The 72,089-nt window shown below is 39.0% G+C and overlaps 1 protein-coding gene and 1 pseudogene across 1 annotated transcript; one reads left to right on the top strand and one right to left on the bottom strand.

Annotated features, from left to right (window-relative positions):
- The first annotated feature begins 14,139 nt into the window (after positions 1-14,139).
- Positions 14,140-31,262, top strand: LOC129435884 (cell division cycle protein 20 homolog). The gene is made up of 11 exons (XM_055193781.2): positions 14,140-14,272; positions 25,996-26,207; positions 26,285-26,424; positions 26,514-26,610; positions 27,840-27,941; positions 28,032-28,228; positions 29,680-29,774; positions 29,860-30,085; positions 30,176-30,301; positions 30,375-30,492; positions 30,602-31,262. The coding sequence occupies exons 2-11, from the start codon at positions 26,018-26,020 to the stop codon at positions 30,760-30,762; spliced, it is 1,452 nt and encodes a 483-aa protein (XP_055049756.2). The 5' UTR covers positions 14,140-14,272; positions 25,996-26,017; the 3' UTR covers positions 30,763-31,262.
- Positions 31,263-32,922: 1,660 nt separating this feature from the next.
- LOC129434958 (very long chain fatty acid elongase 1-like) lies at positions 32,923-55,294 on the bottom strand (annotated as a pseudogene).
- Positions 55,295-72,089: the final 16,795 nt, after the last annotated feature.

Genomic DNA, 72,089 nt, shown 5'->3' with positions numbered 1-72,089 from the left:
TGGACTTTCAGGAGCGTGGACTTAATTCGTGTAAGCGAATTAAACTGGTTACGCCGGTGGTCATTGGTCAGGCATCGACTGGGCATCATGTTGAAGGACGGTCAGCAGATCAGTGTTGTAATGGCCTTCACAGCAGCAGAAACTGGTTCTGTTTGTCTCATTGTCCTCAGGGTAGAGGACGAGACAGGGAAAGAGAAACAAAATCCTATTAGCGTAGGGGTCGTTCACATGTAATGCAAGTGTCATACAGTATTGTTGTTTAAATTAGCTCAGTTCCAGACAGGCTAACTATTCAGCATTAGTATATTACCCAGATGATTTATGTGAATGCTTTGTTCTAGAGAAACTAAATATTGTGGGATAAGTACATTTACTGGACATTTTATGTGAATGCTTTGTTAAAGTAGTATGTCTTAAATTTAGATTTAAATTGATCGACTGTGTCTGATACTCGAACATTATTTGCCAAGTCATTTCATTTATAAATGCGAATACTGGAAATGCAGAGTAGGGAATTTCGGATACTGGAAATGAGGAACCAACTGCCCATGGTGGCTGACATGCTAACATCGACGGGGCGGGGGCCTGCCCCAGGCGCAGTTAGTTTTCCAAACACTCAGTTTGAGACATTTGTGCCTCATTTGAGGACTCTTGCTGGCCTCAAGAGGTCCTGAGATCTCACTTTTGTCGGCCATACAAAATGGGTCGTGGACCCTAGAAGTGCACGAGCAACCCAACTCGACTTCCATAGCGGTTGCCGACCCTGTCCCGCCCAAGACGAAGCATCTTCGTCTGTACGACATGGAGGGTCATGGACCCTGGAAGTGCGTGAGCAACCCAACTCTACTTCCATAGCGGATCGGGGCTATGTCCTGCCCAGAGACAAAACACCTTCATACGTCATACAGTGAGGGTTCTTAGACCCTGGAAGTAAACTAGTGACCACACTCAACTTCCATAGCCAATGGCAGCCCTGTCCTGCCTAGAGACAAAGCACAGTTGGCGGCCCTGTACCGCCAGAGACAAAGCACCATTTTTGGTCATAAAGAAAGGGTCTTGGACCCTGGAAGCTGCCCCATTTGACTTCCATAGCGCTTGGCGGCCCTGTCCCGCCTTCCATAGCGATTGGCAGCCCTGTCCCGCCTGAGACGAAGCACCATTGTCGGTCATAAAGAAAGGGTCTTGGACCCTGGAAGCTGCCTCATTTGACTTCCATAGCGGTTGGCAGCCCTGTCCCGCGTTCCATAGTGGTTGACGGCCCTGTCCCGCCAGAGATGAAGCACCATTGTCGGTTATATAGAGAGGGTCTTGGACCCTGGAAGCTGCCCCATTTGACTTCCAAAGCGGTTGGCAGCCCTGTCCCGCGTTCCATAGTGGTTGACGGCCCTGTCCCGCCAGAGACGAAGCACCATTGTCGGTTATATAGAGAGGGTCTTGGACCCTGGAAGCTGCCCCATTTGACTTCCATAGCGGTTGGCGGCCCTGTCCCGCCTGAGACGAAGCACATTTGTCGGTCATACAATGAAGGTCATGGACCCTGGAAGTGCATAAGCAACCTAGCTTGACTTCATATCAGTTGACGGCCCTGTCCCGCCAGAGACGAAGCACCATTGTCTGTCATATAGAGGGTCTTGGACCCTGGAAGCTGCCCCATTTGACTTCCATAGCGGTTGGCGGCCCTGTCCCGCATTCCATAGTGGTGGGTGGCCCTGTCCCACCTTTCATAGCGGTTGGCGGCCCTGTCCCGCCTGAGACGAAGCACATTCATCGGTCATACAATGAAGGTCATGGACCCTGGAAGTGCACAAGCAACCTAACTTGACGGCCCTGTCCCGCCAGAGATGAAACACCATTGTCCGTCATATAGAGAGGGTCTTGGGCCCTGGAAGCTGCCCCATTTGACTTCCATAGCGGTTGGCGGCCCTGTCCCGCGTTCCATAGTGGTTGACGGCCCTGTCCCGCCAGAGATGAAGCACCATTGTCGGTCATATAGAGAGGGTCTTGGACCCTGAAAGCTGCCCCATTTGACTTCCATAGCGGTTGGCGGCCCTGTCCCGCGTTCCATAGTGGTTGACGGCCCTGTCCCGCCAGAGATGAAGCACCATTGTCGGTTATATAGAGAGGGTCTTGGACCCTGGAAGCTGCCCCATTTGACTTCCATAGCGGTTGGCGGCCCTGTCCCGCATTCCATAGTGGTTGGTGGCCCTGTCCCACCTTTCATAGCGGTTGGCGGCCCTGTCCCGCCTGAGACGAAGCACATTCATCGGTCATACAATGAAGGTCATGGACCCTGGAAGTGCACAAGCAACCTAACTTGACGGCCCTGTCCCGCCAGAGATGAAGCACCATTGTCGGTCATATAGAGAGGGTCTTGGGCCCTGGAAGCTGCCCCATTTGACTTCCATAGCGGTTGGCGGCCCTGTCCCGCGTTCCATAGTGGTTGACGGCCCTGTCCCGCCAGAGATGAAGCACCATTGTCGGTCATATAGAGAGGGTCTTGGACCCTGGAAGCTGCCCCATTTGACTTCCATAGCGGTTGGCGGCCCTGTCCCGCATTCCATAGTGGTTGGTGGCCCTGTCCCACCTTTCATAGCGGTTGACAGCCCTGTCCCGCCTGAGACGAAGCACATTCATCGGTCATACAATGAAGGTCATGGACCCTGGACACCGGAAGTGCAAAGACGGAAATTTGGGACACTGGAAGTGCGGAGACGGAAATTTGGGACACCGGAAGTGTGGAGACGGAAATTTGGGACACCGGAAGTGCGGAGACGGAAATTTGGGCTGAATGATCTACAGAAACGACTTTGACTTACAACCAACTGAATGTTGTTTTTGGACTTTACCAACGTCATGGGACAATCTCCATAATGTTTAGAACATAGAACAGTAAATCACCTGAGAGGCCCAGTTCAGATCAACCACACCATCTGGAGACTGAACCAAACAGATCCAGAAGACATTTGGTGGTCAGATTGAGAGATGTGTTGTAGCGAGACTTCTCTGTGGACAGACTGGACACCACAAAAAAAAACACAAATTAAAACAAATTGAAAAACAATACATTTATGCATAACAAAATGAATAAAAAGACTTTGATAATATAAACACATTTCAGGGTTAAATTTTAACGTACACGTGTAGTTCTCAGAGCATGTGAGCGGTGCGGAGCGGTGTGACGCTCCGCTAAATATTCCGCTCTACTGTTCAAGCGCTCCACTCAGTCGCTCACCGCCCAAGTAAGCGCTCCGTTAACTTTCCGCTCACGCTCGCAAATAAACCAATTCCCGCTCAGATCCCGCTCCGACATAAAAAAAATATTTAGTAAGCCTAATTGTTTTCTGTACTGACATTCTTGGATAATTGCATTTAATTAAAGTATTAGCTGATAAATAGCAGTTATGTACAGTTGTGTGTTGGCTATTAGACCTAGTTTAACTGATACGGATATAATTCAAATTAACAATTTGTTTCCACGACATCCACATGTTTTACTAATTCACAATTTTAAGTTATAATAAATGTAATAAGTAATTACGAAATATTATAACAATTCGTTTCCCTTACGAGAAAAAGATTAACAAACTATAATATTATATAAATATATTATTTGAAAAAACTAAAATAAATTGAAGAACAATTTCTTAACAAGAAGGTTTTTAAGTGCGAATTTACATTGCATCAGTAAAAACAGAACACAGTGTCTTAAAGAAATTAAAATTAGACAGTATTTATGAACCTGTAAATGTACAAAACGAATGCAATACAGAATATTTATTTACGGCATTTTCAATAGTATATTAGTAGATAAATTAACATGTATCTATGAAAACGAATAAATCATTATTTTGGCTAAATTAATCTGGATAGATCATTTTAGTCAGACTAAACATTTCATCATTTCAGAACAAGAACAAGCTTAAGTGCTATCTATAACAACTTACATTTTATTCCAAATGTTACATGGTCGAAAATATGTAGAAATATAGCCTATACGAGAAAAAATTACAGAACAAAAATGTTTAGGTCACACGGACCGAACGAAAAGTCGTTAATTAAGCGGACTCTCTGTAAAATAGAGGACGTGCTGAATCAGTCGAGTCGGCAGATTATCAATGTTTATAATGTTCCACGCAGATACTGTTGATAAAAAAATTAAATATCTAAATGTCCAGGTAAGTCAAGTGTTCAGTCAGTTAATACTTAATGCACCGGCGTTTTTGGCTACAGCTTCCTCATCCACGGAGTGGCCGCTGTACATACACAAAGAACTATAAATGTTTTTATTTTAAGTGGTTTTAATGCTGGTAAGCAATCAGTTATATAATGTACAAATATATTTCGTTAATTAAGCGGACTCTCTGTAAAATAGAGGACGTGCTGAATCAGTCGAGTCGGCAGATTATCAATGTTTATAATGTTCCACGCAGATACTGTTGATTAAAGTTATTTTAATCTTTAAAACTGCATCTAGATGCAGACGACGCTACAGTTATTCTGTCATCTTAGTTTCATTTCTTTCATTTATATATAAGGCTGGCGACTTCATTAAAACAATATTTGAACTCCATAACTTATTGCTAGCCATTTTTACAGATTCTCGAACTAGCAAATTACCAAAGGGCATTCTGGGATGAGCGAGCGGTGCTGAGCGGTGCTGAGCGTATTGAGCGAGCGGAGCGGAATTTTCGGAAATGCGCTCTGCGCTCTGATGGAAATATTACCGCACCGCTCAATGCTCCGCTCCCCCTCCGCACCGCTCACATGCTCTGGTAGTACTTAAAGGTCCCGTTTATTTTGATCCAATTTTTCAAACTTTAGTTGCGTAATGTTGTTGTTAAAGCATAAATAATACCTTAATTATAAAGTTCAACACCAAGCGAAATATTTTCCTTTATAGAATTCCTACCAACGGCCTTCTACTTCCTGACTGAATGTTGTCAATATTAGTGTTTTTGACAAAAATCCTCACACAGGAATACATCAGTCATCAGCTAAGCTCAAACGCTCTTGACAGCAGCTAGCCAGTCACAGCACACTACACAAGCTACATAATCACAACACACTACAGTAGCTACACAACCAGAACACACTACAGTAGCTACACAACCAGAACACACTACTACGGGTGTCATGATTTCGATTTTAAATCGAAATCAATCGAAATTAAGGCACAACCTCAAACTTCGAATTAAAAAAATGGGATCGTCGATGCTGCCACACCCCCATGTCACGTCCGGTCAGCTTGCCAAGTGGGGGAAAAAAACTCAGACAGGGACGGATTGGCAATCTGTACTTTCTGGAAAAGTCCAGACCGGCCGTTCAACGGAGGGCCGTTGCCCGGCCGACAGCAAAAAAAGTCTAATAACGCAATATGAACAGCCAACAGCAGAGGCACTAATACAATCACTTATATGCTGCTACGTGTAAAAAAACAAGGAAGAAGAGCCGTGTTTGGTCCACGGATTCCCGGAATTTGCGAGCGTCTATATGGTCTATATGTTCGCGAGCCTGCCCTGAGCATCCACAGCCTGGTCATGATGAGGGACAGACAGAGTTAACTTCACATCAGCAAGAGCTAAGTGCCAGTAGTAGCAGGACATGTGACATTATAATATACACAATATAAATAAAACTCGCGTGAAAATTAATGTAATGCGCAACTACTGTTAGAGAGAGACGTGCGTGTGTGTGTGTGTGTGTGTGTGTGTGTGAGTGTGTGTGAGTGTGTGTGAGTGTGTGTGTGAGTGTGTGTGAGTGTGTGAGAGTGTGTGAGTGTGTGTGTGTGTGAGAGTGTGTGAGAGAGAGAGAGAGAGAGAGAGAGAGAGAGAGAGAGAGAGAGAGAGAGAGAGAGAGAGAGAGAGAGAGAGAGAGAGAGCGAGAGGGAGAGAGAGAGAGAGAGAGAGAGAGAGAGAGAGAGAGAGACACGGGCACGATTGAACAGGGAAACAAAAACAATACATAATCCGTCATTTTGTGCATATGGGACATCATTCAAGCTGCAAAGTGTTTGCTTATATTTTTGTGCAGTCGCAATAAAACAAAACATTGTGCTTTTGTCAATCTTTAACTTACAACTGTCATCTAAACAAAAATCACACACACCAAAGCAAAAATATTCATCCAACCCCATTTAAAAACCCACAGACACAGTTTTCATTTCTTTCATTGACTTTATTGTATATGATAGGTTGTAGTGAGCTCACATTTTCTGCTACAATGAAGACTAAACGGTTGCTACGACTCTAAACGTACTAATATACAAGACGGGGCTAAATAATTGACCAAATATTAGTTTATTCAAAAAATCCTAGCTTGCACTGCCTGAGTGCAGTTTTTCCTTGTCTTTTTTGTGTTTAGTATTGAGGAATTGACAAACACCTGGTGGTTGTTTGTGAAAGCTTTACATACAAAATTAATAGGGCCTAGCCATTATCATTATTTCACAGCCTTATTATACATCAACGTGTTTGTCTGATAGTCTGACAGTATTGTGGCAGTATCAGGACATCCTTGTGTCAGTTGCGAAAGGCCGGATGATGGGCCTATTTGTGAAAAAGTCCAGGGCTGGTTTTTAGCCACAGTCCGTCCCTGTTTAAAGTGAACGAAGTGTGAGCCGTCATTTTTAACCGTCTGTTAAAAAATTACACTGTAAACATTAATTACAGCTTTAACTTGTTTTTAACTTTGCAAATAAAGATATAAGCAGGATAATCCAGCTAGTCATGCATTTAAGGATTTTAATGCACGATGAAGAGGCGAAGAACCACCCTTATGCTACATATATTTTCAACTTCAAAAACAAATATTTTATAAAATTAACTTGTATTTATTTACCATATATTACAAATACATTTTCTTTCCGTATGGGATAATGTGTGCAGTATGCATAGAACTGTGCTGGTAAAGTGTACAATAAACATTTTGTAAAACTAATAATATAAAAAATAATAACTAATATAAACTGCAACATCGGCTGCGCATCGGGTGAAGATCATAAATATTAAAAAAGCGTCTGCTACGATTACAAGTCATCATTCTATATGTGACATTTCAGCACTTGACAGATGGATAGCGACTAGTAAGTAGCACTTAAAGCACGCTACGTGGAATCGTATTTAAGTCTTTGAGAAACGCACGTGAAAGAATTTGTCAAGTAGCTTCTAGAAAGCGCTCTTAAGTGCTAAGATCAATCGTTATCGGGGAACTCAGCCCAGCCAGTTTTTAGGACCATGAAAACAGCCATATAGACACAAGTTAATTGTGTGAAAAATAACAGGTTTTTACACACAAAACAGGGGCGTTGCTAGACAAAACTCTACTGGGGCACAGGACCCCATTTTTTTGTTGACTGTTTTTTGAAAGCCTTCTGTGTGCAAGAAGTGTGCAACACTTCTATACAATGTCCTTGCTTAACCCACTATACTACAGTGCAACAGGTACTGCGAAAGATACATACAAGTGTAATCTTCATCATACCTAACATTATTAACATGTTTGGAGGCATAAATGGCATAACGTGTTTGGAAATAATGACAGCAGAAAAATATTTTCTACATTATACAATGATAGCAATGATTGATAACTTATTTTTACAAGAATATTTTAAGAAACCAGTCATTTTATGACTGCTATACTAAATAATCTCAGTCATAGTGGGTTTACAGTGTGTTTTATTTATGTAAGGAGTAGGGGAGACCGGGGTTGGTTGTCACAATTTTTACTCATGCATGAATTGCTCATCTTCAAAAAATCTCTCAGCAGTACTTCCTACATGAAATTAAACTTTGGAGTCTTGGCTTTAAATGTGTATACGTTTTACTTTTCGATTGTATTGTAACATGAAGTAATTAACCATCAAAGACAATCTGACACAATGTGACAACCAACCCCATCACAGGGTTGGTTGCCACAGGGTATGGGGTTGGTTGTCCCTATAGAGGTTCAATAGGATTTCAGTGATAAATTGGGATGTGAAAAGATAATGTAATTTTTGTTTAAGCTAGAAATTGCAAATAAGTTTTAATATGAATCCACCCCTATGATAGTTGTTATTAATGCCCCTTATGTTTAAACAATGGGATTAAAGTGGGTGATCAGTTACTTGAATAGGTTTTATGCCCAGCTGCACTATGAACTTCAGCCAGCTCCTTGTTTCCTGTCTTCCATTATTGGACAAACTGATTAATCCAGGTGTGTCTGATTATTGTTGTTGTGACTACTGAGGTCAGGCACACCTGGATTAATCAGTTTGTCCAATAATGGCAGACAGGAAACAGGAAGCTGTCTGAAGTTCAGGAAGTAGTGCAGCTGAGCATTATGTTTAAGTTAATTAATGTGTACAGCTGAAAGCGGTATGCATTTGACACAAAAACTATTAAAAAAACTCATTCCCCTTACGAAAATTAACCATTTTTTTGTGGTAAAAGTTTAGTAACCATGTTTTTTTGGTGTATTTATTATTAGCAAAACCATGTTTATTTTGTGGTAAAACACAGTTAATTGGTTTATCCAATGCTTGCCTATAGTGAAGTTAAAGTGTACCTTATTATGTTGATAGTATATTACAAATGTATACATCTACAATATAAAATGTAACTGAACATACTGCTCTCTCGTAATTTTAAGCCTGCGTTATTTCTCCATAAAATAATATACATTTGTACACCCCATATACTTTCAAAATGTACTTAAAATATACTGTTTCTAAAGAATACTAAACAATGTATTTTAGAAATATACTGTCAGTGCATTATTATAATGATAACTTTAAGCATACCGATAAAGTGTATACCTAAAATACATTTTAAAATAAGTTTAAATTTAGTATACTTTAGAAAAATATACTTAAAGTTTTGTGCAATTTTTAAAGTATAATTTTAGAATATATACTAAAGTATAATTATTTTGAAGTATGTTAAAAGTTTAATTGTAAAAAATACGTGCAAATATGTTGTAAGCATACTTTAAATATGTTTAAAGAAATTACATTTCTTTGTAAGTATATTTGTAATGTACTATTGCAAAGTTAAATATACTTGAAATACAATAGAGTATATTTGTTTTTCACCAGGGTATGGGTGAGTCTTTAAAATCAAGACCATATCTGAGTGGAGGTCCTCTTGCAAAACAAAAACCTTACCCTAATACGTTTAAAAAACACGTCATTTTATAAACATATAATCCATTTGGCGCATGCCTGATCAGTTCTGCGTTATTGACTCCTTGTTTAAGAAACTGCAATTGAAAATAGCTTATAAATGAGCACCGTATAATATAGTTGCGAAACAACATCTAAAGTGCATTACAACACCAAATAGTTCAGAATAAACCTATATTATTCAATTCTAATATTGTGAAGATGTTTTATAATAAACGGAGAATTTAGATTTATTATATCAGCTTTAGTAAACTTAAGCTGGGCGTATACGGTGCGAATTCTGACAGTCTGAACGTCAGAGCTCTCACACACAACACGAGTGAGTTTATGCGAAAATAATTTGGAAGCAGTAACACACGACAAGATTTTACTGTAGCCTACTACTTCAATTCTGACAAGCATTTTAGGTGTGTGTGGATGAACTAGGCTACTTTTCGTTGTGGCAGAAATCAAACAAGAATAGATATTGGCAAAGCTATTGGCTTAAGTGCAGAGAACAGCATGGAATTAATGTTCTTTTGCATTTCGGTTTATGCATTTCGACATTGCAATAGGTCTAGAGGGCTGTGGAGGTGAATGAATTTCCTTGCCAGCGATTTTTCGTGACTAACTAGCACAGTTTACCAACCTAATAATAGCAATATATTTACTTTGCACTGTACAATCATGATAAATTATGTAACATTGTTGCTTTTTTGATAAATATGATAGTTTAAAAACAAATATAGTGGGCATTATTTATTTGTAAATGCAGGAAGAGCAAGGTACGCTACACGTCTTTTCCCTTTATGATTAAAGTATTTAGACAAGAAATCTAAAGCCAAATATTAATGTACAAAAATAATTTAATATAAAGCACATTGTTAAGGCTTGTTAGCTCAAAAATGTATGGACCGTCGGTCAATACGGTGTCACAATATTAAGCCGTATTTGTGCACCTGTAAATACACAAAATAAATGCCACAAACCTCGCATATTAATATATGGCATTTTTCATAGTATATAAATTAACTATACATATTTTAGTCACAACTATAACTATACAAATATAGCATGAAAACAAATGAATCATTATTTAAATGAAGTTTCAGGGATAGCATATACATTTGCAGTCATTTACATTTTGTCAGAAATTGTCAATTTCATTTCAGAACGAGACATAAAAACGACATAATTTACATTATGCTACATAATGTGTTCCTTTGGTCGAAAATATGTATAATGTATAACACACAAAAAATACCAAATATAAAACGTTTAATATAATAAAATATTAATATAACATCTTAACTCTTGTGTTCGTTGACAATTTATTTCACATTATTATACGTTTTTAAAGTGTAAAACAAAGGCATAGCTTAAATTAAACATGGACATTTTTATTCTCTGTGGACAGCCCTTTTACTATCTATTCATTTATGAAACTGTATACTGTACAGCGACTTTGGCACAGTCTGGATTACACAAAAACTCCGACATCCTTTGCACAACCTGTACTGTATATGTCATGGGTCTCCGCACGAAGTCTAAGAATTTTAATATGTATTACATATCTTTAGTTGGCTTTTTTATGCATGTTTACATTGCAATGATAAAACATTAAAACAAAAGTAAATTTTACGTTAAGCCGTTTAATGCGAAAAAACACCTTTCACCGTCTACTTTAAAACAACACGCAGTCAGAAATCATGTCAATTTACTTGTTTTAATTTTGAGATAGCCAAGATTACTCTATACTCCAAACAGTGGCGGAACTAGAATTTTTTTAATGGGGTGGCCAGGGGGTGGCCAAAGCTACATAGTCCATAGTCCACAAAAGAAAATGACATGTAACCATGTATCAAGAAAGCATAAATGAATCTTTTGACCGCATTAGATGTAAACAATAAGGGTGAATTTTAAATCTTTCTACTGTATTTCTTACATCTTTACTGTCTGTTAAAGGGATTCACCCATAAGTGAAAATTCTGTCATCATTTACTCAGCCTTGTGTTGTTCTAAACCTGTATTTTATTTTAATAAACACAAAAGAAGATATTTTGATAAATGATGGTAAGCACACAATTAATGGTATATCCATTGAATTCCATTATGTTGTTTTTATTCCTACTATGGAAGTCAATGGTTAACAGCTGTGTGCATACCATCATTTATCAGGGTGTCTTCTTTTGTGTTCATAAGAAAAAATAAATTCGTACAGGTTTGGAACATCATAGGGATGTAAAATGATGACAGAATTTTCATTTTGTGAACTATCCTTTTAATGAAGCAAAAGATCAGGAAATCTAAACTCCATGATAAACCTTAAACTTACTTCAAATAGCACAACACAAAGGATGTTTCGATTAATCGTTATTTACGAAGATACAGAAGATGCAAAGGTTTTCTTTTTTCTTTTGATATTTAATTAACTTTAATGACAGAGAGACTTCAACAGGTTAGGCTAAGACCGAATGCACCAATCAAATGTTTATTCTTTTAAGACGTACAGTAACCAAATGTTTAGTATGAAAATCACCAAGACAGCTATTTTGACATATGAGCATTTGTCCGTTTAATAAGCCAAAAAGACGCGAATATGAAGTCGTTTAAGCTCTGGCTGTGCACGCGCACTATATGCGCGTCGCGCTTTCAAGTTCAATGTGGCAATCCAGCCGAATTAACAATTATACAGTAGCCTATAAAGATCACGTCAAGAATGAAAACATGGTGCTGGGTTTTGTTGTAAAAAAAATTGGCAATCTTAGACTTTATTCAGTCCACAAGACACACTTCCAGCATATACGGTGAAAATAAATCATGTAGTATTAGCAAAATGCACGACTTCATTTACATCATTTTAAAGATTCCAATCATGTTGACATGACATGTATCTTCTGATGGTATGAAAAGTATTCGTTAAGTTACAGTAATTTTTCTGACGCGTTTTTGAAAAGACGTCACTGATGGAGAGATAACAGAACGCGCATTATGTATATTTTCTTAATTTTGTGAAAAGCACAACATTCAGTTTTATAGACACACAAAAAAATGACACTTGAACGTTTTAAATTATGTATAAATCATATCTGTATGTCCAAAATCAGCAGGGTAATCCAAGTCTCTTTGCGCAGTGATTGAAAAATAAAGAGTTTGCGCCGCGACCGCAGGGAGGGTTAATATTCATAATGTTTGTTTTTAACAATGTACTGCGCTGCCGCACGTCGAAAATAAACACAGCGATTAAGTGAAAGTAGCGCATTAAATTTGGGGTGGCACACGGGGTGGCCAGTGACATGTCAAGGGTGTCCAGTGCCACCCTGGACACCCCTCTGGCTCCGCCACTGACTCCAAATACATTTTTAAAATATACAAAAAGGCCAAACAAATATTTGCTGAAATTTATTTTGGAACGTTTACAAAAACATATTTTACATCGATATATTTTTTGGCGATTTTTGTAAATTTTTAAATATTTTAAAAATAAATACATTTTAAAGCATTAAATATTTTTAACCCTCCATATATTTCAATCCAAGGAAATATATTCACGTCCATTGAAAGAAAAACTGTTACGAACCTGTAAACGTTTTAAAAAGGTTTAAATTAAATATTTTCAACTTCAAAAATGTACTTTATAAAATTAACTTGCATTTAGCGTATACTTAAAATATATTTTGGCAAAGAATACATTTTGTATACAAATGTATTTGCTTGCTTTGGAAAACCTATTTTGAAATATATGTTGATAAATGAAGGTTAAAACTAAATGGGCTATATTTCCAAATTAAAAAATATATTAAACTGACCTTTACTTTCTACAAAATGTATTTAGTATACATCTAAAATTTATTTTTGGCCACAGAATTTTTTTTTTTTTTTGCCGTATGGGTGTAATGGATCCATCTACACACTCAGACCATTTAAACGAGAGTTTACTCGTCTGTGACTCGTAGAAACGTTTGGTCCGTTTGGAAATATTGCCTTGTGAATGCGAACCGAACCAAAATGAAATTACAACATTGTAGCGATTTAATCCCAGGTTTCGGAACAAAGCAACAGGGTCTTCTTTTCGAGTTTATTGGCCGTCGGCAAATCAAACTTAAATGGTGCACCGGAGTTGTTTTGTGAAATAAAAACAAACTGAACATAAAACATGTTATGTTTAAATACCTGTGATAAGCGTTTGTTGGCGTCTGATCAGTTGGTCTTCCGGACGTGTTTCCTCTTCGGCTGGCCAAACTCGAATGCAACCAGCGGCCCGGCTAAATAGTGCCAGTGTCGTTTCACGCAGGCGCAAAGCAGGTGCAGACCGACGAGTCTATTTTTTTGTCATAAGGGGGAGTACAAAACTGTAGATTATTTAAAATAATCCTACTTCTTTGGACCCTTTTAGACGTAACTTTATATATTTGAACCCTTCAATTTTATATGACTCCATCATTCAAAATAATCTCACCTCTGTGCTCCAAGACCTACCTTTTGCAAGTGCTACCTTTTGCAAGTAGACGTCACACTTACGTCACTACAAGCTGCGCGTGCAATGTGGTGGCAGAAAAACCTTGGAAATGAATTATACACGAGTAAAGGAGCATGATAACTCACTAGAAAATGTATTGTTGTGCTGTCCAGTGTCAGAATATAAATGCTAATATAATATTATTTTATAGAACATCGTGGTCGAAGACACATTTGAAAATAAACGTAGGTGTTTATGGTTGCAATACGCCCTTTAAACGGGCAGACTGGAGTGATGAAATCATCTGGAAATCTTTTAAAAACTAGAATAAAACATAATTAGAGAAGCTGTCCTTCGACAGAAGACCGGACAGCTTCTCTAATTATTTTCTATTCTAGAATGATGGAGTCATATAAAGTTGAAGGGATTAAATATTCTAACAAGTTACGTCTAAAAGGGTCCAAATAAGTAAGATTATTTTAAATAATCTACAGTTTTGTACTCCCCCCTTATGACAAAAAAATAGACTCGTCGGTCTGCACCTGCTTTGCGCCTGCGTGAAACGACACTGGCACTATTTAGCCGGGCCGCTGGTTGCATTCGAGTTTGGCCAGCCGAAGAGGAAACACGTCCGGAAGACCAACTGATCAGACGCCAACAAACGCTTATCACAGGTATTTAAACATAACGTGTTTTATGTTCAGTTTGTTTTTATTTCACAAAACAACTCCGGTGCACCATTTAAGTTTGATTTGCCGACGTCTCGAAAAGAAGACCCTGTTGCTTTGTTCCGAAACCTGGGATTAAATCGCTACAATGTTGTAATTTCATTTTGGTTCGGTTCGCATTCACAAGGCAATATTTCCAAACGGACCAAACGCTTCTACGAGTCACAGACGAGTAAACTCTCGTTTAAATGGTCTGAGTGTGTAGATGGATCCATTACACCCATACGGCAAAAAAAAAAAAAAAAATTCTGTGGCCAAAAATATATTTTAAATGTATACTAAATACATTTTGTAGAAAGTAATGGTCAGTTTAATATATTTTTTAATTTGGAAATATAGCCCATTTAGTTTTAACCTTCATTTATCAACATATATTTCAAAATATAGGTTTTCCAAGGTAAGCAAATACATTTGTATACAAAATGTATTCTTTGCCAAAATATATTTTAAGTATACGCTAAATGCAAGTTAATTTTATAAAGTACATTTTTGAAGTTGAAAATATTTAATTTAAACCTTTTTAAAACGTTTACAGGTTCGTAACAGTTTTTCTTTCAATGGACGTGAATATATTTCCTTGGATTGAAATATATGGAGGGTTAAAAATATTTAATGCTTTAAAATGTATTTATTTTTAAAATATTTAAAAATTTACAAAAATCGCCAAAAAATATATCGATGTAAAATATGTTTTTGTAAACGTTCCAAAATAAATTTCAGCAAATATTTGTTTGGCCTTTTTGTATATTTTAAAATATATTTGGAGTATAGAGTAATCTTGGCTATCTCAAAATTAAAACATGTAAATTGACATGATTTCTGACTGCGTGTTGTTTTAAAGTAGACGGTGAAAGGTGTTTTTTCGCATTAAACGGCTTAACGTAAAATTTATTTTTGTTTTAATGTTTTATCATTGCAATGTAAACATGCATAAAAAAGCCAACTAAAGATATGTAATACATATTAAAATTCTTAGACTTCGTGCGGAGACCCATGACATATACAGTACAGGTTGTGCAAAGGATGTCGGAGTTTTTGTGTAATCCAGACTGTGCCAAAGTCGCTGTACAGTATACAGTTTCATAAATGAATAGATAGTAAAAGGGCTGTCCACAGAGAATAAAAATGTCCATGTTTAATTTAAGCTATGCCTTTGTTTTACACTTTAAAAACGTATAATAATGTGAAATAAATTGTCAACGAACACAAGAGTTAAGATGTTATATTAATATTTTATTATATTAAACGTTTTATATTTGGTATTTTTTGTGTGTTATACATTATACATATTTTCGACCAAAGGAACACATTATGTAGCATAATGTAAATTATGTCGTTTTTATGTCTCGTTCTGAAATGAAATTGACAATTTCTGACAAAATGTAAATGACTGCAAATGTATATGCTATCCCTGAAACTTCATTTAAATAATGATTCACTTGTTTTCATACTATATTTGTATAGTTGAATAGTTATAGTTGTGACTAAAATATGTATAGTTAATTTATATACTATGAAAAATGCCATATATTAATATGCGATGTTTATGTGGCATTTATTTTGTGTATTTACAGGTGCACAAATACGGCTTAATATTGTGACACCGTATTGACCGACGGTCCATACATTTTTGAGCTAACAAGCCTTAACAATGTGCTTTATATTAAATTATTTTTGTAAATTAATATTTGGCTTTAGATTTCTTGTCTAAATACTTTAACCCTCTGGGGTCGGACCCTTTTTGGACACAGTCAGAGGTTCTGAGATGCTCTCACATTTGGTCTTTTTTCAGTTGCTTTAAAACACATTAATGGCTAATATCACATAACACTGTATTCAGCACAAACTGTGCTATAATAATATGTAAGATAAATGTATGTACATGTTTGTATTTTTAAGTAAATGATGTTTATGCGTGGTTAGTAAAAAAAAGAAAACAAAAAGTTGCTGAAATAAGGCCAAGGAACACATCCTAAACATTTGTTAACAAGCAAAAAAGTTATCTACTCTTGTAGAGTAGAGAATTTGCTACAAAAAGATGTAAAAACCATTTAACCCACTCATTCACGTGAAAAAATACATTGATTTAACTTTTGTAAGACACTTTTTGCTGTGTAAAGGCAATATGCATGGGAGGGTCAATGGTCATGAATATTGATGTGTTTTACACCTGAGGAGACCCAACCCCCTAGTGGCTCAGTGAGGAATGTTGGGACAAAAGAACTGTGACTGTGGGGAGACTTAAAGAGAAAAACTTTTGCTTGAGACTTAAAGAGAAAAACTTTTGCTTGTAGTTAAAAAAAAAAATAGGTTAAAATAAAGTACAAAAGGCCTTTTTAGTAAAATAAAAGTCTTACAGGGTTGCAAAAAATGCTAACAACATGAACAATACAATAGATTTAAGAAGCTTTATTGTAATTATAAATAAAGAAGCTTAATTGTAATTATAAATAATAAAGTAACAATATGTATACATGTAACAATATTCTATATGACCAGTACAATATGGCTCTAATTAAAAGAAAATGATTCTAAATGTCAGCTGTGAAAGTTTGGTGTGCATCTAAAAATACTTCCAAATATAAAAAATAAGGTATACATTTGTAAACCATCACACACTGTAACTCTTTGGGAATGGAGTTAAATGTTGTCGTGCCATTGTTCAAAACATGCGAGTACCAGACGAAGTTGGTGTTGCAGACACATTCCTGAAAACATATCTTAATTAATATTATGTATTTTCAAAGTACAAAGCAACACATCAGTATTACTAATATTGAGAACTTTTTTTAATAATTAATAGGGGTGACCCCGAATAGTTGAAGATTCGATGCATCGGAGAAGCCGGATTCGACTACCAATCTCACAGTCGAATCGTTGCAGATGTGTTATGAAATGAGGATCATTCAATTTTGGCCGTATATGGGTGCACACATTATCTGATTTCGCACATAACAGCTTTCTCCCAATATATTGATATACAGCATATTATTATAATGCTGCCAATAATATGTGATGTAGCAGCTTTCAATAAATATTTTTAAAATGCGTTAATAAATCCAACAATCCCTGTGACAGGGCTACACGTCCAAAAAGAGGTTCCTATGTTAATAAACCATTGCCTCTTTGTTTCTACATTTAAAAGACGAAGCTGGCAATTCTGGCAATACTTTCGTTTTTTTATTAATTTCTTTATTTTATTTATAAATCACTCTGGTTTATCTGATTTATCTATTTGGCTTGTGTTTTGTTTCCGTGCACTTGAGGCATTTTGCACATTTGTTCTGCACGTTGTTACTTCTGACCTTATTTGATTTAAAAAATGTATTTATTATAAACGTAAATTCTGATATAATTTAAGTCTGTACATTTTGGATTGTTTTTCGTTCTATCGATGTTGCGCTATTGCGTTCTGGCCATGTTTGCGCATGCAATTTTGCCGAACGTGCTATAGGTGCTCTGCGTCTCATATTTAGAATTTCATCAAACTAAACATTACAAAACGGATGTTTTGCGGCGGGCATAAGTTTTAAAATGTATTTAAAACAGAGTGGTTATCTATTATGGTCGGTGTTCACTTTCAAATGATAGCAAAGAGATTACTGAAATAAATAATATCATCAGGTCTTTCTGTATCTAAAGTGAATACAGAGATGATCAAAGTCAAAGCAAGCAAGCAGGTATTTCTGTGCTAAACAATACCGCGGAGTGTCTATAAAATCATTAATTTCAGTGTTTTTCTTGTTATAAATTAACGTTTAACGAATTGTATACATTATAGCTTATAGTTTTTATCATTTACAGTAACAATCACAAATTATTTGTCATTTGTCTTTTTTTGGTCATGGCTTTGACGCGCTTAATCTCCGAATTAAATAAAAATACTAAATTGTAGCCGGGGTTTCCAAGGCAGGATCACCTTTGTTATTTTTTAGGTTTAGTTCTCAAAATGTTTTTTTGTGTGATGTTCTGTAGATCGTGGCATAAAAATGTTATGAGGAATAATTAAACAAATTTTGCCTTACATTTTACCTTAAAAAATATATATATAAATTGTATCACTTTATTTATTTCGGGTTCGTTTCTGCATGCCCCCGTGCGAGTAAATGATGATGAAGCCACGTTACTAAAAAAAAATTAAAAACATTATTTGTATCATGTATTTTCGGAAAATACAGATATGTTTATATATATACATCTTGTATTTTCCAAATTACTACGCAAAACATCAGTAAAAGTCTACTAATAAAACAGAAAAGCCCGCAAATGTGACTTACCCTGTATGAATGTCCGTCGCATTTCTGCAAATGCCCGCTGAAGAGGAGAGTGATGCTGCCACACAAAAGTTTTTAATAATTAATATAATGTATTCTCCACAGTAACAAACTTATAAAGCAATACTAAGGCGGTAAAGCATAGTTGAGATAAGATAATTGGGTACATAGATGCGGTATATCTTTGTTAACGGGCCATTACCGGACATATTTATGGCTAAACATTAACACATTACAAATCTCCGGACACATTTACAGCACATCGATACTACATCGATACATTTACACCCGAACAGATAGTCGCGTAAACAAGACTTTTTGAGGCATAAACACTAGTCAAAATATATTCTAAATAGTGATATTGTTTTATGACATATTGAATATTTACACCATACAATCATACTGTTTAACGCATGACATATCTTCGGGCTCATTTACAGCACAATGTTACACCCGAGCAAATAAAGAAGGCTTATTGATAAGTCGGCATGGACACTATAGTTATAGTAGTGATATTGCTTTATAACATTCACATTACACTTATCAGCATACGGTTTAATGTAAGAACTATAATTTTAATGTTAATACAAATGGCCAATTACGAGACGTTTTTTATAAAGTCATTATGAATATCTGCTTGCAAACAGTCAGTATACAGTATATAAAAGTTACACAACATTTCAACAAATGTAGGTAAAACTTACTCTTCAGAAATTATATCCTCAGCTGGATCAAGTCGCTCTTCAAAATACAAACGTTCATCGTCGGAGTCGTGCTCTTCGTCTGAAGAAACAGTGAACTCTTCTTCCTCGCTGTCCAGGAGCATAGAGCTTCCTCACCTGTAAAGCGTGTCATCTTCCGAACGCGTTCATAAGTGGATGAAACTGTCAAAACTCGCTGCTTCTTAAAGCATTGTTTGTGGGCGTTGATCTTGTTTGCATAGCCCGCATCAGGTAATTTCCATATGAATGACGCGCACAAGGGAAGGTGGGATTACATTAGCGCTAATGAGGTCGAGCCAGAAAAACTGTACCTCTCTTTACTTACATGTCGATCACACAAACAGACAATGAGTTCTTCAGATTTTAATTACATCATGTAAAAGTAGACATTTCATGCTTTCTTTAGACATATGTATCATGTTCGTGTGACAAGTATTGGCGGAGTTATCAGTTCATGTTTGAAACGTGTTTGAGGAAAATGGTCAAGGAGACAGAGATGTCGAAATGCACTCCCTGTTTATTTTCTTTATTTGCCAAAAGCACACAGTTTTGTTGTTATTATGAAGGCACTCACATTAAAGTAGAGACTTCACAGTTTCGAATGATGTATTACATGTATGTGTATGATTATGAATGACGGAGTATTTTAAGTGGATGTCACAGGAAACAGGAAAAAATGCGTCAAAACGCGGCCCCGCGTTTTTGGACCCCAGGGGGTTTAATCATAAAGGGAAAAGACGTGTAGCGTACCTTGCTCTTCCTGCATTTACAAATAAATAATGCCACTTAATTTGTTTTTAAACTATCATATTTATCAAAAAAGCAACAATGTTACATAATTTATCATGATTGTACAGTGCAAAGTAAATATATTGCTATTATTAAGTTGGTAAACTGTGCTAGTTAGTCACGAAAAATCGCTGGCAAGGAAATTCATTCACCTCCACAGCCTTCTAGACCTATTGCAATGTCGAAATGCATAAACAGAAATGCAAAAGAACATTAATTCCATGCTGTTCTCTGCACTTAAGCCAATAGCTTTGCCAATATCTATTCTTGTTTGATTTCTGCCACAACGAAAAGTAGCCTAGTTCATCCACACACACCTAAAATGCTTGTCAGAATTGAAGTAGTAGGCTACAGTAAAATCTTGTCGTGTGTTACTGCTTCCGAATGATTTTCGCATAAACTCACTCGTGTTGTGTGTGAGAGCTCTGACGTTCAGACTGTCAGAATTCGAACCGTATACGCCCAGCTTAAGTTTACTAAAGCTGATATAATAAATCTAAATTCTCCGTTTATTATAAAACATCTTCACAATATTAGAATTGAATAATATAGGTTTATTCTGAACTATTTGGTGTTGTAATGCACTTTAGATGTTGTTTCGCAACTATATTATACGGTGCTCATTTATAAGCTATTTTCAGTTGCAGTTTCTTAAACAAGGAGTCAATAACGCAGAACTGATCAGGCATGCGCCAAATGGATTATATGTTTATAAAATGACGTGTTTTTTAAACGTATTAGGGTAAGGTTTTTGTTTTGCAAGAGGACCTCCACTCAGATATGGTCTTGATTTTAAAGACTCACCCATACCCTGGTGAAAAACAAATATACTCTATTGTATTTCAAGTATATTTAACTTTGCAATAGTACATTACAAATATACTTACAAAGAAATGTAATTTCTTTAAACATATTTAAAGTGTGCTTTCAACATATTTGCACGTATTTTTTACAATTAAACTTTTAACATACTTCAAAATAATTATACTTTAGTATATATTCTAAAATTATACTTTAAAAATTGCACAAAACTTTAAGTATATTTTTCTAAAGTATACTAAATTTAAACTTATTTTAAAATGTATTTTAGGTATACACTTTATCGGTATGCTTAAAGTTATCATTATAATAATGCACTGACAGTATATTTCTAAAATACATTTAGTATTCTTTAGAAACAGTATATTTTAAGTACATTTTGAAAGTATATGGGGTGTACAAATGTATATTATTTTATGGAGAAATAACGCAGGCTTAAAATTACGAGAGAGCAGTATGTTCAGTTACATTTTATATTGTAGATGTATACATTTGTAATATACTATCAACATAATAAGGTACACTTTAACTTCACTATAGGCAAGCATTGGATAAACCAATTAACTGTGTTTTACCACAAAATAAACATGGTTTTGCTAATAATAAATACACAAAAAAAACATGGTTACTAAACTTTTACCACAAAAAAACATGGTTAATTTTCGTAAGGGGAATGAGTTTTTTTTAATAGTTTTTGTGTCAAATGCATACCGCTTTCAGCTGTACACATTAATTAACTTACCGTGTGTCTCAATCAGCTCCCTTGTTCAGTAGTCAGGGCACTGATCAGGGAGTCAGCCATTTTAAAGGCTGTCTCAATCGCAAAATCCGTTCAGTGCACTGGAACGTTCGTTCCCTAAAAATTCCCACAATGCACCGCAAAAACTAGTGAGCATCGATGGTCCCTATGTTCCCTAACCGGAAATCACGTGACCTTTTCTGAAGCTCGCCAACCGAACATCACGTGATCCAACTCAATAAACTGTATGAAATGTTACAGAACTTTTATAAAGACAAACGTTTGTTTTAGTTGTAAATATAAACACTAGTGCTGGGCAAAGATTAATCGCGATTAATCGCATACAAAATAAAAGTGATTTTTGGCATAATATATGAGTATGTGCTGTGTTTAATTATTATGTATAAATAAATGCACACACATTCATGTATGTATTTTAAAAACATTTACATGTTTATATATATATTTATTTAGATTTTTATATATTCTATATAAAAAAAATGAAAAAAATTATATATAAGTAAAACAATTCTGAAATGAATATATGAATGTGTGTGTGGTTAAATATACACAATAATTAGACACACTACCAGTGGCGGAGCCAGAGGGGTGTCCAGGGTGGCACTGGACACCCTTGACATGTCACTGGCCACCCCGTGTGCCACCCCAAATTTAATGCGCTACTTTCACTTAATCGCTGTGTTTATTTTCGACGTGCGGCAGCGCAGTACATTGTTAAAAACAAACATTATGAATATTAACCGTCCCTGCGGTCGCGGCGCAAACTCTTTATTTTTCAATCACTGCGCAAAGAGACTTGGATTACTCTGCTGATTTTGGACATACAGATATGATTTATACATAATTTAAAACGTTCAAGTGTCATTTTTTTGTGTGTCTATAAAACTGAATGTTGTGATTTTCACAAAATTAAGAAAATATACATAATGCGCGTTCTGTTATCTCTCCATCAGTGACGTCTTTTCAAAAACGCGTCAGAAAAATTACTGTAACTTAGCGAATACTTTTCATACCATCAGAAGATACATGTCATGTCAACATGATTGGAATCTTTAAAATGATGTAAGTGAAGTCGTGCATTTTGCTAATACTACATGATTTATTTTCACCGTATATGCTGGAAGTGTGTCTTGTGGACTGAATAAAGTCTAAGATTGCCAATTTTTTTTACAACAAAACCCAGCACCATGTTTTCATTCTTGACGTGATCTTTATAGGCTACTGTATAATTGTTAATTCGGCTGGATTGCCACATTGAACTTGAAAGCGCGACGCGCATATAGTGCGCGTGCACAGCCAGAGCTTAAACGACTTCATATTCGCATCTTTTTGGCTTATTAAACGGACAAATGCTCATACGTCAAAATAGCTGTCTTGGTGATTTTCATACTAAACATTTGGTTACTGTACGTCTTAAAAGAATAAACATTTGATTGGTGCATTCGGTCTTAGCCTAACCTGTTGAAGTCTCTCTGTCATTAAAGTTAATTAAATATCAAAAGAAAAAAGAAAACCTTTGCATCTTCTGTATCTTCGTAAATAACGATTAATCGAAACATCCTTTGTGTTGTGCTATTTGAAGTAAGTTTAAGGTTTATCATGGAGTTTAGATTTCCTGATCTTTTGCTTCATTAAAGGGATAGTTCACAAAATGAAAATTCTGTCATCATTCCACACCCCCATGTTGTTCCAAACCCGTACGAATTTATTTTTTCTCATGAACACAAAAGAAGATATTTTGATAAATGATGGTATGCACACAGCTGTTAACCATTGACTTCCATAGTAGGAATAAAAACAACATAATGGAATTCAATGGATATACCATTAATTGTGTGCTTACCATCATTTATCAAAATATCTTTTGTGTTTATTAAAATAAAATACAGGTTTAGAACAACATAAGGTTGAGTAAATGATGACAGAATTTTCATTTATGGGTGAATCCCTTTAACAGACAGTAAAGATGTAAGAAATACAGTAGAAAGATTTAAAATTCACCCTTATTGTTTACATCTAATGCGATCAAAAGATTCATTTATGCTTTCTTGATACATGGTTACATGTCATTTTCTTTTGTGGACTATGGACCCCCTAAAGTAGCTTTGGCCACCCCCTGGCCACCCCATTAAAAAAATTCTAGTTCCGCCACTGTTATAAACGTCAAAGATGTACCTATGACACCAAACCAAACTGTTTGAAAATCGGTAAAAAATTAAGCAAGTTATGGTCATTTAAAAGTACCTGCATCATTAAAACTCAATGCTACGAGTGAGCGAGCGCCCTGACGTAAGATGGCCGCCAAAATGCGGACGTTGCACTCAATTGGCCAGCAGCGCGGACGAGCCATCTAGCCTTTATATACATATCTATGGTCACATTAGCTACAAAAGTGAACGACACCGAGCGACACGCACTCGCTTGATGGGCGTTCCTTGGCTAGTTTCTCAAAGCGGTATCAAAAGTCACTTTAGAGGTATTGTTAAGTTACAAGAATGGTGATTTTGGATTTAAAAGTATTTATTTCTCGATAAAAGTAACAAAATATATGAGAGAAAATGCCAAACTTATCAGATATATACATAAATACGCAGTTTCCGCCATCTTGAATTATTTTCTCAGACTCGACCACAGACCTACGTCACGCTGCTCCTTCACTCTGATTGGCAGTCGCTTTGTCGCATCGCTCAGCATTTGCATAAAATAGCCTGCTTGTCTATTTTGGCCCCGCCTTGCTCGCGCAGCCGCGAGCTTGTCGCTGGCAAACGGCCACTTCCATTGAAAATGAATGGTAGCCTATCGCTCTGTCTCTGTCGCTTGTAGCTAATGTGACTGTAACGCGCTCGCCGTTGCACTATTTTTTTAACCACCAGGCGGCGACGCGAGCAATAAAGTCAAAAACATACACAAAGAAGAGGATAGAAGTCGTCCGCTGGAACAACCCTACTGTTTTTAACATTAGAGTTTGATATATATAAATATGAGAACATGAATAAAACAACAATCTTTAAATATGTCTTTATTAAACATTATCATTTCATTAACGTTTTTACTAAACAAACAGTACAGACATCTTAAGGTTTATATTTTATTCCTCATCCAGTAGTTCATTCAATACAAATATAAGCCAAACATTCTGATTCATGTAATTCGTGTTTTAAACTGCAAAGTTTCCATACTTTACTTCCAGAGTGTCAGATAAATATATACATTGTTTTGCTTGGATTTATCAAAGAGATACGTCACAGGCTTGCCTGCTCGGACAGAATCGCCTCGAGTTCGGTCATTTTCGGATGCGGAGCCGCGCGGAAAGTTACAAAAAATGCCGTGCACAGCGCCACACGAAATGGGGTCTCGCGCACCCAACGCGCGCGACCGCCCACTCCGCGTTGACGTCATTTTTGCCGCGCGCACCAACGCGCTCTTGCGGACGCGGCGACCATAAACTAGGGCTGTTTCTCAATATGCGTTCTTCAGCGATCTTGCGTCCTCGTGTCCTCGCTCTACGTCATCATTAACGGTCGAAGTTCATTCCAATTCTTAAGAACGCAAGGACAGAGGACGCATGAAAATACCCGGATGTGTTCTTGATATCGAGGATGCATCGAGTGCAGACTTGCTGAAATCGCTTAACGCCCCAGCAGTCATTGCGGCAAAACTTCCGAGTTCGTTCTTCCAAGGTCGCCTGGCAAGACCGATCTCCACGAGGACGCAAGTCCGTTCTTTGCGTTCTTGGAATTGAGAAACAGCCTAGGCTTTATTAGGCGTTGCCTGCCGTCGCCATCTTGGCCGCGCGTCCCCGCGAACTCGCGGAAAACCGAAAATGGGTAAAGAGGCGGGACATGGGTGAAGCTGAGGTGAAACCATGCCCGCCTAGCGCGAGTCTAGTGACAGCAGTGGCTGTTCAACCGACACTCAAGCGGCCACGCCCTTAATTATGCAGTAGTTTAAGGCTTAATATAATCTAAACGGTGAGTTACAAAAAAATTCACCCCCCTCACAGTTGTCATGAAGGGCAAAATTAGCTATAGGCCAAAAACACTTTTTGTACCAGGCTGTAAACATATTATTTTCTACTGTAAAGTTGGCCATTTTTAACATGGGAGTCTATGGGAATTGACTCCCTTTTGGAGCCAGCCTCAAGCGGCCAGTCGATGAATTGCAGTTTAAGTCACTTCCGTGTTGGCTTCATTAGAGAGCTTGGAAGGTTGCCCCTTGGTTTAAGTATAACATTTTTAATGTTACTTCAAACTCGTTTGTGTTCGCCATGTGATCAGACTGTATCTTTTTTACCGATGTTTGTAGAGTGGTCACAACTTTAGCAACAATGGCCCACTTTTGCCTTGAAAACGACATCCACAACATCCTAAGATTGGACATGCCGATTACAACGCCCCCGATGGCGAGGTGGCAGTGGAAAGCCAGCACATCCAACTCTACAAACCCAAACTCTCTATCACCCAACAAGAGTGTAAACAGATCAGTAAGCCTTTCCAAAACACCAAGCAAAACGCCAGGTAAGTGGCACGTGCAGGTTGTACTCAATGTAGTCAATCATCAATTTATTTCCTAAATATTCCCTGCCTTTTAACAGGAAAGAACAGCAAAACCCAAAACACCCCTACAGCAGGGGGAGACCGTTTCATCCCCACAAGAAATAACAAACAGCTGGATGTGGCGAGCTTTCTTATTTCAAAAGCGAATGAGCCGGTTGAAGAGACTCCATCCTTGGCAGTAAGTCACTGTTTTGTTGTTGTAACTTTGAGTTAAATCATGATCACAACAAGACACCTTTAGTGATGCGTATCTTATTGTTCTGACAGACAAATCAAAAAGCTTGGTCTGTGACACTAAATGGGTATGACATTGAGGAAGCAAAAATCTTACATTTCGGAGGCAATCCACTAAATGCCCCTGAGGGTGAGTATTGCATTTTCTTTCAAATGTTTTACCCTACCTTACACTTGTTGGACTTTAAGGCGTCCATTGCATGTTCATAATTAGAGGAAAGGCACAGTATTAAAATTAAACTATTTATTGATCAGATATGAAAAAGTTTTACAGCGCGCTGGGTAGTCTCAAGGCCACAATAGGCAATCGACTAACCACCAGCATTTGGGAAAACAGTTATTTATAAAGTATGTGAAGTCGATCTTCTTAAAATCTCCACCCACAAAGGACGTTCCCCTCGTACATCTGACTCCATCACCACACCCAGTTTTAGCCTGCAGGAGAAGATAGACACACACAGACAAAGAAAAAACAAACTGTTCTCCGCTCATCCCTGAGAGCCATGCAGTCTGTCACTTTCTCCCCAGTACTCCTCCACTTCACATATGATTGACTTCACATAGAATATTATAATGCTTTCTTAAAAACAAATCATTAATAAAACATTCATTTATTCGTAAAAATCATAAGCTGTAAAATGAAAGTGTTTATGTAAAACACATTTCAATATCATGACATTTCATTATTCGTAAAATTGGTTATATGAATAAGGCACACATTAACTTCTTTAGATAGATAAACACATTACATCTTTTACTGCAATACTACTTCTAAGCAAAACACTTTAATCATTATTAAAAAAAACCATCTGTTAGGGAAGAAAACACACACACACACAAAGAACAAGCGCAGGAGATTCTGTTCTTCTGCTAATCCCCCCATTAGATTATTTTGTATGCAACCTTCATTTCATTGGTTAATACACATTTATCAAAGACAACATCTTATATTTATTACATCAATTATTCACTGATTAATACTGATTAAGTAAGAAATATATTGCATATTTTATCCTGTGAACATTAAAGCATTGGTTAATAACATGGTTGTCTGTTTGCTTTTCCCCCTCAGACCTCTTTTATCTTGACCATTACCAGATGCACATTCCTAGCTAATCCGCGTTACAGCCTCTACACACACACACACACAAGCTGCTCCCCCTCAGTAACAAAAACACCTCATTTTACATAAAAGCTCAGTGCATATATAAAACACACAGTGTTTGTAGAATAAAATGATTAAAGAAATATAAAATGGAACAAAATTAATTTCCACACACTGTACTATAGGTATTGACTGACACCTAATGGTAACATCGATCTAGAATGAGGACTAAAATTTAAACTTATTTTTTACAGGTTATCAGAATAACACCACACCGGCCTCAGTCAAGAAAAGCAGATGCATCTCTTCAGTTACAGAGCAGATTCTACATGCTCCTGGTTTCAGAAATGACTTCTGTGAGTTAATGGTTTTGTTTAACAGTGAATTGTCTAATTTGTAGATCATTAAATATCACAACCACTGGTTTGTATGCGGTTTACCCACAGATCTGAACCTGATGGACTGGGGAAGGCAAAACCTGTTGGCCATTGGCCTTGCCCACCGTGTGTTTTTGTGGGATGCTGCTGTGGAAGACATCATTTTATTGAAGAAAATGGAAGATGAAAACAATTTCATCTGCTCGGTCTCTTGGAGCAAAGATGGCAATTTCCTGGCTGTTGGGACTAGTGATTGTAAAGTCGAGGTAATTACTGATCTGGGGTCTTATTTATAAAACGTATCCTTACTAAAAGTCTACGTATGCACAAAAGTCAAAAATGGCAAAACAAAAAGCAATGTTCCCTTTTTAAGTCACAGATCACCTGCAAGTGTGCGTACATAGCCCTTTTCACACACAAATTCCGTAAAATACACGGCATATGAATCCTGGATTTTTCCGGAATAGTTAGATTTTTTTTCATTCACACTGCCAGGTTTTTCCGGCATGTGTCGGTCCCGGAAAGACACGTGACCTATTGAAAGTCCCGCCCTCTCTTCTACGCAGCGTCTGAAGTTTGCATATTATATATTATTTCTCCGTCCAAGAACTACTCGCGTGCACTTTTGTTTATGATAAGATTATAAAGGAGCGCGTGACGCACCGTTCTAATGCTGGTGAATGATCTCAGCTTCAGAATGGATATTTGACGAGCTCCCTGATTTCTGCTTTAATACAGTTTTCAGACATTTCTCATCGTGATTATTATATATGCGTTTAAAACCCGCATTTTGAGGAGCTGAACGACTTGTTGGGATGACGTGCGGGTATTTTCGTTTATTATAGCTCAAATGAGCACGTGACGCGATATTCTTTTATGCTGCTGAATGATCTCCGTTTCAACGCAGTAAGTAACGAGCTAACTTGCCTGATATCTGCTTCAGTCCAGTTTGCTGACATTTCTCGTAGTGAATGTTGTAAATCCCTCATTTTAAAGAGTTGAACCAACTTCATGTTGCCATGACACGCGCGTCCTCACTACGGCACGTGCGTCATTGTTTATGGGTCTCATTTATCATTTCCTGATTACTGCGTCAATCTAGTTTGCAACATTTCTCGTGATGAATGTTTATATGCATGTTATCTCGTTGTAAGGAGCTGAACCATAACTTGTGTTGTGATGATGACGCGCGCGTCCTCACTCTCACTTCGACACGCCCATTACGGCATTCTTGCGGCTTCTTGTTCACACAGAGGGTTACTCGCGTATCTTACTAGGTCCTCTTTCCGGCAACGATCCCAGAAGATTAACGGAACGAATTTTTGTTTACACAGACGCTTGTCTGGCAATTTTACGGGTATTTTCTGGGACCCGAGGTCTGTGTGAATGAGGTTCATGAATCATCCTCACATCCCACTCTGCAAGCCCATTCTCCCATCAAATAAGTTTTTTATAGATCACCTTTGCGTGGGAACTTGCGTACAGACTTTTCCAGCCCCATTTTGTGTGTACGCACGCTTTATAAATGAGATCCCTTGTGATTTTACTTTGCTGTTGTTTCAATTGTGGCATCTTTGTAGTGTAAAAAATTAGATAATCGCTCAATCACATTACCTGAAGCATCAGACCAGAAGACCTTTACAAAAAAGCAAGCTAGTCTGCTTTTTCTCTGCAAACCATTAACCTTTATATTGTGTTTGTTCTTTTCCTCCTGTAGTTATGGGATGTGCAATGCCAAAAACGTCTTCGCAGCATGGACGGCCATTCAGCAAGGGTTGGATGCTTGAGTTGGAATCATCACATTTTGTCTAGGTAAGACCAATATCATCTAGTGGTATAAAAATTATACATTTCTTGAAACAAGAATTAAGAACTTCTTGCTCCTTTTTCTCCTTAGTGGCTCTCGATCTGGTATGATTCATCAGCATGATGTCCGTGTAGCTGACCATCACATAGACACATACGGGGGGCACAGTGGGGAAGTTTGTGGCCTTTCTTGGTCCCCTGATGGACAATATTTAGCTAGTGGTGGCAATGACGATACTGTGTTTATTTGGCCAATGACAACTGGATCAGGCAATCAAGTTGTCCGTGCACTAACAGAACACCAAGGAGCAGTCAAGGTAATTTCATTTGATTTAGTCAGCTCTGCAAAAAGTGGTTTGATGTGGATCCCCCTTACCATTTGATCTTTGTTTACTTGTGTTCTTAAGGCTTTGGCATGGTGTCCGTGGCAACCTAACATCCTTGCATCTGGAGGAGGTATAGGTGATCACCATATTCGCATTTGGAATGCCAATAGTGGCTCTTGCATCAGTTCTTTGGATACACCCTCACAGGTAGGCTCCGTTTATGATTGTTGTCATAATATAGACTGAATCATTTTAGTAATTTTTTATCCGTTCCTTTCAGATATCATCTCTTGTGTTTTCACCAAATTACAAAGAGCTGGTGTCGGGCCATGGTTTTGGTCATGACAAGGTTATCATTTGGAAGTACCCCTCGCTTACTAAAGTTGCTGAACTTGAAGGCAAGTTTGCTCCCTGCCCAATCTATTGTCACTCTTTATTCAGGGTGATCTTTACAATCACACAACTCTAAAAAGATGAGGAGATAAACAACATTGTTTTCTATTTCAGGACATGAAGACCGAATTCTGAACTTGGCACTGAGTCCAGATGGTTCTACGGTGGCTTCTATAGCTGCTGATGAAACCGTTAGACTCTGGAAGTGTTTTGAAAAGGATCCTGTCAAAAAACCCAAACCTACCAGCAGTATCATTCAGCAACACATTCGATAAATATTAAATGCCTATTTTAAAGCAAAGGTGAAGTAGGGAAGTCTTGATGTTTGATAACTCTGGGAGTTAATACTTTTGCTTTCAAAGGGCTGTGAAATTCTATGTACAACCACAGAGGAACTCTATTTAGTTGTTAGGTGCCCTCAGTTATGTGTCACACACATCAGTAATTTCAGTGAAATGAACCATGCCCTTATTTCTGTTTCAACAGCAGGAAGTGTTTTAAGATTGTATCTTGTTCTGTGCTTATGTTGTAAATGTAAATTGAATTTCTAGAAAACTCTACTCCAAAAGTATGTTTTTAATGACTTGTATTTTTTCCTAATGGAGACATGTCTATTTAACCCTAAAAGTGATTAACTTATGTACAAAAAAATGTCTATTTAACCCTAAAAGTGATTAACTTATGTACAAAAATGTCTATTTAACCCTAAAAGTGATTAACTTATGTACAAAAATGTAAATTTCAAATAAAGTTTTTGTAAGGGACAAAACTTCAATCTAGCACAGGTACCTTTTTTGAGACACCAATTTTTTTTGAAAATTTGCTAATTTTCCAGCTCCCATTGAGTTAAACATTTGATTTTTATTGTTTTGGAATCCATTCAGCTGATATCAGGTCTGGTGTTACAACTTTTAGCATAGCTTAGCACAATCCATTGAATCTGATTAGACCATTAGCATCGTGCTAAAAAATAACCAGAGTTTAGGTTTTTTCCCTATTTAACTTGACTCTTCTGTAGTTAAATCATTTACTAAGTCTGACAGAAAATTTGAAGGTGTTTTTTTTCTTAGCAGATTTGGCTAGGACTATACTCATTCTGGTACAATAATCAAGGACTTTGCTGCTGTAACATGGCTGCAGCAGGCGTAGTGATATTACGCACTGCCCGAAAATAGTCCTGCCATTGAAAGTTACTAAGGGGACTATTTTCGGCTGCTGCGTAATATCATTGCGCCTGCTGCAAGACATGTTGCAGCTGCAAAGTCCTTGATTATTACGCCAGAATGAGAGTAGTTCCTTGCCATAGAAAATCGCAACTTAACTTTCTGTCAGTCTTACTACACTATGTAACTACAGAAGAGTCAAGTTTTAAATGGGAAAAATATCAAAACTCTTTGGTTACTTTTTTAGCGCGATGCTAATGGTCTAATCGGATTTACTGGATTGGGCTAAGATATGCTAAAAGTGGTAGTGCCAGACCCAAAGATAACCTGAATGGATTCCAAAACGGTAAAAATGTTTAACTGTAGGGGAGCTGAAAAATTTGTGTATTTTTTTTAAAGTGTAATGTGTGCCTTTGATATAATTACTGCCCTTATAAAAGAACAGAGTTGACTTTTCAGTACGTGTACAAATTGGTACACATCGTGATATTTTTGGCTTTAAAACAGGTGTTTTGAAACTGGGTTGAGTCACACCGTTGGATAAGATGGGTTACGGAAAGTCACTTGGCTGTTGAAGAGTGGCACAAAAACAATTTAGTCCAACTAATGATTAGCAGTGACTGATTTTGATATGCTATACCATAAGGTATCTTGACGCTGCAACTAAACATTTCATTAATATATACTGACAAGCATAATAAAAACTACTCCATTATACGAGAGAACATGTGTTGGTCGATCCTGGGAAAGATTATACTCATTTAAGTGAGTTGTAAAACAAAAAGTTTGGAAACCCCTGCTTTAAAGGCAAGGCATGTCATAACCTTCAGATCTGATGATTTATTTAGGTTACAGGCAAAAGAATTCTATGAATGAACAACACTTCACAAATTGATGGGCTATGTAATTTTAATGCCACATTCATGTCAGGCTACACATGCTAATAAATACATCAGGTTATAAAACAATAAGCAACACTGGTGAACAACTTGGGTGCAAACAACTATAAATGCATCCAAATCTATCGTTATAAGAAATGCAAGATATGTTTCACAGTAAAAAAAAAATCATGTCTTGCATTTATAAAAAACACATCACTGGTGAACATTTGCATTGCTCAAAATTTAGATGCTCTGCTGGTCTTTCAAGTCTATTAAACACTATTCATCTTAACTTTGTGTGTGTGAATCAACATTTGCTTCGGCCCCGGTTTCACAAATAGAACATACAAAAACCAAAAATACAGTTTCTTATAAAAACGTTTATTAACTGATAAGTTATGAACAGAATAAAAAACTGACAATTCATACATTTCCAATAAATTGTGAAGAAATATTTATTTACAGTCAAGTTTGCGTTAGATCTGTAAGAACTGTACAGTGTGCAAACAACTGGAAGAATCATACGCCAGCAAAAGCCGAGGTCAACATAGACAAGCTGTCGGGTTTCAGAGCGACGCCAACAATGCCGATTTCAGTGGACGAATTCTCTTCATGCACAGTGCTCCCCAGCTTGATGCGATTACATAATCGCATCAAGCTGGTGCGATCATAAAAAATAACAAAAACAAAAATTGCAAATATGTCTCTGGTCTAGCGTGGTGTTCCAGTGGAGTCCCCTATGCTATATTTTCATTGGCCTGTTTAGGCCTGCCTCACTTTCCCATTGTGAGCAAATCCAATAGTGTAGTGCACGGTACCATTTTCCAAGTGTTTGCCATTGGGTACCACCACTGGCTCAGTCAGCGTGGTAGTGCCATTCTGTTTGGGTTTGTCTTCGTTGCTAACAGGTAGCCGCTTGCCCCTTATATAAGCTTGGATCCAGAAATTGGAGAATAGGACAAAGAAAAAACATGCCATAGATCCAGATAAGATGGATGAAAATGGGAACTTGGTAGTCACACTTTTCCATGAAGAGATAGGGACAGACACCAGCACAAACTGAATCTGTGGAAAATCAAAAGAGAAATAAGAAGTTTCATTTAAATTATATTTTCTTTGATTTAGTTGTCTTTAATGCAAATTTTGGTCACGTTGGAAATCAAGCAATTCTATCCACATAACAGTATAAGAGTTTATTAAGAGTTAACACTAACCAGCTGGATAGCAGTCATGTATTTTTTCCACCACAGATACTTCTGGAAACGTGGCCCTGCAGCTGCCAGACCGTAGTAGCTGTACATGATGACATGGACGCAGGCGTTCACCAAAGCGTGGAACGAACCCATTCCTCCAACTATCATGTACAAATGATTTTAAGAGGATTTATTAGTATATGACAACAGAGAGGACATCAACTCATATAATTACTTTGAAATCATGCAGGCAAGAAACAAATAGTTTATGTTTTTTTTATATTCTAGTATAACGTACAATATAGTGGCCACTGGCCAAAATAGATTGTGTAGTTGAATATCTACAATATTTGCTTTTAATGCCCCCTCATCGTAGCTTAAACCATTAAAGATGAGGTAAACACATGTTTAGCATGTTAAGCATGTTCAAATTGACACTTTGTAGGTGTGAGCAAAAATGTGTAGTTTTTGGGTGTGTCCTTTTAAATGCAAATGAGCTGAACTCTGCACTAAACGGCAGTGCCGTGGTTGGATAGTGCAGATTAAGTGGCGGTATGATCCCCTTCTGACATCACAATGGGAGCCAAATGTCAATGACCTATTTTGGCACATGCTTGCAGAGAATGGTTTACCAAAGTTACTGGGTCGACCTTTTTTCTCATTTTCTAGGTTGATAGAAGCACTGGGGACCCAATAATAGCACTTAAACATGGGAAAAGTCAGATTTTCATGATATGTCTCCTTTAAAGTAATATTTTATAGTCTGTGCCCTGCCAGTCCTGGACTTAATTCTACATCTGAGCTTCAGTTTATACTCCAAACACACCAATGCAACATGCATACGAAATTTTGAATGCATCTTAAAGATATTTAAATACAGAGCTAAGATGTTAATTGTTCAAAGTTGGCTTAAATCAGAGGTGACCAACCCTGTTCCTGGAGATCTACTCTCCTGCAGAGTTCAGCTCGAACCCCAATCAAACACACCTGAACCTGGCAATCAAGCATTTTAGGGCTACCTAAAAATTAGAGTCAGGTGTGTTGAAGCTGGGTTGGAACTAAAATATGCACGAGGGTAAATCTCCAGGAACAGGGTTGGTCACCCCTGGCTTAAATGTTCAAAGTTGCACTTTGGCTACTACTGTACCAATGTCACTATACTATACTGGACACAACTTTTAATGATGCCCTTGTTTTACATTTAGGTACATTCTGACGCTTTCATCCCTTAAGCCCAGGATACACTGCAGGATTTTTGCCTGTCCCAGATGAGAGATAGCCATCGTGAAACAATCGTTGCGATTTCTGTGATCGTGGCTCTTTATCGGTGGTCCTATGTCGTACAGCGAGAGAGGTTCAAAGACGGATGTTTTTCCGGTCTTGCGTCCAAAAATAGTCTACGATAGTTTTCTGACAGTGTCAGAAATTCAGCATGATCAACACCAGTGTGTTTGCTGCCACAACCTACGTACAAGTATTTGTTTACCACTAGCGCATGCTGGTGACGTTGTGCTGATTTGTGACGCAGCCATCGAAGCCTCTGTTGAATAGGTGTCATCATCGCACAGTCTACATGCTTGTCGTAACCCAAGTTTAAACAATCCATGTCGCACAGTGTGATAAGGTAATAATCTTATAGGAGTGCAAAAATCCTGCAGCGTATTCCGGGCTTGAAATGTATATTTCTGGTCATTTGAGTCCTGGAATATCTTTAGGCATAATTTTAACTTTATATATATTTTGGCAGCCGTTTAAAGGCGGGGTGCATGATTTTTAAAAACGACTTTGTAAAAGGAAGTCGGGCCAACTACCAAAACACACTTGTAGCCAATCAGCAGTAAGGGGCGTGTCTATTAACCAACATTGTTGCCTGGTTTGCGTATGTGTTGGGTGGGTCTATCAAAAGAAGGTCCAGATTCTATTGGGGTAGGGGCATGTTTGTTTAAGTGTTTTAAAATATCAAAATTGGCTTTCAGAGATCATGCACCCCGCCTTTAATGACAAATAAAATGTCAATATTTTATCATTTTGTAACTGTTAATGAGGTATTATTTTTTTACTAATGAGAACCAAAATGTGTAATAATGTTTGGCAAAAATGTATGCATATAGGCTATGGGTTAAAAAAAGTTTACAAATGTTATGTAGACTAGCAGAAATGATAGACTTACCAGGAGTAAGAGTGATGCCCCACCACAAAGTCCACGGCATGACAGAATGATGGAATATATGCAGGAACGTCACCTGACTGTGCTTCTTTCTCAACACAAAAAACATCTGCATCACAGACACAGTTCTTGTTAATTGAGGTAAGAAAACAAACACCTTAAAGCAATATACACTTAAGTGGGGAAAAACCTTTTAAAAAATTCTTACCGTATCAAGCAGCTCAACATACTTTGAAAAATAGAACAACCAGGCTGCTCGAGCCATCTGAGGAAACAAGGAAAAACAATTATAGATATTTTACAACAAAGACTTATTAAGTTATTGAAAACGGCTGAGATTCACAAAAAATCTTACTCTGAGAGCCTGAGGGCTGCTGGAGGGGTCACAGAGATCACATCTCCAGGTGTATGTTGTTCCCCAACCAGCCATCAAGAACTGTAACAAAAGGAAATGTTAGACAGATCTGAAAAGTTCTGAGTATTTTTCTCCATTGAAATTCTTTGCTCCTGAGTAGTGCTGCCTCACGATTAGTCGTGACTAATCGTTTGCAGAATAAAAGTTTTTGTTTACATAATGTATATGTGTGTGTACTAATAATAATAATTATCTTTATATAAATACACACACAAACATATATATTTATGTAATAAATATTTATATGTATATATAATATAGATTATATACAATATAGATTATATATAATATAGAAATATAAACATGTATATACACATTCAAATGTTTCACAATTATATACATGCGTGTCTGTGTGTGCATTTATACATAATTATTATACACAGTACACAAACATATGTTGTGTGAAAAAGTCTTTTATTCTGCAAACGATTAGTCACGACTAATGGTGAGGCAGCACTTCTCCTGAGCTCCTTCGGAAGGATTATCATTTCCACGGTAACAGATCTGAATTGAGGATATGCGATAGTTTCATGTGCGCGTGCGAAAGAACAAAAAAATTCTGCACATGGTTTCGCGTGAGCACATGAAACTAAACTTTCGATTTTTTTTTACTCCAATGTCACCTTAGGGGCTCGGTACATATTCGGGGCTTACACATCTAAAAAAAAAAAAGGTATGTAGGAGCCATTTATATTCACCCTTAGTTTGGTTTATTTAGTTATTGCTTATTTTGGTCACTAGGGGGAGTATTGCACTGGGTGTATCACGTCACTGGAAAGTCTACAGGTGTGGTAATTAGTGAGAAAGGTGTGGATGGTGGGGAACACACGGTTCTTACCGTAGCCGTGAGTCTGCCACAATAATTTATTTATCAGCACAACAGCACTTTATCAATCAACACTGGGCAAAGAATGATTTTATGATACCTCTTTTGATATATTTATAATAAACGGGAACACCACCCAAAGAGAGCTAAAGAGTCTGGACTTCTTTCTGCTACGCGTTGAGAACACCATGCCATCCATGCTAAGGCTTAGAGCAAGGGGTCTTCAACTAAGGGTGTTTTCACATATAGTTCATTTTAAAAGAACCAAACCCAGTTCACTTAAAGTGAACCAGAAAAGGAACTAGCTGAATGTGACCTCAGTCCTTTTGGTGTTCACAATAAAGTGGACTCAAAAGAGGACCCAGTTCTTTTTTGGTCCTCTTCAGAACTGAAGTGATCTCAGACCTTTTCTTGTTCACATCACAACTTCATAAGAACTCAGATCCCAGCTTTCTGTGCAGCAGTTTATTTTGATACAATGTCCAAACGACACGCAAAGCGGACCGGGACCTCATTGATTTCACATATCAAAAAGAAATCGAACCACAAAAGAACCCAAAAGCGAACCGTACTCAGACCACCTCCTGACATGGTCTGAGTTCGGTTCACTTCTGGGTCCTTTTAGGGGGGTCTGAGATCACTTGGTCTGTTCACATATACACCCTGAACTGATCTGAGAGCGTCTGGAGGGCTCAAACGAACTAGGTGTGAAAACACCCTAAAATTGGTGGAGGTCCAGTAAATGAACCCTCCGCACCAGCCGAGGTCCAGACATGTACTGCACGTAAAAACATAAATTGACAGCTTTCGCCAGACTAAAGAAATTAGTGTAAATATTTGTTTTATTAAACAAAATATAGTGTTATCAAGTATATTGAATAATGTTTCTTCATATGTACAGTATTGTTCAAAATAATAGCAGTACAATGTGACTAACCAGAATAATCAAGGTTTTTAGTATATTTTTTATTGCTACGTGGCAAACAAGTTACCAGTAGGTTCAGGAGTTTCTCAGAAAACAAACAAGACCCAGCATTCATGATATGCATGCTCTTAAGGCTGTGCAATTGGCCAACCAGCCGAAAGGGGTGTGTTCAAAAAAACAGCAGTGTGGCATTCAATCACTGAGGTCATCAATTTTGTGAAGAAACAGGTGTGAATCAGTTGGCCCCTATTTAAGGATGAAGCCAACACTTGTTGAACATGCATTTGAAAGCTGAGAAAATGGGTCGTTCAAGACATTGTTCAGAAGAACAGCGTACTTTGATTAAAAAGTTGATTGGAGAGGGGAAAACCTATAAAGAGGTGCAAAAAATGATAGGCTGTTCAGCTAAAATGATCTCCAATGCCTTAAAATGGAGAGCAAAACCAGAGAGACGTGGAAGAAAACGGAAGACAACCATCAAAATGGATAGAAGAATAACCAGAATGGCAAAGGCTCAGCCAATGATCACCTCCAGGATGATCAAAGACAGTGTGGATTTACCTGTAAGTACTGTGACAGTTAGAAGACGTCTGTGTGAAGCTAATCTATTTTCAAGAATCCCCTGCAAAGTCCCTCTGTTAAAAAAAGGCATGTGCAGAAGAGGTTACAATTTGCCAAAGAACACATAAACTGGCCTAAAGAGAAATGGAGGAACATTTTGTGGACTGATGAGAGTAAAATTTTTCTTTTTGGGTTCAAGGGCCACAGGCAGTTTGTGAGACGACCCCCAAACTCTGAATTCAAGCCACAGTACACAGTGAAGACAGTGAAGCATGGAGGTGCAAGCATCATGATATGGGCATGTTTCTCCTACTATGGTGTTGGGCCTATTTATCGCATACCAGGGATCATGGATCAGTTTGCATATGTTAAAATACTTGAAGAGGTCATGTTGCCCTATGCTGAAGAGGACATGCCCTTGAAATGGTTGTTTCAACAAGACAATGACCCAAAACACACTAGTAAACGGGCAAAGTCTTGGTTCCAAACCAACAAAATTAATGTTATGGAGTGGCCAGCCCAATCTCCAGACCTTAATCCAATTGAGAACTTGTGGGGTGATATCAAAAATGCTGTAAAACCAAGAAATGTGAATGAATTGTGGAATGTTGTTAAAGAATCATGGAGTGGAATAACAGCTGAGAGGTGCCACAAGTTGGTTGACTCCATGCCACACAGATGTCAAGCAGTTTTAAAAAACTGTGGTCATACAACTAAATATTAGTTTAGTGATTCACAGGATTGCTAAATCCCAGAAAAAAAAAATGTTTGTACAAAATAGTTTTGAGTTTGTATAGTCAAAGGTAGACCCTGCTATTGTTTTGAACACACCCCTTTCAACTAATTGCCCAATTGCACAGCCTTAAGAGCGTGCGTATCATGAATGCCTGGTCTTGTTTGTTTTCTGAGAATCTACTGAACCTACTGGTAACTTGTTTGCCACGTAGCAATAAAAAATATACTAAAAACCTTGATTATTCTGGTTAGTCACATTGTACTGCTATTATTTTGAACAAGACTGTATAAGCATAAATAATCCTTCACAAAATGGATTTCATTTTAATACTGTTCTGTTACTGTATGTCCTTTCAGTTGCTTGGTACAAAATATCTAAATTTATCCACTAACAATGTCTGACAAAAATATGAAGGGAACAGTGCAAATGCATTCATCTCTAAATCTGCAAAACACACATTCATTTCCACATAACAACTTAAAAGGAAAACTAAAGTGCTATTTTCTGCTAAACTGAGATTAACAATCATAATCAATGAACACAAACCTCTCTGGCTTAATCAAATCATATCACATGTTACCTTCATTCTCATTTATTGTCTTTACTTAACTAAATGTAAATGTTGAACACTCTCTTCTGTGCTTCAAGTTGCACTGGTAAAAGATCATCATCATATCAGTCAGAAACACAAACAGGCAAAACTAAACTGCCAGTGTTGGAAAAATGAAAAAGTGCAGGAAAACATTTCTCTCTTAATTTGTACTGTTCCTTCAAGTATATAGAAATGTAAATAAGCTCAAATGAAAATTAAATTAAATAGGCTGAACTAAGTTGAACTTAAAGACGAAAGCATACAGTCCTAGTTTAAAAAAAAAAACAATGTTCATTGATCATTCTTGACATGTATTTACTTTTGATAATGTTAAGTGTTGAGAATCCTGACTCGCAACTATACGCTGAGCCAAAAATGCAGCATCCACGCACTCCTTTACTATTTCCCCATCTGTAAAGGGCTTCTTATTGCTTTCCTAAAATCCACTGTATTATCAGTGAACACTCGATGACTCGTCAAAGCTCGTTGTTGCAGTGAGTGAGTGAGTGAGTGAGAGAGGACCCGTGTGGGTCGCTCATACTGGGCTTAGTTCATTTAGTTCATTTATTCTTCGCACCCTTACCTCGGACCTGAGGGTAAGTTTCTTCGAAGGTAGTTTCGTAATGGTGTTTAATTTCCCCATTTTGACAACCGCAACAGACTCGCGAGCAGATGAGGCTCTCTGCTTTCTTCCCTGCACACCTGTCTGTGACTGTTCGCGCTGGCGCCGCACTCGGAACCTGTGTCGATGTAGGACCCAAATAGCGCTACTGGGCTGACCATATATGTGCCTGATATAAATTGGATTTTATAATAACGTTAAATAGCATTTGCTATTTATGTAGTTTATTGTCTTAAAAGTCTTTGCGGTCAGGATGGACGCATCTCGCGGTCCGGATTCGGACCGGGGTCCGCCAGTTGGGGACCCCTGGCTTAGAGGTTAGCCTCCACAACGTAAGAACCTTTTCCCGATTGTTTGGATCTGGATATTGAAAGGATCGCTTGTCTCACTGGATTGTTTACCCGTTGAGGAGCCTGGGAGTCTTAATCGGAACATCTGTAAGTCTTCACGTTGTTATCTAGTACAGACTGCAACCACGGAAAGCTGGTGGGTACACTTTCATATTTTCTGCGGATTGAATTGAAAAGTAAACTTGGACCTTTGAAATTAAATTGAAATACTGTTTCAGTGCTGTGGCTTTGTAATATTAGGCTACTTGTGCTGTTAGTTGAAAGTCCTGTGTTGTGAGTTCTATAGGCTGTCTCCGCATAAGTAAGGTTATTGTGCTGTTTCATTGAGCGCTTGAATTTAATGCACTTAAACACACAAAGATGAGTGCAGAGGAAGAACAATTGTTTGACAATGCCAAAGGCACTTTGGTGGCTACAGGTGAAAATAATTCTCCTGATAAACCTAGTTCGGTTGTTGATGACTTAGGGAAACGCACAAGAAAATTAACTGCTAAAGGACTTACAATGCTGTTTGGAAACCTGCAGAAAAACCGTAAATCCCAACTTGTGCAAGTTAATAAAATCAAGCAAAGGATTAATGAGCTTGTAACTGGAAAAGTGACATCTCAAACTGTGTCTGATGTGAAGAAATGTTTAAACAAATATACCATGTTGTGTAAAGAGGTTTTAGAAACTCAAACTACATTGTTGGAAATGCCTATGCCAGACCTTGAATATGACAAACAACAAAATTGGTTTGCACAGAAACTAAACGGAATGAATACATTTGAGAATGATGTGAAGCAATGGTTGGCTTATACTGCTGTGAAAAGGGATGATGAGACTCTTGATGTGCTGTCTATAATAAATTCTGATATAAGGCCTGAAGATAGTATATCCAATGTCAAGTAAAGGGTCAAAACATAAAGGTCGCTCTTCTGTTCATTCAAAGGCTTCCAGTCTTAGTTCTGTACATCTAAAGGCAAAGGCTGAAAGGGCTGCACTTTTACAGTCTGCAGCAGCTTTGAGAAAAATGCATGATCTTGATGCTGAAGAAGCAGCCCTTCAAATTGAAAAGGCAAAACTGAGAAGGAAAAGAGAGCAGCTAGAGGTTGAGGCCAAGTTGGCTGCTGCTACAGCTAAATTGACTGTGTTTGAAAATGTATGTGGTGTTAAAGATGTGGATGAGTATGAAGAGGATAATGGAGAAGATGCTATGAATGCCTATCTGCATGCTCATTTGAAATCACAAACATCAAGTTTATTGAACACAGCTTCTGTCTCGCAACTTCCTAAAACTGTCTGTTTCCAACAGGACCATTCTCTGCCATTGACTGTACGACCTAAAGAAAGGCTGCATATTCCACAAGCCCAGCCTTCAGTAAGATCTAGTAACACTTTGTCCTCAGTGTCATATGTGCCATCTTGTTACAGGTCTGAAGTGCAGGGGAATGCCCCAGGACCCAGATCCACCAACGTTGCACCAGGACTTCAGCCGTCAACTTCACAAGGGAGTACAAGTATGCAATTACAGCCGCGTCCTCATTCCTGTCTTGACAATGTTCAACATCCTACTCTGTATGACCTTATGCAACAGCAAACTAACATCACTGCTCAGCTGGTTCAGAACCAAGCTTTAGCTTCTCTTCCTCCACGGGCTATACCAGAGTTTGCTGGTGATCCACTTAAATATGCTGCCTTCATTAGAGCTTTTGAACAAGCTATTGAAAAGAAAACTACAGATAAACAAGAATGTATTTATTATCTCGATCAATACACCAGAGGGCAGCCAAGATAACTTGTTCAGAGTTGCTATAACATGGTTTCTGGCCAGGGCTATGAGAGAACAAAGAATCTATTGAAGGAACACTTTGGCAACGAAATTAAAATTGCTGTAGCTTATATAGAGAAGGCTATGACATGGCCAACAATGAGAGTCGATGACACTAATGCTCTGCAGTCTTTTTCAATCATATGGAGGAGATGAACATTCCATCTAATCTTCGCCTTATAATGATGAAGTTGCCATATAAACTGAGGGAAAAATGGAGATCTGTTGCCTGCGAGCTACAGGAGCATCGTGGTTACACAGCTATGTTCCCAGATTTTGTGGCCTTCATTGAGCGTCAGGTCAAGATCCTGTCTGACCCTCTCTTTGGTGATCTACAGGGTATGCGGTCAGAACCTTACTTTAAATCTAAGGGCAGACATACTGGAAGAGGCCAAGCTACTGTTGCTGCTATTAATACTGCCTCAAGACCAACTACACCAGCAGCTTGGCACCAACAGGCTAGAGGCCCAGCTTCACAGAAAAACAATGAAGAATTGTGCTGTGTGTGTAAGAGCCAACCTACGCTGGAGAAATGTTTACAGCTTCATGAGATGACGCACAGGGAAAAATTGGATGCTCTGAAAGTAGCCAGAATGTGTTTCAGCTGTCTAAGGAGAGGTCATATGAGCAGAGAATGTGACAAGCCTTCAACATGCGATATCTGTTTACGCAAACATCCAACTGTCCTACACCATGACTCTAAGGCTAAAATACAGGACGTGTCAGTCAACAATGCCCTTGTGTCAATGGAGACATGTGGCCATACTGGGGCCGGAAGTGATGAAAGTGTTCTCTCTATTGTGCCTGTACAGGTGAAGGCTAAGTCCGGGAGCACGATTGTGAACACCTATGCCTTTCTAGACCCTGGAAGTTCAGCCTCTTTCTGTACTCAACATCTCACGAGAAAACTGAATCTTTCAGGAGTCAAGACTAACATTCTTCTTCGTACCCTTGGTCAAGAGAGGTCTGTAGACACATTCTTGCTTACTGGTCTCGAGGTTTCCAACTTGAATGAAGAAAACTTCCTGGACTTACCTGAAGTCTATACTCAGAGGACAATGCCTGTGAGCAGGAATAATATTCTCACTCGACAGGACCTAGAGCGATGGAAATACCTTGAAGGCATTAATTTTCCCAGTCTTGAGGCAGAGGTGGAATTATTGACAGGCACCAATGTGCCAAAGCTCATGGAACCATGGGAAATAATAAATAGCCAAGGTAAAGGACCATATGCTGTAAGGACCCTTCTGGGGTGGGTCGTAAATGGTTCATTGAGAGGTGGTGAGCCGTGTAAGGGCAAGTTTGGCCGGCCTGCCGTCACTGCCAATAGGATCTCAGTCGTCAAGCTACATGACTTATTGGTTGCTCAATACAATCAGGAGTTTAATGAAAAATCAGATGATGTGTGTCTTTCCAGAGAGGATCAAAGGTTCATGCAGATAATGGAGTCCTCAATTCAGCTCGACGAAGGACATTATCGCTTTGACTTGCCTTTTAAGGCTGAAGATGTCATCCTGCCAAATAATTACAGCATTGCAGAGCAGCGTCTCCTAAGTTTTTATAGGAAGTTCAAGAGAAACAAAGATTATCATCAGGAGTACACAGCTTTCCTCTCTGGAGTCATTAAAAAGGGTCATGCTGAGCTTGTTCCACACCAGCAGTTGAGGCGAGCTGACGGCAAGGTGTGGTATATTCCTCATCACGGGGTATATCATCCGAAAAAGAAAACCCGTAGAGTTGTTTTTGACTGTGCTACTGTGTTTAAAGGAATTTCATTTAATTCACAGCTGTTGCAGGGGCCTTACCTCACAAGCACCTTACTCGGCGTACTTACCAGGTTTCGAGAGGAACGTGTAGCACTGATGGCAGACATTCAAGCCATGTTCCATCAGGTGAGGGTGTCTCCAGAACACACAGACTTTTTACACTTCTTGTGGTATCCTGATGGCGATATGAGTCAAGCTCCAAGGCAATACAGGATGAGAGTTCACCTTTTTGGGGCCGTGTCTTCGCCCAGCTGTGCGAATTATGCATTGAGGAGAATTGTGCAAGACTATGAAGACAACTTTGAACCTAGCGTTCTGAACACAATACTTCAAAATTTCTACATGGATGATTGTCTAAAGTCTGTGGCATCAGAGGACAAAGCCATAAAAATGGTGCATGAATTGACTGAAGCTTGTGCAAAGGGAGGATTCCGCCTGTTGAAATGGACAAGCAACAGCAGTTCGGTCTTGGCTAGTATTCCTGAGCTACAGCGTTCTAAGACCACTAGGGGGCTCGCCCTGGATCAAAGGGAAAGTTCTGTTGAAACAGCTCTTGGTCTTCACTGGTGCATAGATGCAGACGTTCTGACCTTTAGGATAGCCATAAAAGAGCGTCCACATACAAGGCGTGGCATATTGTCTGTGGTGTCATCTATCTATGATTCTTTGGGTTTTCTTGCACCATTTACTTTACCTGTTAAAAGAATGCTGCAGGAGATGTGCAGGCTGAACATCAGCTGGGATGCTAGCATACCTCGTGTCTTCTCAGAGCAGTGGTCTAAATGGCTGGCTAGTCTCCATCACATCACTAAATTTACAGTGGAACGGTGCATCAAGCCAAAGGATTTTGGAACACCTACTCATCTGCAGATGCATCACTTTTCCGACGCTAGTGAGTATGGCTACGGTACCGTATCATATCTGAGGATGGAAAATGAGAGAAATCATGTGAGTATTGCTTTTAGTTTGGGCAAGGCCAGGGTCGCTCATTTAAAGCAAACAACGATTCCTTGTCTTGAGTTGACTGCTGCTGTCCTGGCTGTCCGAGTGGACAAGATGCTGAAGAGGGAGTTGCAGCTGGATCTACGCCTATCAGTGTTCTGGACAGATAGCACAACTGTTCTGAAGTATATTGGAAATGAGACCAGAAGATTTCATACGTTCGTGGCAAACAGGGTGGCTGTAATCAGAAATGAAACACATGTTGCACAGTGGAGACACATTGGTACAAGACTGAATCCAGCAGATGAAGCATCTAGAGGTTTAAGTGTTGAAGAATTCCTTGCATGTCAGCGGTGGCTGAAGGGACCAGAATTTCTCTTGAGAAGGGAAGCTGAATGGCCTAAGACTATCATGGAACGACCTTTAATTCCTGTGGATGACCCTAAGGTGAAGAAAGACCTGCTGGTGAATGCCTTTGTCTCCCATAGTCCACTGAATCCAACAAAGGTGTTTTTAAATCACTTTTCAGATTTCAGAAGCTGAGAATGTCTGTGGCATGGATGCTTAGACTTAGAAATGTGCTTTTAACATTGTCACAAAGGAGAAAGGTTCTTGAATCCTGTGAAAGAATTGGTCAGAACAATGGAGGCCGAAGAAACAATCACCTTTATGCCGAGATGCAATGGGAAAAATTGACACTTCGTGGACAGTCGTGCCATTATCGGCTTTTTCCAGCAAGAGAGGTTTTCTGTTGAGATTGCGGTTTTGAAAGATGGAGGAACTATTAAACGAAGCAGCGACCTCTACAAGCTGGATCCAGTGTTGGAGGACGGATTGCTGCGGGTAGGAGGAAGGCTCAGTAGGGCTGCTATGCCTGAAGTGGAGAAACATCCTGTCATTCTTTCTAAAGAGCAATATGTGTCCAAACTTCTCTTAAAGCATATTCATCAACAGCTGGGTCATGCAGGTAGAAATCACATGCTGTCCTCTTTTAGAAAGCATTACTGGATTACCCATGCCAATTCTGCCTGCAGGAAGGTCATCTCTGAGTGTGTAGTGTGTCGCCGCCTCCAAGGAAAGATGGGGGAACAGAAAATGGCTGACTTACCAGTAGAGAGGATTGTGCCAGATTTACCTGCTTTCACAAATGTGGGCGTTGACTACTTTGGGCCAATAGAGGTAAAGAAAGGCCGGGGCAGAGTGAAGCGTTACGGCGTTCTCTTTACCTGTTTGGCAAGTAGGGCAGTTCATCTCGAAGTTGCTTATGCTTTGGACACTGACTCCTGTATAAATGCCATTCGTCGATTTATGTGTCGCAGGGGTCAGGTGACACATCTGATATCAGACAATGGCACCAACTTTATAGGAGCCGAAAGGGAGTTAAGGAAAGCCATTGCTGAATTAAACCATCAGAAGATTCAGCATGCCTTACTGCAGAGTGGTCTAACATGGTCCTTTAACCCTCCAGCTGGGTCTCACCATGGGGGGGTTTGGGAACGGCTTATTCGTCTTGTGAGAAAGGTCCTCTCTTTCACACTCAGACTTCAAATATTGGATGATGAGGGATTTCATACTATTCTTTGCGAAGTTGAAGACATTCTTAATAGTCGTCCCATCACAAAGGCCTCTGATGATGCGAATGACCTTGAAGCCCTTACACCCAATCACATATTGCTTTTAAAGTCAAAGCCTTACTTATCGCCTGGGCTCTTTTGTAAGGATGACCTGTACATGAAGAGAAGATGGAGGCAGGTGCAGTTCTTATCAGACCTCTTTTGGAAGCGCTGGGTGAGGGAATACTTACCGCTACTCCAGGAGAGGCAGAAGTGGACGAGACCAAAAAGAAGCTTTTCCATTGGAGATATTGTGGTTGTAATGGATCCTGTTGCCCCACGAGGGTCTTTGTTGATGGGAAGAATTAAACGGACTTATCCCGACAAGAAAGGCTTTGTCCGCTCAGTTCAGCTGAGGACAAAAACGGGTCAGCTGGACCGGCCTGTAACAAAGATCTGCCTATTGATGGAAGCCGAAATCTCATAGATGAGGACCTTGCTAGATGACCTGAATACAGATGTCCTAGGCTTAAGAGAAGATTTTTTTGTTGTTGTTGCATAATGGCTCCTTTAGTTTAAATTAGAGGATTTGGGTAATTGTGGTTAAAGTAAATAGTCACAAATATGGGGCTGGGGTGTAGGAGCCATTTATATTCACCTTTAGTTTGGTTAATTTAGTTATTGCTTATTTTGGCCACTAGGGGGAGTATTGCACTGGGTGTAGCACGTCACTGGAAAGTAGATATATCTACAGGTGTGGTAATTAGTGAGAAAGGTGTGGATGATGGGGAACACACGGTTCTTACCGTAGCCGTGAGTCTGCCACAATAATTTATTTATCAGCACAACAGCACTTTATCAATCAACACTGGGCAAAGAATGATTTTATGATACCACTTTTGATATATTTATAATAAACGGGAACACCACCAGAGAGCAAAAGAGTCTAGACTTCTTTCTGCTACGCGTTGAGAACACCATGCCATCCATGCTAAGGCTTAGAGGTTAGCCTCCACAGGTATTTAAAAGGTTCTTCACAGCGATGCCATAGAATAACCTTTCTTGGTTCCTCAAATAGCCATTCAGTTAAAAGACAAGTTCGGTATTTTACACTTAAAGCCCTGTTTTCAGATTGTTTATGATGAAATAGAATGGTTTTGACTGAAGTTTGGACATATGCGGCTGGCCCGAGAATTTTCTGGTGTTTGTTGTATCACCCCCCCACCTCTACAATGGGTTTAATGGTGCACAGGAACAATCCTTCCTAAAATGCATTAAACTTTCGTTTACAAAGACGTGAAACTCACAGAGTGGTCAGGGGTGTTCGCTGATGTGCTCACACAAAAATCGCAGCAAAATACGCATTCCAACAGGTTTTATCGTAGTTTTTGTCAACTCCATTGACTTGCATTAGATGTGCTGTGAGGTACGGTATTACTCCACGCCGGGAACTTTGTTTCTATTCTTGCAATTGGATTAGCACCACCACCTGTGCTGGAGTGTCTATTATTCAAGCTCTAAGCGGAAGAATGTACGGGTGTGAAGCGTTTGGAAAAAAAAGGTCCACAAGTTACCAACGAATGCTAAAACAGCTGTTGGAAAGCATCTTTTGCAGCGATTTTTGTGTGAGCATATCAGTGAACACCCCTGACCACTCGCTGAGTTTCACGTCTTTGTAAATGAAAGTTTAATGCATTTTAGGAAGGATTGTTCCAGTGCACCATTAAACCCATTGTAGAGGTGTGAGGTGAAACACAAACACCCGAAAATTCTCGGGCCAGCCGCATATGTCGAAATTTCAGTCAAAACCGTTCAATTTCCCCATAAACAATCTGAAAACAGGGCTTTAAGTGTAAAATACCGAACTTGTCCTTTAATCTTTAAAGAACCATTCCTTTCATACATTTTTTTATAGTTCTTTGGAAAAAAATGTATAGAACCAATCAGCCAAACATTTTTCTTCTATAGCATCATAAAGCCCTATTTCTAAGGGTGTATACTATTGTTATTTACCTTAAAAATTTCTATATTACTACATCTGATTGGTTTAATAAAGTGTGTGTTGCAGGTTAACCACCACTGTCGATTAATGGGTACATAAATCACTCAAGATATGTGTATAATTTTTAAAATGTCTCAAAAATGGTCTTAAAGACCACTTTTTTTTACGTTTTTGGTATTAACGTTTTTTTTTAACGCAATTCTGCGATGACGTCACGTTGGGGAGAAGTGGAGAAAGACTCAGCCAGAGCCATAGAGATAGATGAGACATTTATTGCTATTTAATACTTACGTATATAATTTGGAAATCATATATACATCGTAGGAAATATATAATGTGTTAAACTGCAAAGTTACCTTGCTAATTATTATTTATGATATATGTGGAGATAAATAAAACTTCGCAAATCTGCTGATTTGATCCATTCATGTCCTGACCACCAGGCCAGAGATTTTTAAACATCCTTAATCCACACTTACTAGTCTATCAAATAATATCTCAAATATATTGTTTTGTGAAATAAAAGGATGCTTTGTTATATTGTTTATGCCATTATAACGAATCACACGATCATTTTATGCAGCAGCAGTCAGCAGCTGCAGCATACTCGGATCCGACGGCATACATACTGTAATAAACAGGCGTTCGGCGGCTTTTTACATCACGACAGGCTATGCCATTTGAGGAGGAACCGCTCATTGATCACCGTATTTTTATAAATCCTGTACATGTTTGGACCTGCCGAACAGGTTGAGCACTTTTATATACTTTGTTGAGCAGAGAGGCTGCCTGCACAGTTTGACCAGCGGGCTGCGGGAACTGGCGCACATCACGCCGCCAGACGGTGTTGCTAATATAACTCGAAATGTATAGATATTATCAGGTCGGCCCACCGGGAAAGTCCCGACTCTCTCGATTGCCATTCCGCTACTGGCTGTAAGAAAGTGAGTGCGTTTGGGTCGCTGGTCCCCGCGAACAGACGTGACGTGCTTCACTCACCTTCCAGGATTAAAGACATGCTGCCAAAACCGTTTGTGCTGAAGATCGCATAAAGTTACACCCATTTCAGGCAGGATCATGGACCCCCTCAAGCCAGCATGCACGAGTATGTTAATTGTTTGTTTACTTTCTACACGAAAATATGCTATCTGGCTGTCTGCCTATCTCTCTATACTAGCCTATCCATCTGTCTGTCTGTCTGTCTGTCTGTCTGTCTATCTATCTATCTATCTATCTATAATCTGCGCTATCAGAACTGTACTTTACTCGTCTTTCTATAGTCATTCTCAATGCTCTCAAGGCAGCTTTGGTCAATTCTCTCCCCAGCGTGATGTCATACAGTGCGTTGTGAGGGAAAGGAGAATCATTGCAAATTGCTGTACTTTTTCATACTTTTTCGGGTTTTGTGATACCCAACAACATAAAATACAATGGATAACAGTTTAAATGTTTATTATCAACAAGCAAATTGCACAAATTCGTTGAAAAATTTTACCTGCAAAATGCCCTTTAATCATCTAAGATTAGTAGGGATGTCCCGATCAGGTTTTTTTGCCCTCGAGTCCGAGTCATTTGATTTTGAGTATCTGACGATACCGAGTCCCGATCCGATACTTCTATAATACATAAAAAAGAATAGAGAAGAGCGAAAAAACAGAACCAGGATGTTCCTTATGTCATGCCGCACGCATTGCTGTTTCTGTGTGGAGTCAAAAGAGTTTAACTCTGTGCCAGCGCATAACTACAGATGTGTTAAAAAATAATGAGAATATATAGTATATGTACAGGTGTTAAATTGGGATTTGTTTTGTGGGGAGGCTCTGTTAGGAGGGAGGGGTAACATGTTTAATCCTGATGACAGCAAAGCCACTGGTGTGTTTCAATGACATTTTGTACCTCTGATAGGATTTTATAAGTTTCAGTTTTAAAGCTGTGCCACATGTTGACCCAAACTTTAAAACCTGAACTTTAAATTATGCAAATCTATGAGTCTGACACCCTATATGCATTTGTTGCACGTGTCATTATGCACAATTGATCAAACTTTGAAGGAAGTTATAAGACTTAACCTCCTTGACTAATTCTAGGCATAAGATAGACTACCCAAAAAGACTCAATTAACAAGAAAAACAACATACTGATTCAGCAATATATCTTATAAAATAGCAGCCATAGAGATTCCCTAAACTGGTCAGCAGTTAGTTATAAAATACCTATAGTTAGGTCGTAATTAATTTGTATAATCAAAATACATTATTTTATTAAACTATACAATCAGTTGTAGTCTAGTTAACATATTGTAATGAGATGAGTGACATGGCTATACATACTTTAATACTTTGTTTCTAGACTTCTATTAAGTTTTTTCGACATGGGCACCATTCTTACCTCTCCCTCTATCTCTCATCTCTTCAGTAATGTCAAATGATCCTGCGCGAATGCGCGTTCTTGAGGTTCTGAGTGAGACGCGGAGCTGCGTCTGAGCACATGGTGACAAAAACGATCAACGCGTCGTTTAAATGAGTGGTAAAACCCCGGTTTTGTCGTGGGTTCCTTGCACGCAGGAGTGTGAAGCTTATGAATGAAAGCACGTCAATAGGCTTGTTCGACTTCATGCGGCGCCGCAACAATCGACAGCCGGGTGACGTCAAACTACCGCGAGAGTGATCCGCGAAATCATACGGAGGATTTTGCTTTTAAATCATTCTCGTGGAACTTTGACGTCATCCGGCTGCCGGTTCTTGTGGCGCTGCATGAAGTCGAACAAGCCTATTCTCTTCTCATCAGTTCAAACGCACCAGCGCAGCGCGTACACTGGCGCGGAGCAGAGCGAGACCTTAATGGATTTTAAACCCTGCATATGTATCCGAGTCCTGATCGGGAGGTAACGTCCGATTCCGATCGAGTCTGAAACCTCGTGATCGGGGCCGATTTCCGATCACATGATCGGATCGGGACATCCCTAAAGATTAGTATTTATTTTTGTCTAATATGTGACTGGTGGGATTCTTCTAATGTGAACATCAGTTCTGGTCCAACTATGAAGTCCAATAAGTGTAGTCAAAAATCACACATGCAAACCAATGGAACAGTAACTTACCTCATAAACAATGTAGGCATTGTAGGCCACCATAAAGAAGTTGTAGAAAATCATAGCCGTGTTGAGATGGAATGGTTTGCGATTTGCCATGAATCGTGGCCCTACATGTAGAACAAGGAACACGTATCCCAGCAGAATGACCGTCATTTCAACGGGACTCTGCATCAGTGGATAATCCCGTACTCTGGGATCTAAAGAAAATGAGCGTCTATGGTACATACATCCAATGCATTATGTGGTCAAATCCACTCTCAATTATTTGATTTTTGTACACAGTAAGACTATAAACACGCTCTTACCTGTTCTTTTCAGAAAGTAGTCATAGAACTTCAAAACGTTGGACCCCACCTCTGACAACATCTTGACTTTGTCTTCAGACAACCAAAACACTGGAGAACATAAGTAAATGTGTTGAAGCGAGCAGACAATGGTAAAAGCTATAGACAGAGACTGATGGTAATATGCTGTTATCAACAGAACAGTGTGGATTCAGAGTCAACAATGGCAGCCTAGCAAAGCAAACAGAAAACAGCTGGCCATGTGAATCTGTACCCGGGTGGTACCACATATGAAATGATAAACCATAGCATGACCTGTGTATAGGGTTGCCACCCATGTCTGATAAAAAACCTGGACATATCGATGACCCGGCCAATTGGTTTGCTCACAAGCCCCCCCCCCCCCATAGCATAATATTTCTATAGGCCTATGCAATTATTGGCAACACTTTACAATTCTCTTTTTTTCCAATTCTTATTTGTTAACATTAGTTAATGTATTAACTAACATGAACTAACCGTGAGCAGTACATTTGTTACTGTATTTGTTAATCTTTGATAACGTTAGTAAATAAAAATACAGCTGTTCATGGTTTATTCATGTTAGTTCACAGTGCATTAACTAATGTTAACAAGATTTAAAGAAATGTATTATTAACATTAACAAAGATAAAAAAAATGCTTTATGCTATAAGTGCAGTTTATTATTAGTTCATGTGTTAACTAATGAACCTTATTGTAAAGTGTTACTCAATTATTTGTTCATTATGTTAAAATATGTAAATCAGGTTTACAATTTATTAAAGCTGCTTATACTATTTATGTAAACTGTTTTTATTTATATTCCATTGCAACTTTAAACAGGTCTAAATAGCAACTAGCAAATATGCACATGAACTCACCTGAACATGTATTTTACAATCATTTAACCCACCATGGGAAAAGCTGAAGTCACTGTTACAAACTCTACACCATGCAAGATTTTAACTCTTTTAAGACAGGGATACACTTTCGTGTAGTCTGGTGTAAAATCTAAAATGTGTCTTATATTTTCGCTTTTGGGGCACTCTCCGTCTGCCATGGCGCTCCTGTTTCTAGATACACTGATTAGTTTGGTTCGGGAGAAGAGATAAAAGCCCGCCCACACTGACAATTGACTGGTTGATGTCCTGAAACAGGCCAATCAGGATGCTCTCTGTCTTACATGCGCTAAATGAGGCAAACACACACACAGACGCAAGGTCTCCCTTTCTGCAGTGTGCGCTCTAAATTTCATATTAACATAGCTTTTCAAAAACCGGGACATTCAGTTCCCGGGACAGGTTTTTAAAAAGAAGGACAATCCCGGTAAAACCGGGACAGGTGGCAACCCTACCTGTGTATCTTGACTAAACTGCAACTACAATGAGCAAATGCTGCCAATTTTCATATATCGTTGTTAAGCCATTCACAACTGTTTTTGTATAAATAATAACTCAATTTATTATTACGAAGTCTATAACTAAAAAATTTGATTTAACTTATCTGAAAGCAGATGTTTCTATGCTCGCAGACACACAGAACGTCTAGACACACATGCATAACAGACCTATAAAAACCTTACGTCCTTCTCTGTTTTTGTGCGAGTAAATGTGGCAGAGACGTGATCAGATATGATGACAAAAGCACACTTGAAGCTGACACTTCGCTGCCTATCTGTCTACAGATCTCATGCGATGCCATCTTCTTATCAAAAGACTAAAGTATGACCAAAGAGAGACAAAAGGCTCAAAAACGCATGTTTAGATGTGCAAATTGAACTTAAAACTGGGTGTTATGTAATGATGAAACTGTTCTGTTGCCTACTGTGGTACTACAAGGCCTCTAATGACTAATAGTTCAACAGTTCAGAGCAAGTTAAACAGGTGAGGTGGAGAAAGACAGATATCTCACTGTCCCGTCATAGATTCAGATGAACCAACTAGACAGGAACTGCTAATATAAACATGAACCCAAATTAATCTCAAATAACTTATAAGCAGAAAAAACATAAACAGGATCACAAAAAAATCTCAGAGTATATTTTGCTCAGAGCCAAGCAGGTAGCCTACATTAAAGTTGAAGAACAATTTCAACAAGTCAGACTTATTAGTGTTCCCATTCAAAGCACCTCAAGCCTATATCTCACTTTCCTAAGTCACGCCTAAAATGCCTGCTAAATTTAAACTATACAGTGAGCTGACAACTTGACAAGCTTACCTGTTGTCTTTCTTTTGACTCAAACTCTCTAATTCCAGCCAAAAGAAATGAATGAAACAAAATGATATGAATACTGCCCCACAGGGGCAAATAAATGAAGGTTGGACTTTCTTCCTCTCTGTGTCCCAACCAGGGGCGTAGGCAGAAATTGTATTTTGGGCGGGCCGGGGCAAAAGTGAGTGGGCCAATAGTTTATCCTAGAATAAAATGACTTGAATAATAATTAAACCTTAGAGTAGAAAAAAGAATAGACAATCTGCAAAAACAGTGACATCTTTCCTTTGCAATTTTCGGAGAAGGCAATAATAAAACACTGTCTAAACATGTTCAACCAACACATAGCTCAATAAAGGCTGGACAAACCAGGCCAGGCAGTCTTATTTAGGCTAGTCAGTATTGCAAAAACAGTTCACCTGAAATAAAGTAGGCTAAAAGTAACAAGAAATTGAAATAATGAAAACTCTCAGCAGAGCACAGTTTGAAATAAATAACAACACACTGCCTAATTTATATTAAATCAACCATATACAGTGCAATCAGCCTGGTGGAAATTAAGCTTTTGTGCCAAAAAATAGCAACTCGTTTAAATTAAACAATGTAACTTAACCTATAAGGCATACATCTATACACAACACACCACTTAGTTAAATCACTTCCCGAGCAAAAATCAAGGAAATGAGTTAAACAACAGGCTTACCTTTGTTGTTTTCTTTCTACAAGACGCAAACGCCTGGGTTTAATGTTGAAAACAGAAATGATCTCATTATAGTCCAAAGAGTCACAGAGTTATTTTTCCAAAAACAAAAGGCACAGGTTTTTGAGGCGAGTAGTACTCGTGGATTCAAATTGGGTTGTACGTGGTTCATCAATTGCCGTTAGATCGGCGGGTCAACCTGTGTCAGTCTGACCGGGAGAGCGCACTGGAACTGCCGCCAGGGAGCAAGCGGCAACCAGCGCCACCCGCGCGCCTGACTAGCCGCCTTGTGGGTTGATGAGTCTGAAGAACTGGGCTGGTAGGACTCGGCAGATGGAGGCAGTGGCGTATCGTCTTCCTCAACTCTTGCTTTTTTAAATAACACATTAAAGAAACTTTAGCCATTATTGTGGCAATTTTAAAATTAGCTAAAAATGCAGTTAGCAAAGTTAGCTGGCTGGCTGCAGAGCCCGTCGCTCCCCACAGAGTCTACCTGTTAGAACCCTTAGCAACCAATTACGTTCCGAAGGCTTACTACAACTTGCTTTAACAACTTCATTTTATTTAGAAAGCAAATTATACACACCCCGGTCAACAATAAATCCGGATTATATTAATATATTTTCTTAAATACATTTGAATAATAAAAATAAACAAAAAAAAATGTATTTTGATTAAACTTGCCTGGGCGGGCCAGGGAGTTATGTGGGCGGGCCCGTGCCGCCCTGGCCCATTACTGGCTACGCCCCTGGTCCCAACTACCAAAAGTTCCTCTCCTAAGCCAGCTCTCCTGAAACAGAGGAAGATAAAATGTAATCCGGTGGGAGCTTTGGCAAGGCAATGACACGCCGGCATGGAGAAGTGTCACTCACTGTCCTACAAAAACGTGAGCTGTGGATCATTCTAAAGAGAGACAACACCCGCCTGGTTTCAGGATTGCATTCATCTGTCAGGAACCGCCCTCTGGGATATCATTTATCACTATTATTATTCTCCATACTTATTTATTTATTCTTATATCTGGACACTTTTTCGGCGCGTAACTCGTCCCGCACGTTTTGTCATAGACCAATGAAACAGGGCTCAAAACGACCAGCTTATTGAGGACACGTCTGCTATGACTTTTATAAGCGATCGGGTGCAAGATTTTCGAAAGGGGGGCGAAAAACCACCCAAAAAATCCCATTGACTTAACATTGCGGCCAACTTTGATGGGTCATAGCTCCGCTCGAGGATTTTATAGAAACATGTGGGTTACAACATTTGGAGAGGGTGGTAGTCTCTGTAAGAACATACATGACATTGGGGTGTAAGTTGTACCCCTGGGGTGTAAGAGGCGCCCGAAAATTCCCATTGACTTATAATGGGGCAGGAAACATGCCCATATAAGGGAATAAAACAGTTCCATATGGAATATCTTTGCTGTACAGTGTCGTAGAGATAAGTGGGTGGGCTCATTTTACTCGGGCATCCAATCAGTCTCTCAGGATCATCCGACACCTATTAAGCCACGCCCCTAGCAACGATTTTGGGCACCCTAGCAACATCTCCCATAGACTGCCATTATAAAATGCCCAGATGGATATCTTTGCGCCACAGTGTCATAGAGACATGGGGGTGGGCTCATTTTACTCAGGCATCCAATCAGTCTCTTAGGATCCTTACATAGGTATTAAGCCACACCCCTAGCAACCACTTTTGAGCACCCTAGCAACATAAAATTCAAACAGTTATATCTCGGCATCCGAACATCGTACAGACACGGGGGTTGGACCATTTGACTCGTGACTCAGAGTGTAATCACTATGGGATGCCAATTTTTTCCCTAGCAACCAAATACAGTACCCTAGCAACAGAGTAAACAAAGCCTTATATCTCCGCATCAGAACATCGTAGAGACATGGGGGTTGGAACGTTTTACTTGTGACTTGAAGTGTAATCACTAGTGGATGCCAATTTTTCCCCTAGCAACCAAATACAGTACCCTAGCAACAGAGTAAACAAAGCCTTATATCTCCGCACCAGAACATCGTAGAGACATGGGGGTTGGACCGTTTTACTTGTGACTTGGAGTGTAATCACTAGTGGATGCCAATTTTTCCCTAGCAACCAAATACAGTACCCTAGCAACAGAGTAAACAAAGCCTTATATCTCCGCACCAGAACATCGTAGAGACATGGGGGTTGGACCGTTTTACTTGTGACTTGGAGTGTAATCACTAGTGGATGCCAATTTTTCCCTAGCAACCAAATACAGTACCCTAGCAACCAAATAAACAAAGCCTTATATCTCCGCATCAGAACATCGTAGAGACATGGGGGTTGGACCGTTTTACTTGTGACTTGGAGTGTAATCACTAGTGGATGCTGGTTTTTTTCCCTAGCAACCAAATACAGTACCCTAGCAACAGAGTAAACAAAGCCTTATATCTCCGCATCAGAACATCGTAGAGACACGGGGGTTGGACCGGTTGACTCGTGACTCGGAGGGTTATCACTAGTGGATGCCATTTTTTTCCCTAGCAACCCAATACAGTACCCTAGCAACAGAGTAAACAAAGCCTTATATCTCCGCATCAGAACATCGTAGACGTAGAGACACGGGGGTTGGACCGTTTGACTCGTGACTCGTCGGGTAATCACCAGTGGATGCCAATTTTTTCCCTTTTATGATGCCAACTTTTGACAGACTTTCGGTCTGATCTGACGAGGTGTGCTATATCTTTTTTAACTGATGGGACCTTCCGAATTCCTAAACGGGGCGCTCAAACACCCCAAAATTTCCATTGACTTAACATTGAAACAAACTTTGACGGGTCATAGCTGCGAGTGAGAAACTTGTAGAAACTTGTGGCTTACCACATTTAAGGAGGCTGACAGGTATGGAAGCATATGGGTAGCTAAATTCAATTTAGAATGTAATATGCAAAATGACAATGCAATATGTAAAATGACAATGCATTTCTGTATTTAAGTTTACATTTTCCATGCATGTATGTGCAATCCTTGGTGCAAAATAGAAATGAAAATGTTATACTTAAATTTAAATTTTCCATTTTCTACAGCCCTGTAAATACATATTTTAATGCTTTAGAAGTTGCAAAATTAAAATGGAAATGTATTACCCGAACTGATATCATGTGATTCACATTGTCAAGCAAAAACTGTAGCAAAATTATCATTTAAATGTAAATTTCTCTAAATGCATTTACATCCACGGGTGGGAAACTTGGGATTGCATTTTCATTTACACAGCGTGCAATGGATGTAGCAAAATTAAATTGGAAATGTATTCGCTGGATTGATTAGATGTGCTTTACAAAATTCAAATGAAAATGCAATCCGAGTTGACCACGCCCCCGCCCTGCGAATCACTGCGTCAAGGCGGGGCCAACAACTCCCATTGCCTGGCCTCTCACGTGGGAAACATGGCGGCTGCAGGGCTGATTGAGAGTGTTATATTCGCTGACCGAAGCATAAACAGAGAAATATTAGTATTTATGGATAATATTACGTGTCTGTAGGTGACAGAACTACAGCGTTGTTTGATCCTCTCATCGAATAGTTTGCATTATTATTCACCTCGCACTGTGGCTGCCTTCGAATTCAAATAGCCTAACTTTACGGATGTTTCTACCGCGAACATTTCATCACAGTTCAAATAAACACTGACTGTTACATGTATGTGAATGTATTTTTACGTAAAAACATTGTTCATTTTTTTATGATTTTAAAATACAGATAATGATGTTATAACCTCACACGGAGCGAATGATAAAAGGTATAGGCTATAGGCTATAACAGACTACTACTTTTTTTAGTTTGACATGTTTTTGTAGAAGAAGAATAAACATTATCTTTAACAATTATGCAATAATGGATTATCATCTAACAAGAATAACCATGGTTTTACTACAGTAAGGTTTAAGGTTTTTTAAGCTGTTGGGTGGTTGGTTTTTCTAAACCATCTTGTTGAAACCATGATTTTGGCTTTAACTATAGAAAACTATAATTAATGTTTGTAAGGATCTAAGAAGGAGTCATTGCTTGTTTTACTGTTTGCAGCAATCCGGTTCATAAGAGCACCGCATATAATTGTTTTCTAAGTTTCGTTTCATTCTCCGTGTCTGTCTCGGTTAGCTCTCCTGTTTTATCGATAAAAAGAGGCTAATTTCTCATGATGCGGAGCACGACTAAATAACACGCGAGCAAGTGAAATCAGAAAACCCAGAGGCGTTAAATCTCGAACAAGGTTACTGCAAACCGAATGGCCAAAACAATTAGAAATACATACAAAAAAATTTCAGGAATAGGGGAGACCGGGGCTGGTTGTCTCATGGCACTGTGGTACAATTTTGATATTAATTTGTTAGCCTTTAATAACTTACTCATTTGCACTTGAAATTTTGCTGAGCAGACACAAAACATTGACGTTAGGAGACAATTTTTAATTTTTATGGGTCAGAGTAAATTTTCATGTTGGTGTTGTTTTTGTGTTGAGATCTTGTAGGATATTAGTCATTCAAAAACAAAACACTAATTAAAAAGCTAAAAGTAGTAGCTTTATTTTGAGTCATCTTTTAGTGATCAAGTTAAAGCCGTGTGGCAGCTAGCTTAGCATGTTCGTCAAGAAGTCAGTTGGGGATGGTTGTCACACATAGCTTGCGGGGTTGGTTGTCACATAAGAATATTGGACATGTAGACCTTTTAAGACTGTTTGTCTGATTATTTGTTTTTGTTTGCTGTTGAAATAAATAAAGCATTAAATAAAGAGGTTTTAACACTAAAAATTATTTATTTTTATTTCTCAACACAGTAGACAATAGGCTTTATGCCCAGCTGCACTACTTTCTGAACTTCAGCCAGCTTTTTGTTTCCTGTCTGCCATTATTGGACAAACTGATTAATCCAGGAGTGACTGACCTCAGTAGTCACAACAACAATAATCAGACACACCTGGATTAATCAGTTTGTCCAATAATGGCAGACAGGAAACAAGAAGCTGGCTGAAGTTCATAGTGCAGCTGGGCATAAAGCCTATTCAAGTAACTGATCACCCACTTTAATCCCTTTGTTTAATCATAATGGGCATTAATAACAACTATCATAGGGGTGGATTCATATTAAAACTTATTTGCAGTTTCTAGCTTAAAAAAATAAGAAGTTACACATTATCTTTTCAGATCCCAATTTATCATTGAAATCCTATTGAACCTCTATAGGGACAACCAACCCCATACCCTGTGACAACCAACCCAGTGATGGGGTTGGTTGTCACATTGTGTCAGAGTGTCTTTGATGGTTAATTACTTCCTGTTACAATACATTCTAAAAGTAATTAAAACTGCAAGCAGTGATTGAAGGGCCCTCGCACACCTGACACCGCCACGCCGTGGCATGAGAAGAATTAAAGGGAACAGTAGTAAATAGGCATTTAAGCATGTAAACATAGGTGAACCATTTAAAAGTGTAGTATAATGTGCCACATTTCCTGTTGCTAATTACAAATGACAGCGAGGTAGCATCGTGTAAGATAGCATGAGAGAGAGAGAGTGAGTGAGCGAGTGTGTTTGTGTGTGTGTGTGTATGAGTGACTACATGTAAATATTGGCACGTAGATGTGTTCTGTCCAGGACTCTTATCAATCATGTGAAGTTTGGGACAAATCTGACATTGCATTATCATTGTAAACATGTTACTTCCTGTTACCAGCTGGTGGCGCTATGACCGTAACTGACTATTGGCATCATAAGTGACTATCAGTGATGGGAGTAACGCGTTACTGTAACTCCACTATTTTTTTAAATCAAGTAACGCAATTACAATTACTGAAATTTAAATTAGTTCGTTACGCGCGTTACTCTATTTTGTAAAAAATAGACAAGACATATCTGACGTCGCAGGACCGTAGTTGGCGGCGCAATGATTTATTACACTTCATCATAGCTGACAGTGCATATAGAATGAACATGAAAAATCTAAACGGGACAACATACCTTTGTTTAAAAATTTTGCGCAAGTCATAATCCATCTGGTCTCATGTTTGTAAATTATCTTCACCAAGCAATCGCAGTATGACATCAACTTGCATTTGTAGTCCACAAAGGTAATAAATCTAAGAAATGATCATATATTCTTAGATGTTTACATCGGCTTCATGGAAGAGAACGATCCGCGATTGTTGTTTCCACTAAAATATTCACACTGCGGTGTACACCCGTGTTAAAACTCCATAGTATGTGTGAGCTCGCTTTTAGTTTTAGTTTCAGTCTCTCCGTATCCGAACAAAAAATCCACTCGCTCTGTGTCCATCTGACAAAACAATCCACTCGCTCTGTGTCCGTCCGACAAAACAATCCACGTAGCCTACTCCGTTTTCTGAGTAAATATCTTCCTTTAATATATGACCAAAGAGCGCAGTCCCTGTGGCAAGCTTCACAAGCTGTGTTCCAATTCAAGTGCTGCACCCTACTAAGCATGCAATAAAAGGTGAGCACTTGCCCATTCAAGGCGCTCAGAAGTTCGCGAAGAGAACTGAAATGAGACGGTCTAACCTTCGGAGGACCCATAATTTGCCTCATCTGCTGCACATGCATCGTGCCTGTCAGCAGGACACAGCGGAGACGTTTCTAACTTATTAAAATAAATATGAAATCAGAAAAATTATAATTTATTTTAGAAAATTTGACATGTTGACACAATTGTCTCCAAATTTTTAAAGAGACTACACAATTTTAACACATTTTATATTTTTGTAAACATGCAGAATATTTGTCTAAATGGTCTAAATGATATACATAAATAAACTAAGTTTAAATATTAAGATAATTTCTAACAAAAATATTCAAAGGTTGAATCTAAAGCAAAATAGGCTCCTACAGTATGTGATATATTAGAGTCTTACGTGTAAAATAGCCCATCCATATCATTTTACTGTTTGACTGTTCAGTACTGTTCATATTTACATTTAAAAAGCAGACATAAAAGTAACTTAAAAGTTACTTTTCTAAGTAACTAATTACTTTTGATATACAGTAACCGGTAGAGTAATTCAGTTACTTTTAAAAGAAGTAATTAGTAACTGTAACAAATTACTAATTTTTTAGTAACTTGCCCAACACTGGTGACTATTGACATGTAGATGTGTTCAGTCCAGGACTCTTATTAATCATGTGAAGTTAGGGAAAGATCGGACATTGCATAATCAGTGTAAACATGTCACTTCCTGTTGTCAGCTGGTGGCGCTATAACCATAAGTGACTAATGACATGTAGATGTGTTCACTCCAGGACTCTTATTAATCATGTGAAGTTTGGGACAGATCAGACATTGGATAATCATTGTAAACATGTCACTTCCTGTTGCCAGCTGGTGGCGCTATAACCATAAGTGACTATTGACATGTAGATGTGTTCAGTCCAGGACTCTTATTAATCATGTGAAGTTTGGGACAGATCAGACATTGGATAATCATTGTAAACATGTCACTTCCTGTTGCCAGCTGGTGGCGCTATAACCATAAGTGACTATTGACATGTAGATGTGTTCAGTCCAGGACTCTTATTAATCATGTGAAGTTTGGGACAGATCAGACATTGGATAATCATTGTTAACATGTCACTTCCTGTTGCCAGCTGGTGGCGCTATAACCATCAGTGACTATTGACATGTAGATGTGTTCACTCCAGGACTCTTATTAATCATGTGAAGTTTGGGACAGATCAGACATTGGATAATCATTGTAAACATGTCACTTCCTGTTGCCAGCTGGTGGCGCTATAACCATAAGTGACTAATGACATTTAGATGTGTTCACTCCAGGACTCTTATTAATCATGTGAAGTTTGGGACAGATCAGACATTGGATAATCATTGTAAACATGTCACTTCCTGTTGCCAGCTGGTGGCGCTATAACCATAAGTGACTATTGACATGTAGATGTGTTCAGTCCAGGACTCTTATTAATCATGTGAAGTTAGGGAAAGATCGGACATTGCATAATGAGTGTAAACATCTCACTTCCTTGTGCTAGCTGGTGGCGCTATAACCATAAGTGACTATTGACATGTAGATGTGTTCAGGTCATGACTCTTAGCAATCATGTGAAGTTTGGGACAGATCGGACACTGTATGCCTGAGTTCCAGCAACCTGTTTCATAGCGAAACATCAAACTTTGGCTGGCCGAAATAGACACAAATTTTAATATAGAATCAAATCCTTCGCAATTTAGCATCACAAAGGCCTTAAGATGAGACTCGCCAAATATGATGATGATCCGACGAAAACTGTAGGAGGAGTTAGTTAAAGTATGACTGCTGGAAATGAGAAAAACTGAGCCAAAATCTGAGAAATAATTCAAAATAGCTGAATTACTTTTTGTTTTTGGTTGTTGATCAAAGATAATTTTTTTTTGGGTTTTTAATAATACATGAGCATACCTAAATTCTTAATTGTAAGTTAAAAACATTCCATGGGCTGATTCATTCAATATTTGAAAGTGGTGCTAAAACATGTTCCTTCAGGTTGCCAGCTGGTGGCGCTATGGCTATAAAGGAAAATTGTTATGTAGATGTGTTCAGGTCAGGACTCTTAGCAATCATGTGAAATTTGGGACAGATCGGACACTGTATGCATGAGTTTCAGCAACTTCCTGTTTCATTGGAAAACATCAAACTTTGTCGGGCCAGAACCGACACAAATTTTTACGTAGAGTCAAATCCTTCGCAATTTAGCATCACAAAGGCCTTAAGATGACACTCACCAAATATGAAGATGATCCGACGAAAACTGTAGGAGGAGTTAGTTAAAGTATGACGCCTGGAAATGACAAAAACTGCGCCCAAATCACAAAAATAACTCAGAATAACTGACTTCCTGTTTGGTTTACGGCTTCGCTCCAAGAGACTTTTTTGTAGGTCTTGTCATGCTACAGACGCGTACCGAATTTCGTAATTGTACGTCAAACACAGTCCGAGGGCTGCTTCGTTGAAAATTTGTAGGTGGCGCTATAGAGCCATTTTCTCACGCCTAATTCTAAAGCATACACCACATGTAAATTTTCATCACTCTTGACATCTGTGCAAAATTTCATGAGTTTTCGAGTATGTTTAGGCCCTCTAAAGTCCCGCTGAAGTCGGAGAAAAAGAAAAAAAATAATAATTAAAGCTGCAAGCAGCGATGGAAGGGCCCTCGCACGCATGTGCACCGCTACCCTATGGCATTAGTAAAGCAGTGTACCAGGGGGATATTAATTAAAGTGGGTAAATATAGGTGGATATTCAAAGAAAAATGTATTTGCCACACCGCCTGTGTGCAGGAGGTGGCGCTATGACTGTACCTGATTATTGTTATATTGACGTGTTCAGGCCGGGACCCTTATGAAACGTGTGAAGTCTAGAGCAGATCAAATAATGTATGCCTGAATTACAACATCTTCCTCTTTCATGGTGAAACATCACACTTTGCCAGGCTGCCACGGACACGCCCTTCAACGAAAAGTCAAGATCTTCGCAATTTATTATCACAAAGGGCTTAAGATCAGTCTGACCAAATATGATGATGATGTGATTAAATCTCTAAGAGCAGTAAATCACAGCGTGAAACATGGCATTTCCTGCTGCCTCTAGGTGGCGCTATGACTGAAGCTGAATATTGGCATTGAAATGTGTTCAGGCCAAGACTCTTATCAAACGTGTGAAGTGTGGGTCAGATTGGACATTGTATGCCTGAGTTAGAACCACTTCCTGTTTCATGGCGAAAACGCTGAACTTTGTCAGGCCGCCACGGACACACCCTCCAACGAAAAGTCAAAAGCTCCGCAATTTAACATCGCAAAAGCCTTTAGATCAGATTGACCAAATATGATGATGATCGGATTAAATCTCTAGGAGGAGTTCGTTAAAGTACGATGCTTGGAAATGTCAAAAAATGACAGAGAAAATTCAAAATGGCTGACTTCCTGTGGGGTTTAGAGCTTAGCTCCAAGAGACTTTTTTGTAGGTCTTGGGGTGATAGATGATCCTACCAAATTTCTAATCTGTAAGTTTTTCGTAGTGGGGGGGCTGTTCTATTGAAATTTTGCAGGTGGCGCTATCGAGCCATTTCTACACGCCCACTTCTGACGCCTATACTACATGTAAATTTTTGCCACTTCTGACGCGTGTGCAAATTTTCATGAGTTTTCGGGTATGATTAGGCCTTCAAAAATGCGATTCATTTCGGAAAATAATAATAATAATAATTAAAGCTGCAAGCAGTGATGGAAGGGCCCTCGCACTCATGTGCACCGCCACTCTTTGGCCTTAGTAAAGCAATAAAACAGGGGGATTGAAATTTCCGTGGATAAATATAGGTGGATATTCAAAGGAACTTTGAAGTGCCACTACTCCTTTATGCAGCAGGTGGCAGCAGGTGGCGCTATGATTGTAATTGATTGTTGTAACATTGATGTGTTGAGGCCAGGACCCTTGTCAAACGTATGATGTCTGTGACAGGTCGGACATTGTGACAGGCCACAACGGACACGCCCCTTTAACGAAATGTCAAGATCTTCACAATTTATCATTGTGAAGTCCCTAAGTTCAGACTGACCAAATATGATGATGATCTGAATACATTTCAATGAGCAGTAAATCACAGTGTAAAACATGTCATTTCCTGCTTCCAGCAGGTGGCGCTATAACTTTTACTGAATATTGTCATGTTGATGTGATCAGGACAGGACACTTATCAAACTTGTGAAGCGTGGGTCAGATTGGACATTTTAAACCTGAGTTAGAACAACTTCCTGTTTCATTGAGAAACACAGAAATTTAGCAAGCCGCCACATACACACCCTCCATTGAAATGTCAAGATCTCCGCAATTTAGCACTGCAAAGCCCTTTAGATGACACTCACCAAATATGATGATTATCTGATTAAATTTATAGGAGGAGTTTGTTAATATACGAAGGCCAGAAATGGCAAAATTTGCACTCAAATTACAGAGAAAATTCAAAATGGCTGACTTCCTGTGGGGTTTAGAGCTTTGCTCCAAGAGACTTTTTTGTAGGTCTTGGGGTGATACATGATCCTACCGGATTTCGTATCTTGTGCAATTAACGTAGCGGGGGGGCTGCTCTATTGAACTTTTGTAGGTGGCGCTATAGAGCCATTTTAACTCCCCAAGTTCTGAGGCCTATATCACATGAAAATATTCGCCACTTTTGACACGTGTGCAACGTTTCATGACTTTTTGAGCTCGTTTAGGCTGTCAAAAATAAGATTCATTTAGCGATACCTTGCGAGGCCGCTGCGGACACGCCCTTTAACGAAAAGTCAAGGTCATAGCTATTCATCATCACACAAGGTCTTGAGATTAGACTGATGAAATATGATGTTGATATAGTTAAATCTCTAAAAGCAGTAAGTCACAGCATAAAAGGTGGTATTTCCTGCTGCCTCTAGGTGGCGCTATGACTGATACTGAATTATGCCATGTTGATGTGTTCAGGCCGGGACCCTTATGAAACGTGTGAAGTTGGGGGCAGATCGGACTATGTATGTCTGAATTACAACAGCTTCCTGTTTCATGGTGAAACATCACACTTTGCCAGGCTGCCACGGACATGCCCTTCAACGAAAAGTCAAGATCTTTGCAATTTATCACCGCAACAGGCTTAACATCAGTCAGACCAAATATGATGATGATTTGATTAAATCTCTAAGAGCAGTAAATCACAGCGTAAAACATGGTATATCCTCCTACCTCTAGGTGGCGCTATGAGTGAAGTTGAATATTGGCATTGAAATGTGTTCAGGCCAAGACCCTTATCAAACGTATGAAGCGTGGGGCAGATTGGACATTGTATGCCTGAGTTAGAGCCACTTCCTGTTTCATGGCGAAAATGCAGAAATTTGTCAGGCCGCCACGGACACACCCTCTGACGAAAAGTCAAGATCTCCGCAATTTAACATCGCAAAGGCCTTTAGATGAGATTGACCAAATATGACGATGAACGGATTAAATCTGTAGGAGGAGTTCGTTAAAGTATGAAGCCTGGAAATGACCAAATTTGCACAAAAATCAAGGCAAAAATTCAAAATGGCGGACTTCCTGTTGGGTTTAGAGCTTCGCTCCAAGAGACTTTTTTGTAGGTCTTGGGGTGACAGATCATCCTACCAAATTTCGTATCTGTACATTTTTCGTAGCGGGGGGGCTGTTCTCTTGAAATTTTGCAGGTGGCGCTATCGAGCCATTTCTACACGCCCACTTCTGGCGCCTATACCACATGTAAATTTTCGCCACTTCTGACATGTGTGCAAAATTTCATGAGTTTTCGAGCATGTTTCGCCCCTCAAAAATGCAATTCACTTTGGAGAAGAAGAAGAATAAATAATAATAATAATAATAATAATAATAATAATAATAAACCGAGCAAAAACAATAGGGTCCTCGCCTCGGTGCTCGGGCCCTAATAATTAAAACTGCAAGCAGTGATGGAAGGGCCCTCGCACGCATGTGCACCGCCACTCTATGGCCTTAGTAAAGCAATAAACCAGGGGGATTGAAATTTCAGTGGGTAAATATAGGTGGATATTCAAAGGAACTTTGAAGTGCCACAGCTCTTTTTGTGCAGCAGGTGGCGCTATGCTTGTAATTGATCGTTGTAACATTGATGTGTTGAGGCCAGGACCCTTGTCAAACGTATGATGTCTGTGACAGGTCGGACATTGCATGCCTGAGTTACAACAGCTTTCTCATGGCGAAACATCAAACTTTGACAGGCCACCATCGACACACCCCTTTAACGAAATGTCAAGATCCTCACAATTTATCATTGTGAAGTCCCTAAGTTCAGACTGACCAAATATGATGATGATCTGAATACATTTAGATGAGCAGTAAATCACAGTGTTAAACATGTCACTTTCTGCTTCCAGCATGTGGCGCTATAACTTTTACTGAATATTGCCATGTTGATGTGTTCAGGACAGGACAATTATCAAACTTGTGAAGCGTGGGTCAGATTGGACATTTTAAATCCGAGTTAGAACAACTTCCTGTTTCTTTGAGAAACACAGAAATTTGGCAAGCTGCCACGGACACACCCTCCATTGAAATGTCAAGATCTCCGCAATTTAGCATTGCAAAGCCCTTTAAATGACACACACAAAATATGATGATTATCTGATTAAATTTATAGGAGGAGTTTGTTAAAATACGAAGGCAAGAAATGGCAAAATTTGCACTCAAATTACAGAGAAAATTCAAAATGGCTGACTTCCTGTGGGGTTTACAGCTTTGCTCCAAGAGACTTTTTTGTAGGTCTTGGGGTGATACATGATCCTACCGCATTTCGTATCTGTACGATTAACGTTGTGGGGGGGCTGCTCTATTGAATTTTTGTAGGTGGCGCTATAGAGCCATTTTAACACCCCAAGTTCTGAAGCCTATATCACATGAAAATATTTGCCACCTTTGACATGTGTGCAACGTTTCATGACTTTTTGAGCTTATTTAGGCTGTCAAAAATGTGATTCATTTAGCAATACTTTGCGAGGCCGCAACGGACACGCCCTTTAATGAAAAGTCAAGGTCGTTGCTTTTTATCATCACACAAGGTCTTGAGATTAGACTGATGAAATATGATGTTGATATGGTTAAATCTCTAAGAGCAGCAAGTCACAGCATTAAACATGGCATTTCCTGCTGCCTCTAGGTGGCGCTATGACTGTTACTAAATTAAGCCATGTTGATGTGTTCAGGCCAGGACTCTTATCAAACGTGTGAAGTCGGGGGCAGATCGGACAATGTATGCCTGAATTACAACAGCTTCCTGTTTCATGTTGAAACATCACACTTTGACAGGCCGCCACGGACACGCCCTTCAACGAAAAGTCAAGATCTTCCCAATTTATCATCGCAAAGGGCTTAAGAACAGTCTGACCAGATATGATGATGATTTGATTAAATCTCTAAGAGCAGTAAATCCCAGCGTAAAACATGGTATTTTCTACTACCTCTAGGTGGCGCTATGACTGAAGCTGAATATTGGCATTGAAATGTGTTCAGGCCAAGACCCTTATCAAACATGTGAAGCGTGGGGCAGATTGGACATTGTATGCCTGAGTTAGAACAACTTCCTGTTTCATGGCGAAAACGCTGAAATTTGTCAGGCTGCCACGGACACACCCTCCAATGAAAAGTCAAAAGCTCCGCAATTTAACATCGCAAAGGCCTTTAGATGATACTGACCAAATATGATGAGCATCGAATTATATCTCTGGGAGGAGTTCGTTAAAGTACGACGCTTGGAAATGTCAAAAAATGACAGAGAAAATTAAAAATGGCTGACTTCCTGTGGGGTTTAGAGCTTAGTTCCAAGAGACTTTTTTGTAGGTCTTGGGGTGATAGATGATCCTACTAAATTTCGTATCTATATGTTTTTCGTAGCGGGGGGGCTGTTCTCTTGAAATTTTGCAGGTGGCGCTATCGAGCCATTTCTACACGCCCACTTCTGACGCCTATACCACATGTAAATTTTCACCACTTCTGACGCGTGTGCAAAATTTCATGAGTTTTCGGGCATGTTTAGGCCTTCAAAAATGCGATTCATTTCAGAAAATAATAATAATAATAAACGAAGCAAAAACAATAGGGCTTTGCACCCACGGTGCAGGCCATTCTGGCCTGCTCCTCGGTGCTCGGGCCCTAATAAACGAAGCAAAAACAATAGGGCTTTGCACCCACGGTGCAGGCCATTCTGGCCTGCTCCTCGGTGCTCGGGCCCTAATTAAAGCTGCAAGCAGCGATGGAAGGGCCCTCGCATGCACGTGCACCGCTACCCTATGGCATTAGTAAAGCAGTGAACCAGGGGGAACTGAATTCAAGTGGGTAAATATAGGTGCATATTCAAAGGAAATTTGATGTGACACAGTGCCTGCGTGCAGCAGGTGGCGCTATGACTGTACCTGATTATTATTATATTGACGTGTTCAGGACGGGACCCTTAACAAACGTGTGAAGTCTGGGGCAGGTCGAACAATGTATGTCTGAATTACAACAGCTTCCTATTTCATGGTGAAACACCACACTTTGCCAGGCTGCCACGGACACGCCCTTAAACAAAAAGTCAAGATCTTCACAATTTATCACCACAAAGGGCTTAACATCAATCTGACCAAATATGATGATGATTTGATTAAATCTCTAAGAGCAGCAAATCATAGCATAAAACATGGTATTTCCTGCTACCTCTAGGTGGCGCTATGACTGATGTTGAATATTGGCATTGAAATGTGTTCAGGCAAAGACTCTTATCAAACGTGTGAAGTGTGGGGCAGATTGAACATTGTATGCCTTAGTTATAACAACTTCCTGTTTCATGGCGAAAACGCTGAACTTTGTCAGGCCGCCACGGACACACCCTAAAACGAAAAGTCAAAAGCTCCGCAATTTAACATCGCAAAGGCCTTTAGATGATACTGACCAAATATGATGATGATCTGATAAAATCTCTAGGAGGAGTTTGTTAAAGTACGAAGGCTGGAAATGACAAAATTTGCACAGAAATCACAGCGAATAATCAAAATGGCTGACTTCCTGTGGGGTTTAGAGCTTCGCTCCAAGAGACTTTTTTGTAGGTCTTGGGGGGATAGATGACCCTACCAAATCTCGTATCTGTAGGTTTTTCATAGTGGCGGGGCTGTTCTCTTGAAATTTTGCAGGTGGCGCTATTGAGCCATTTCTAAACGCCCACTTCTGGCGGCTATGCCACATGTAAATTTTCGCCACTTCTGACGTGTGTGCAATGTTTTATGACTTTTTGAGCTTGTTTAGCCTGTCAAAATGCGTTTCATTTAGCGATACTTTGCGAGGCCGCCACGGACACGCCCTTTGATGAAAAGTCAAGGTCGTTGGTTTTTATCATCACACAAGGTCTTGAGATTACACTGGTGAAATATGATGTTGATATGTTTAAATATCTAAGAGCAGTAAGTCACAGCTTAAAACATGGTATTTCCTGCTGCCTCTAGGTGGCGCTATGACTATTACGGAATTATGCCATGTTTATGTGTTCAGGCCAGGACCCTTATCAAACGTGTGAAGTCGGGGGCAGATCGGACAATGTATGCCTGAATTACAACAACTTCATGTTTCATAGCGAAACATCACACTTTGCCAGGCCGCCACGGACACGCCCTCCAACAAAAAGTCAAGATCTTCACAATTTATCATCGCAAAGGGCTTAAGATCAGTCTGACCAGATATGATGATGATTTGATTAAATCTCTAAGAGCAGTAAATCACGGCGTAAAACATGGCATTTCCTGCTACCTCTAGGTGGCGCTATGACTGAAGCTGAATATTGGCATTGAAATGTGTTCAGGTCAAGACTCTTATCAAACGTGTGAAGTGTGGGGAAGATTGAACATTGTATGCCTTAGTTATAACAACTTCCTGTTTCATGGCGAAAACACTGAACTTTGTCAGGCCGCCACGGACACGCCCTCCAACGAAAAGTCAAAAGCTCCGCAATTTAACATCGCAAAGGCCTTTAGATGATACTGACCAAATATGATGATGATCAGATTAAATCTCTAGGAGGAGTTCTTTAAAGTACGAAGCCTGGAAATGCCAAAATTTGCACAGAAATCACAGCGAAAATTCAAAATGGCCAACTTCCTGTGGGTTTTAGAGCCTGGTTCCAAGGGACTTTTTTGTAGGTCTTGGGGTGATAGACGATCCTACCAAATTTCGTATCTGTACGTCTTTCGTAGCGGGAGGGTTGTTCTTTTGAAATT

This window comes from Misgurnus anguillicaudatus, chromosome 1 (genome assembly GCF_027580225.2).
Source record: "Misgurnus anguillicaudatus chromosome 1, ASM2758022v2, whole genome shotgun sequence".
Taxonomy (NCBI): domain Eukaryota; kingdom Metazoa; phylum Chordata; class Actinopteri; order Cypriniformes; family Cobitidae; genus Misgurnus; species Misgurnus anguillicaudatus.
Note: the sequence above shows the minus strand (reverse complement) of the source record. Positions and strands in the feature narration are given on the sequence as shown.

Bases quoted from the DNA above. Each gene is read 5' to 3' on its own strand.
- LOC129435884 (XM_055193781.2), top strand. From the start codon at position 26,018: ATGGCCCACTTTTGCCTTGAAAACGACATCCACAACATCCTAAGATTG. The intron at 26,611-27,839 runs GTGAGTATTGCA...TATTTTTTACAG, and splicing joins TCCACTAAATGCCCCTGAGG to GTTATCAGAATAACACCACA. The intron at 30,086-30,175 runs GTAATTTCATTT...TGTGTTCTTAAG, and splicing joins AACACCAAGGAGCAGTCAAG to GCTTTGGCATGGTGTCCGTG.